This window comes from Triticum urartu, chromosome 5A, assembly GCF_056163025.1.
Source record: "Triticum urartu cultivar PI428250 chromosome 5A, HENAU_Tu73, whole genome shotgun sequence".
NCBI classification, from domain to species: Eukaryota; Viridiplantae; Streptophyta; class Magnoliopsida; order Poales; family Poaceae; genus Triticum; species Triticum urartu.
The window spans coordinates 380,208,008-380,280,096 of record NC_141877.1 but is presented as its reverse complement, the minus strand read 5'-3'; positions in this window follow the sequence as shown (position 1 = coordinate 380,280,096).

Sequence of the window (72,089 nt, the reverse complement as noted above, 5' to 3'; positions counted from 1 at the left end):
TGCTATGATTAAGTTAGTAGGCTTTGAACCATTTTTACTACCACTATTCCTCTTGATAGATGTTCATGATGATGTAGTTCATACTGTTTTCACTTCAGTACTTTCCCGCAAGAGGTTTATGCCATGCTATTTACCTTACTCGAAGTTTATGCTTGGTTTGATGACTAGTACAGTCGAGATAGTTGATACATGCTTGAATGCCATGGAATGTTTGCTTGGGTGGGATATGATTGATTTTCTTGCGACTACATTTAAAGTACTCGATTGGATTTTAATGAGGCAAGGTGTAAGGGCGGACCCGTCTTCCACTAGTAAGGAGTCGGAGCAGTCACACACTAGGAGAGTGACCCAGTTAGATCCTTGTGGAGTGGACTCGCTCTAGGGTCGTGTTGCCATTGATAGAGTTTCCGTTGCAATCATCTCTGAAGTAGTCACCAAGACTACTACAGATCGCTCCGACCTCAATGCATTGTTGAGACTTGGAGCTTTGTAAGTTGATGTTGTAAAGTTGTGGTATCAAATAAAGCACTCTTTTTGTTGAAAGGTTTGTATCATGTTACCCAGATATTGTTAAAGCACATGTGAGGATGATTTCCTGGGCTGGTGAGTGTGGTGATCCTTCTGAATATAGTGGTAATTCGATGTACTCAAATGGGGTGCAACAAATGCAACTACCTAATGGACAACTTTTTTCTAAGCATAAACAACAGAGAAGGCCCATACTATGCCATTTTATTTATATTTTTGATGAAAATGTACAAAGGAAGAGGGACAAATCACAGATGATCTAGCATGCACTGCAATCCCTCCCCATTAAGACTAGGCTTATCCTTCCCCGTGATCAAGGAAAAATGCTCCATGAAAACAAAGAGACATAGATCCATGTCTCTAATCTAATTACTAAAAATGATTATTCATATGTGGTTCCATATGCTCCAACATCCAATGTCGGATGGATATCTTTGTGATTATAAGGAGCCATAAGACAATAACCAGCTAGAAGTTCCTTGCTACAAGCTCGTGAATGAAACATAATTATTGGAGAATGATCTAATCGACTTTATTGATTTGACTAAGCAAATTAAACTTGATTGGGAATACATAACAAAATATATAACACTCGTAGAAGACATGTTCTCGAGTTCCCACTGTTATTCTTTTTCGTATTAATTTGTCTATTTGATAGAGTAGAAAATCAAACTGTCAAACATGTGCATGTTTGCCTAATTTCAAGTGTTTCAAAGAGTCTGCATAAGTCATCCACCGTAAAAGGTGGAAAACCATATTCTAGGAAGCTCTCATTGCAATGTAGGCCGCCAAAATGCTCATTCGTCATTGAGCCCGGGATGAAAAAGATCAAGTCCACTAAATGATGAAACATGAGCATTAAACACCATAGCTAATTTGGCACCACATGGGTCCCACTGTTGCTATGACAAGTAGGCACCACTGACCATTCACTACATATAAGATGTTAGTCCGCCGCACTCCACATCGTCAATCACCACAATGCCATCGTGGGATATGTATGAAGCCACTACCCTGTGACGGAATAGTCATGCAAACAAGGGGCATCACCACGGAAACAAGAGAAGAGATGGTGATTGATTTCTCTCCTTTTCTCCTGTAGTGGCTAAGTTCCTACTCATGATACACCTTGTATGTTTTTTTAATGTATATATAAAACCTGTATACCTGATACACAGTCTTTTTTAGTATATAAAAGGTGATACAAGTATGAGCTTTTTTATCTTTTCAGTTTTGTCACTTCGGTCTTTACGTGACTTATACTTTGTATTTTATGATATTAATGAAACATGTATTACCATGCAAAAAAAGTATGAGCTTGTTTCTTGAGTGTCTTTTTTAGGAATAGAGCAGTGTTTTGTATTTTATTTTTTGACCGAACAAAGCGAGCAGCATTGTTGAGAAAATGTTGTAGAGGATTAGACCTTCTGGATCTTACTTGAGCGGCCCACAAGCCCAACAAAACAAGACGAGCTTGAAATTTCTAGCATGATAAGCCATTACTCCCAGGTTTTATCTAATAGTTTCGCAAACCGAAAATTTACCTGCTGAAAATTGGTACTTCGTGTGGAGCACCATGGAAACTGAAGAAATATCTAAAACTGAAGAAACCAAGTTTCAAATTTCTCCAGGAAAAAATGCACATCAATAAATAACTGAAGCTAAATTGTAAAATGTTGGCAGAAAATGTAGAACTTTGATATTCTATACTTCATATGACAATAAGAAAAATAAGCCAGGATGAATGAACCAAAATAATTGGACAAAATCATCTTCATTATTGTTCAAAGGAGAGATAGAAAATAGAAAGCATTTAATCAAAATTTGGTCGTGAACAGCCACTGCACAAATTTCAATTTTACAAAGTATAATAGTTAATTTTGCATATAGCAAGATGGAAACATTCTAGGAACAGAGATGTGTCCGAGTTCATCTAAAGTTCAGTTGTCCCACGATGAAACTACAAAAAAATCAAGGTTTCAGCAGCAACATTACTAACTCCACAAGCTGCTAGATACAACGCCACGAGCGAGCCCAATCCTCTGGTATCTGCCACCTTTGGTCCGACTGATGGGATGATTACGATGATTCAAAACAGAGAAGAGGAGGCGGGTTTCCATTACCAGACTGTAGCGGAGTCATGTTGCTGCCCGGCGGCTTCGGCCCATCATAAGGCATCCGTGCAAGTAGGTTGTCGGTGCACCCGCGGCTTCCTTCAGCATATGATGTCAGCAAGGATTGGGGGTGTGTAGGTGTCGGTCGTGGCCTCTAGGTTGTCCCGTCCGTCGGCGGCGTCGGCCCTGGCAGTCAGCGCCTCGACGCGCGCCATATTCTTTGTAGTGGGCGGCAGACGGCCTCGCGTCGGTAGTTAGTACCCCCATGGCGCACTGTGGAGAGGCGTGGAGGGGAAAGCAGAGGAGTGAGGTGGCAACACGCGTGGGGTGGCGGAAGAGTAGAGGAGCACCATGGAGGGCCGGCTTCGGCGGCGAGGGGATGCATGGAGGGGAAGGCGGCCGCGTGAGGCGGAGGCAGAGCAAAGGCGTGGTGTGCTCTCATGGAAGAATAGAGGAGGTGTAGCGCGGTCCTACCGGTCCAGTGGGAGACCTGAGGAGATGACCCAATGTCTCGCGGGAGGCAGCGTTGCCCCTCTCCTCAATCAGATTGACTTCCTATTTTTTTCAAGATAGACATGCTTTAGTGGGAAAGGAGAGATCGCGTTTGATTTCTTCCCCTTCCGAGCGTGACATATATATATATATATATGTATGTATATATGTGTGTGTATATATATAAATATATATATATATATATATGTATGTATGTATGTATGTATGTATGTATGTATGTATGTATCTGGGCTATTCTGTTTCGCGTAACAGCAAATTATTCTGTTACCCTACTTGAACTAACGAAGTTGATAGGTTGGACTAACAAGGTTTGCCACCTGAACTGATCTTCCTGCGTCTTCGACGAATGGAAACATGGGATTCAACAGGGAGCTTTCGGGGGTTCTCCGGCGCGGTGCTGCGGGCCATTCGTTGCCAGAGGAGACATGTACGGGGTTCCGCACGTGCTCACGCTCACCTAGTCATGTTTTCTGATCTCAAGTCACTGGAGGTGACGACGTGGGCATTTGGCGGCGGAGGTGTTGCGGGCGTTTGTGTTTACCATGGTGTAAGTAGCCGTTGATTTTACGTCCACTTGTTGTTTTATGTGTTATTGGGATGTGAGAATGATCGGTGTGTTAGAGTTTTTGGAGATTCTTTGACTGTAATTTATGATTAGAAGTTTTGGTGTTCTTGGCCGTTGGCCATGGCCGCCATGCAAATGTGTTCTTAGTTTTTTGATGTTTTATTTTCAAATTGGCATTGCAGGGAGAGAGATGAGGATTGTATGAATAGATTTGTGTTGTCAGTTTTGCTTCTTGAGTTGTTTCTACCTCGGATTCCCATGTGATTTGGTCGTTGACGGAGGTGGTGTATGGTGGCTGACTATAGGCTACGATATCTTGTAAGCTGGTCAAACTATGTAATTAAGTTGCGTGTTTTTCAGTGTTTGTTTGAATGGCTTCCGTATGTGTAGTTGGACTACTCCATGTCAAAGTTGTATTACTGTGCGTTGACATCGGAGTAAGTAGTTTCTACTGGCTGCCTACCCAACCATCTGCACTTTGAATATAAAGCCCTTGCCCTCTGTCACTTTCATTCCACGAGCTGCCACCAAAGAAAAGCCAGATGGATCCTGAGCTGGGAGAGGTCACAGAGGAGGAGGGGGATGCCGTCCATGTGAGGGCTGCAGTAGCAAAGTAGAGGAGGAGGAGGAGGCGTAGGCACAGGCAGAGGGCACAACATGCTGCTGAGGAGGAAGTGGAGGCAGAGTTCAACAGACGCCTTGCCCGCGAGGTGATGGATACTTGCAACTCCAATGAAGTGGAGCTACTTTTCCCAGACGGTAGGGGAAGGAACCATATACAGATCATCAGTTGGGCTAGGGTGAGAGCAGCCACGGCTCCACATCCATCCACCAGGGCCAAATGGTGTCATTTCTTTGATCGTTATGACTGAAGTACTGTATTTTTATGTTTTTTAGATTGTGTTGTGAGAGAGCATATGGTTGAATGACTAAATGAATTCAACTGTCTACCTTTGAATGAGTTGTTTTATCTACATATGTTTGGTATGTGCGCTTTGAACTGCTGCCGTATGTGCTCTCCAACAATTATTTTGAACTGCTGCTTTATCTAAAGTTGAACTATTTTGCGGTCAATGTTGTATGACTTGTATAATAACTATTTTCTACCAGCTGGCCGCCCACCTGCCTATTTATTAATTTTATAATCTACGAGTCTTGCTGGCTATAAATTATATCCATCTATGTGTGGTGCGTGGCTCGGTCTCCCCCTCCTTTTTCTTCCTTCTTCAAGAATCAGATCTAGGTTCCTCCCTCTTCTCTCTGTTGTTTTCTTCCCTTTTCCTACGTTTCCCATGGAGGATTGTTCATGTGGATGTCTCGCAAAGATGGCACGCATAACTGACGGCTGTGTGTACGAATCTGGTTCGGAGCTCACCGAGAGTCAGCGCCGTGGGCAACTTTCGTCGCTGCTGTACAACAACCATGGGTTTCGTGCACCCTAAGTTTGTCGCCTGATGGTTGGGGACTTGGAGGAATCATGGGTATGTGTTTCTATTCTTTTTGTTTTCTTCTTTTTGTAGGTCTCATTTTGAATCCCATGGACTGAATCTGTAGTTTGTCCATAATTTTTATTTGGTTTTGTCAGAAGTTAACAATAGGGATTTGTGTGTGTATTTGTTCATTACTTAACAATATTTATCCATTTTTGTATAATCCTTGTTCTGCTTTTGTCAGATATTTTTTGTAGGGGTATTGATATGTATATTTCTTCAGTTTAGTCAGGACATATGACTACTTAGTTTGGTGTTTTTGTTTTAGCTCAGATATTTTTTTCACTTTGTTATGCAACAGTTCCTAGATCTGTGCAAATATTCAGTTATGTTAGGTGTTCACTTTATTTTCTACTCCCATGCCCATTTGCAGAAAATGTCACCCCGAATCAGGATTGTTGCTCCTAGTTCGGAGGTACCGAAGATGAGACTTCAAACAAAACGAGCATCAGTTGATGGAAGTTGCCTACCACATCGACTTTGATGGTTGCATCAACCTAACTACTGGGTGGAAGGAGTTTGTGGTAGAGTCTGGAATTGAGGATGGAGATGTGGTTATCATTATGTTCTCCAGAGAAGATGACTCTCCGACGTTCATAATTTATGTGCTGTAGGTTTAAATGTGGCAAATGACGCTAGTTGTTAGATTTGTGTGCGTTTGATTATGTTGCAGTTTTTTCTTTAAAAAAATGCATGTGAGATGGTTGAATTCTATGTTATTACCAGATGGTTTGGAACAATTTGTTCGTATGTTATTGTATGCGCTATTTATATTAATGTAATGCTTCCTATTTTAGCTCAAGCACAACTATTTTTTATATTTGAATTGGAGCAATTATAGTTGAATGGATGCGCATCTTTTGTTTTTACTGGGATATTTTCATGTACATAGCTTGCACACGAAAAATATACGCTGATGATGGATGTAAGACCCCTTAGGTTTGAGTTTGTTGAACTTGCATGATGTTAATGATAACACTGAACTATTTTGGATGTCAATGGCCAATTGCATTCGTTTGTTGTAGAGCATTTTTTCTTACTATTGACAGGAATTTGGAGCACAATTTATTTTTTAGTTGAATAGTGATAGTTATAGTATTTTTTTTAAAATAAAAAGAATTTAATCTTTGTTGCACAATATTACTTTTACTTGAACCTTATGAATTTTAGTAGTTAAACTTTTTAAAATGTTGTCTCTGAAATTTTTACTACAATCTTCTACTTTTTTTTTAAATTTGTTTATTTTGTTTAATTTTTACAAGAAAATGTGTTCAAACTTTCCTACATCCTTTTATTTGAACTGATTTCTTATGAGGTTTTTTCCAGTTATCTACATCACATTTTGTTCCTTTTACTTGGTCGTGTGTGTTCGGTTGGAATTTTGTAATGGGGCGAACTGTTGTATTGGGCCATCCACCAGAGCCATTGTTTTCGTCCCAAATAACTCGTCCGCTCGGCTGTGCAAGAACGAGCCGTAGCAAGCGACGGCGCGGCGTGCCGCGGCGCCGCATGCGGAGGCGAGTCCGTAAGATGACTATCCCCACTATCTATCTTTTTAGGGTGTGTGGGTGCATAGGGGGAGACAGAATAACCGCACTGCGATTGTCAAACGAGCGCACTGCCGCGCTAGCATGAAGCCGAGTTGGGCAGGGAGGGGGGGGATCCCCCCTCCCCATCCCGGCGAGGCCGAGCCAGGAACGAGCCGTAGTAGGCAATGACGCGGCGTGCGGCAACGTCACATGCAGAGGCGAGTCCGTAACATGACTTGCCCCATTATCTATCTTTTAGGGGGGAAACCAGCACCACACCGAGGGGTATAGTTGTACTGACACATCTTCCTTGTATGGACTTGCCCCCATTATCTATATTTTTAGGGAAAAAACCAGCACCACACCGAGGGGCATAGTTGTACTCACACATCTTTCTTGTATGGACTTGCCCCCATTATCTATCTTTTTAGAGGGAAAACAAGCACCACACCAATGGGAATAGTTGTACCGACACATCTTCCTTGTATGGACTTGCCCCCATTATCTATCTTAGGAGGTGTGGGTGCGTCGGGGGGGGGGGGGCAGAATAACCGCAATGCGCCTGTCAACCAAGCGCACTGCCGCGTTAGCGCGAGGCCGAGCCGGGGGGAGGGGGGTCGGCCGACCACCCCTCCCCATCCCGGTGAGGCCGAGCCAGGAACGAGCCGTAGCAGGCGACGAGGCGGCGTGCCGCGGCGTCGCATGCGGAGGTGAGTTCGTAACATGACTTGCCCCATTATCTATTTTTAGGGTGTGTGGGTGCTGTGGACAGAATAACTGCATTGCGCCTGTCAAACAAGCGCACTGCTGTGTTAGCGCGAGGCCGAGCGGGGAGGGGTAGGGGGGTCGAGACCCCCTCCCCCCTCCCGGCAAGGCCGAGCCAGGAATGAGCCGTAGCAGGCAACGACGCGGTGTGCTGCAACATCGCATGGAGTGTCGAGTTCGTAACATGACTTGCCCAATTATCTATCTTTTTAGAGGAAAAACCAGCACCGCATCAAGGGGCATAGTTGTACTGACACATCTTCCTTGTATGCACTTTCCCCCATTATCTATCTTTTTAGGGGGGAAACCAGCACCGCAGCTAGGGGCATAGTCGTACTGACAAATCTTCCTTGTATGGACTTGCCCCCATTATCTATCTTTTTAGTGTGTGTGGGTGCGTGGGGGGGGGACAGAATAACCTCACTGCGTCTGTCAAACGAGCGCACTACCGCGTTAGCACGAGGACGAGCCAGGGGGAGGGCGGTCGAGACCCCTACTCCCTCATCCCGGCGAGGCCGAGCTAGGAACGAGCCGTAGCAGGGGACGACGACGCGTGCCGCGGCGTCGCATGCGGAGGCGAGTACGTAACATGACTTGCTCCATTATCTATCTTTTTAGGGAAAAACCAGCACCGCACCGAGGGGCCTAGTTGTACTGACACATCTTCCTTGTATGGACTTGCCCCCATTATATATCTTTTTAGGGGGAAAACCAGCACCGCACCAAGGGGCATAGTTGTACTGATACATCTTCCTTGTATGGACTTGCCCACACTATCTACTGATACATCTTGAACCTTATCTGCATTACTTCCTGTACCATTGCATAACGGGGTACTCTTCTACAATATTTTATCCGCATTCTAAAAGAGAAACAAACAAACACATCACAGGTTTACAATGTAGTATATGAAACTCATTTTGGTAAACCAGTTCAGTAGTAAGGTGGACAGGATAACAGCATGAAACAAACTTATATCTATGTAGTATGGTCACTTTATGGTCTATATCATTCTAGTTTATGTTGCCAAATCAAGATAGATACCGTTCGAATCATATCTATTTAACACAAAGCAGCTTAGACAGAATATAAGTGTGGGAAACTACACAGTAATAACAACACTTGTAAGGTGCATGTCATGAGAATATAACTGTTTATTCAATTGAAACCGAAATCAACATAGAGCAAGTTACAACAGCAAACACGTTAAAGAAACAGGATTAAAACATACCTGTTGCGCCATTGGAGTTTCAATTGCATCCTTCAAATTTGAAATTAGTTGGTATGAGTAAATACAGTGATGCAAGAGCAAAGTAGTATGAACCATAGCTACGGAACCTGACCTGAGGACAATTCTTCTTCTACTTTAAGCGTTGACTTGGGGTTCGGAGTGGTGGTCCTCGTGCTTTGGGCATAGCAGTTGCCTTATTAACTGCTCATGTTTGGGTGCTCTGTGGTGGAGATGGTGCTGTGTCAGCAGGAACTGGGTTAGTATCTGTTGGGGTTGGGGTTAGAAGGGGTGTAGCTGGTTCTCTGTCCAACTGGGCAGGGGTACAATCTGCGTGAGTCTGGGTTATGTGTGGTGGGGCTGGTTCTTGGGCAAGTACAACCGTGGTTCTATCTCCATCGACAGGTAGCACGATCTTTTCTGAAGACCGTGTTTTTACTCCCACAGATACTGCCATCACCCCCTCCAATTGAAATGGCTGATAAACAAGAAAAGTAATTGAATGTACAGACATTGTAAGATAGACAGGTGCAATGGATAGTAGGGAAGAAAACAGGGCATGAAATAATTCACATTTATGTTGTCTAACCAAACAGAATAGCAGGACATAATTTCACATATATGATGGCTAATTAAACAGGATAACATGACACAATTTCACATGTATGATGGCTAACTAAACAGGATAGAATGACATACTTCAAAATATGATGACTATGTAAACAGGATGACATGATATAACTATACGATGTATCTATTAAAGTGGTTGGCATGCCATAAATCACAAACATGCCGTCGATGGAAACATGATGGCATTATATAATTCACGGATAGAATGCCATAATTCAAAATATGATGACTATGTGAAGTGTGAACAGAATGAGATGATATAACTATAGTATGTCTTTAGAAAATGGGTTGGCATGCCATAATTCAGATACATGTTGTCTATGTAAACATCATGGCATGATATAATTCAAATATATGATTTATATACTAAGGAAGTGAGCAGAGGGCAATCGCACATATGATGTGTTAACTAAGGAGATGTCATTCAATATCATGTATATGATGTAAAAACTAAGCATTGCAATACAACATATGCATGATATGAGTAATATAACCCTGCCAAGTTTGAGCATACACCTCAGGGGGATAATAGGACTGGTCATCTGCCTCTGAATCCTCCTATGAAGAGCTATCTGTAACCAGCAAGATATCTGCTTCACCAGGTAGCATTGTCTGCTCTGAAGTCCTTGTTTTCACTCCAGATTTCTCCATCACCAATTAAAATGGCTGATGCACAGGAAGAGTAGTTGAATATACAAACATTGTCGACAAAAGCAATGAGAAATACAAAAAGGAAGGCATGATATAATCCACATATATGACGCTTGGCTAAACAACATGGCATTGCATAATTCACATATATAATGCCTTGCAACAAGATAGCATTGCATAATTCACATATATAATGTCTTGCAACAAGATGGCATTGCATAATTCACATATATGGTAATTAGACACTAAACAGGTGGCATTCACACAAAGCATGTCTAAACTAAGCAAATGACATAGCAATGCAAGATACCATACGCACGATATGAGCAACATAACCCTGCCAAGTTATAGCATGCACCTCGGGGGGGGGGGGGGGGGGGCGAATAGGACTGGTCATCTGTCTTTGAATCCTCCTTTGAGGAGCTATCTGTAACCAGCAAGACATGTGCTTTGTCAGATAACATTGTCTGCTCTGAAGACCTTGTTTCCACTCCAGATTTTTCCATGACCGTGTCGAATGGCTAATGCACATGAAGAGTAATTGAATGTACTAAAATTGTTGACAAATTTAACATGTAATAAAAAAATGATGTCATGATATAATTCACATATAAGATGACTGGCTAATCAGGGTGGCATTGCACAATTCACATATATGATGCCTGGCTAAACAAGATGGCATTGCATGATTCACATATATGATAAAGAAACTAAACAGATGGCATTGACACAAAGCATGTCTAAACTAAGCAGATGACATCTTTGATGTATACAGTAAGCAATGCAAGGCACCACATGCATGATTTTACCAACATCAGCATGCCAAGTTAGAGCGAAGACCTCATGGGGTAAATAGGAGTGGCCTTATGCTTTTGAATCCCCCTTAGAACAATTATCTTCCTCTTGATTATGATCCGAAATGGGTGGAGGGGGGCTGCCTTTGCGCCCACCATGGAGCGACGTCTGCATGAAATTTTATTGCCACGCAAGGCTCGTCTCTTTTGCTCTACATGTTCAGTTCCATTGTGTACAATAACTAACATGCATAGGAATAAAACATAGTGAGATTATGTAAGGAGTGCATGCACAAATCCAGAGTGATGGTAGCAAACTGTGGATAGACCCAAAACAAATGATAGCAGGCAGATAATAGCTTTAGTTAAAAAATACAGATAATGGCTCCTTTAATGTTTGTTTGCACCCAACATGAAACTCATAGTAGATACCCGAGATTAACCAGATAGTAGACAGATAGTACTGATTGCTGCCCCAATATGTACCCCACAGCCATTTCAAAACTCAAGTTTCAACATAAGTTTGGACCTGAGTCGGAGTCTAATAGGTGAACACGACGATAAAGTAGCATGTCATCATATTAAGCAATGCATAATGTAAGCAGACACGGAAGAGTGCGACCTCTCTTGCGGACCCGTGTAGTCCTCAAGGTCATCTGCTCAGTTGATGATGGTAATGCAGTTTTCATGGCTGCTGGCGGCGGGGAAGAAGATCTGAGGCGGAGAAAGACAGTCTGGAGAGCGGATCCCTGCTGTGGTGAACCCTTCCGTCGTTGGAGCAGCTGAGCTGGGGTGGAACACAGCACCGCAGGAGCAGGACAAACCACACAAGGTTTTCTTTGACACATATCTGTAATAGAAGTAATTGTGTAAGGGCTTGTTTGAATTTGAGGATTCTAACAATGCAGGGATAGGAAATAGACAGGAATAGGATAGGAATGCACGTGCAAAACAGAGAATTTAAAAACACAGGATTTCTGCCAATCTGGATGTTTGGTTCACAAGAATTGGAAGATCACAGGATGCAAAGAAGTATGGTGAGATTAAGTCAAACCACAAGAAGGGTACAACCTCTTTGGCGAAGCCATGTCGATCTCAGCGTCATTGGGTTGGCCGGTGAGGATGCTCCGGCTGACTTGGCTGTCGGAGGAGGGGAGGAAGATCTTAGGCGTCTGGAGATGGACCCCGAGGTACTGCTCCGCTGTGATGGAGGGTTTCGTCATTGGAGCAGCTCCGGTGAGTTGTACGACGCCGAGGCTAAAGCAGGACAAGAGAGACAACGTTAACCTGAGTAGAATTCTAATAGCATCTCCAATAGATGAGGTAAAATACATAACCACAAAGTGCTAGATGTATACATCGGCCACTCATCTCTGAACTTAACTGTCAAAACTGAATTTAACTGTCGAAACTGAACTTAACTGTCAAAACTGAATTTTACTGTCGAAACTAAACGCACTAGAGGTGAGGCTACACGTCAGTCGACTCACATTTTCATCTCTGGTTAGTCGATTTTGCAGCCTTTGGATACGAACCAAGGGCCTGCAGTTCATCTTCAACCTCCACCCCCCTGAGCCGCCAGTCAGCACCGACCAAACAGCCGCCCCCCGCCGCCCGCGGCCGGTGGTGTGCCGCCCCGCCCGCCCCAAAAACACTCCCCACCGTCGGTCCGCCGCCGCCCCGGCCATCCCTGTAGGCCCACCCCGTGCCGAGCTTTTTCTCCGGCGATCCCCACGCCACCACCCCACCACCGCCGGCGACCACCGCCCCACCCTGAACCCTAAGATAGATAGTGGAGTACCTCTCCGGTGAGCCCCCCTCCCCGCTGCGGTTGGTTCTTCCTTAACTCCAGCGAGCCCCCACCCCCAGAAAATCGACTGACCCAAAAGTCGATTCAGTCGACTAAAGTGTAGCTAAACCGGAGCAGCATCGCAAGCAAGAGCAAGAGTGAGAGCAGCAGCGCGAGCAAGAGAAGACCAGACAAGGGGACCGAGAGCAAGAGTAGAGCAGCAGCGCGAGCGAGAGCTAAAGCAGCAGCAGCTCCTATTGATGTGGACGTCGCCGCCGAGGGAGCGACACCGTGGAGGAAGTGACCGGCGACGCCACTGTGGATGGAGCCGTGCCGTGTCGGCTCAGGACCGAGCGCTGGCAGCAATGTGAGATCGAATCAAGAAGAAAATGCGGTGATTAGTGTACAACCTCTTTGGTGGCGCCGATTAGGCCGCAGCTTCATTCGAGGAAACGGTGATGATGATGCTCTTCCGGTGGTGCAGGTGAAGACGGCGGTGTTGGAATGGACGGGGTGGCTGAACCGGCGGGACGACTAGATCGATGACGGATCCTCATCCGGTACGGTGGATGAGGGACGTCGAGGTGTTGCTGCGGATGACATCGTTGGGAAAGAGGCTCCAGCTGGGTGGTGGACGGAGGAGGGTGTGGGGCTTCGCGGGTTTTGCCGGCCTCGGTGTACGAATGGGTGGGCGGATGGGATGGGAGTGGGGGAACCATGGCCTAGGGACGCGCTTGTTCGAAATGTGGGGTAAGTTACGAAAGTACCTACACCGATTTGAGGCGGTTCTTCCGGTTCAGGGGTATCACGGGCATTTTGCGTGTCGGGATTTCATAGGGGGGGGGGAGTTTTCATGCGCGTTGTAATTTTGGAATAGCAAGGCGCGGGTTGAGATGGAGGGAGTTGTCGGAGCACAATGAGACAAAGATTTATCTTAAATATTTCGGGGTAACAAGGTGCGGGTTGAAGAGGCGGGAGTTTTGCAGCACGATAGACAGAGACGCTAGCTTGAAATTTGGGCATAACAAGGCGCGACTTGAAATTTCGGGAGAACAAGCTTAACGTGTACCCAAAAGAAAAAAAGACAATTTAGACTAGTATGATATACTACGTACAATGTGTTTAACACGCACAACACACACAGACACCATTTAGACTAGTAAGGTACACGTGCATTGCACGCATGAGATTTGGCAACCAAATTATGAATAAATACCACATTATAGCATGTAAGCTTTGAGTCATATATGCATGATGTAGATGTTCGTTTAATTCTTATAGTTCATTTCAGCCAAAATCATCTAGTTTTCATAAGAAAGCTAATCTATTTTAAGATTCATGGAAGTGTGCGTTGTAAGGCATAAAGTAAAAACAAATCATGTAGAAAAACATTTGGGCAATTCTGATACAAAAGATTCTAGAACAAAGAAGAAGTGCTTGTGTTTTGAGGTTTGTGCATTATGCTTAAGTTCAACCATAGAGTCTTCTAGATTGTACATGTGGCAAAATCTGGTGGAATCTAGATGATATCCAATGGCTAGTAGTGCCCAAATTTGCCAGCTCTGCACCATCGGATTGGCCTCATCCAACGACCATCTTTCAAAGTTAAAGTTATCCGCACACTATATTAAAAATATAAAATATAATATACATATAGGGGTATAGATATAGATATGTGATGCGAAAGCCACCCATCATCTCCGATTAGAATAGTGTGTCCATGCATGGATGCAATGTGGCCAAATGATGTTTGCCACCGGTATCTCAAATTCAAACCAATCTGACCTTGTTCAATGTGTGTACATTGCAACATGCTCGTTTCCAAACCACACCGCGCAGATCTCCGTTATATTCATGCATGCATGGGTTTCAAACATCATGATCTCTTATTCAAATATTTGAATTAAAATTTACATTGATTATGACCTCACCTAGTCTTTTACACCCACACATTGGTCTTCTCTTTATAATTGTACCACTAACTTTCTCTCGTGCATGCATGCACACACACTACCACTCGGCATTATCCATCGCACACATGCAATCTTTTTCTTTAGGTCAGTCTCCCATGAAGGCACACACACACACATCCCCCTCTCCATCATATCAGGCATTCTTTATCTCTCATGTGCATGTGCAACGATCGATGTTCCTCTATGTGTGTGTGTGTATAGCTAGGTCTTTCATAGTTTTCCACATAAACCGATCAATCTATATATCTAGTAAGGTCTCACCCTCTTTCCCACGTCCACATCGATCAATCTATACCTCTCTATATAGGATTACATATATAGCTAATACACCCACATTAATGATATACCCAACGCCCCCTCTCATCATCCATGCCTTCCACTTCATCTCTCAAATGCGTGCACAATGGCGAAGACAGGGGGCAGCAAGGGCCCTGCCCCCCTAACATCACTATATATCGAGGCTAATATGAATGTGATCATTAGACAATTACTTGTAAAAATGGTTTAAGTTAATGAATTGGCCCTCCTCATAAAGGATTAGCAATGCTTGGCCCCCTAGCTCATGGGACATTTTTCATGGCTCCGCCACTGCGCGCAACAGCGCACATTCTCGCCCCCTCTCTCTAAATATCGATCTCGCAGTTGTGCACTCCTTCCTAGTCTCCCTCCACTCGGCCCCTCGCACCATCTTCTAGCCCCCCACCGGATTTTGCCACATGCACAATCTAGCAGACTCCATGGTTGAACTTAAGCATAATGCACAAATCTCAAAACAACAGTGGTTCTCCTTTGTTCTAGAATCTTATGTATCATAACTGCCCACACTTTTTTTCTAGTTGAATTGCCATTCTTTGTTTTTACTTTATGCTTTACAACGCACAATTCCATGAATCATAAAATAGATTAAGGGCTTCTTTGATTCAAAGGATTCTCGAAGGAATTTTGGAGGATTCTAATCCTTAGGAATTTTTCCTATCTTGGTTGTTTGATTTGTAGGATTTTAAACCATAGGAATTTTTCCATATGATTCATTTGCACTAGATTTCATAGGAAACATCCCATCCACTCAAACCTCTTCGAAAGAATTCTGCGGATTTTGTATGCACAATCAAACACTCATACCATCCTGTAGGATTCAAGACGAAATTCCACTCTAATCCCATGTTCTTCCTATTCCCGCGTTTTGGAAATCCTATGAATCAAAGAGGCCCTAGGTTTTTTTATAAAAACTAATTGATTTTGAATGAGATGAACTATAAGAATTAAACGAAGGTCTACATCAGGCATATATGACTCAGATCTTACATGCTACAGTGCGGTATTTATTCGTAATTTGGTTGCAAAATCTGACGCGTGCAATGCACGTGTACCTTACTAGTACTTCGAGTATGTGAAAAACACAATGGCACGCTACACAATGTCTCTCTTACAGTTCATGAAGCCACGTGGCATATGTGGAGGCGTTGTCGTGACATCCTTGTGTGGATTGATCACAGTGACGTGCTGCTAGTTCTACAAGAATGTACTCGTCCTCCCTGAGCCGCACTGGCGGTACATGCACGAAGCGAAGATGTGCACGCACACTACGCACGCACTCATTCCCTCGCACGCACACGCGAGTACACGGGCGGATGCAAATTTATACCAAGATCCACCCCATGTGATAATTTGACGCCTGTAAAGTCCTTCACTTCATTGATGGTCAATTAATACAGCGCATGCAAATTGAGTGGACGTGAGGGTGGAAGAAAGACATGTGCGTAGTACTGCGCGCATGCGAGTAGTTAAATCATGGGTTTCTAGTAGTAGTACTTCCATTGGTCTCCTTGGTATTTTGTGCCAATTTTTGACAGTAACATAATATTTACACATCTGAGCAGTGTAGTCTACTTGAAATTTATGTTCTACTAAACTCATCGGGAGCCGTTTTGGGCCTCGAAACCAAAAACCATCAATTAATCTTTACCTTGTTCCCATCACATTCGAAAGTACTAGTGCTACAATTAAGTGCAAGCTTGCTCACACCTACCAGTACGTACCGAACCTGAACGTGTTCCCACTATGCAGGTTTTAGTACTGGTGCTAGTAATTAGGTTATAAAAAGGGGAACTACCTAACCGAAAATCACTCTACCTTCCTCCTCATAAGTCCTCCTTCGTCCGTCTTTGCCATGGCCGGTGTGCAGTGATGAAGCTATGTACCTAGGGTAGGGGCATGGACCTGTCCTAAGAGCCCTACCCAAGGACATCCCTGGAAGAAGTCACCTTTCAATCAACTTGAAGGTATCCCACTCGACGGATTCAAGACACTCGACCAGGAAGCTACCACTTGACTACGAAGCCAACCACTCGACTGACAGGAGATCTAAAGTCACTCCGCAAGCAAACGGTCGGCCATTAAGTAGTCTTTATGGTCATCATAGCACTTTAATAGGGACGTTACCAGTAACGGCCAGTCTTAATGTATTTTAACCCTACATTACTGAGGACCGGAGGGGTCTGGCGAACTCTATATAAGCCACCCCCTCCTTAGTAGCAGGGGTTGGCACCCCTGTAATTCATACACACATAATCCAGTCGACCGCCTCCGGGCACCGAGACGTAGGGCTATTACTTCCTCCGCGAAGGGCCTGAACTCGTACATCCTAGCGTATTTACAACTTCTCCATAGCTGAGATCTAGCCTCTCCATACATACCCCCTATCTCACTGTCAGAGTTAGAACCACGACAGCTGGCGCCCACCGTGGGGCCGGAGTCTTAGCGCCTGCTTGGAGAAGTTGCGATTTTTCCGATCCCTTTGATCATGTTTTCGTGCAGAGATTTGGTGGAGGGCCGCGAGATCCGTCTCGGCGCACTCACGTTCATCGCCGACAACTCCGCTTGGCTTCAGGAGGCTCCACTTGACATCGACGCCCTCCCCGTCCGCGGTGCAACGCACTTCTGCGCATGTGTTCGTGGCGTCCTCCTGCGGCAGCCATCGACCCAGTATCGGTCGGCTCCCGAGTCATCTTCCCGCCCTGTCTCCCACCGGCACAAGCGCTCCGGCCGGTCGAGACTTCAGAGGTGGGTGAGGCATGCCGTGGCCCGCCAGTCGGCAGCCCCACAAGTCACGGCAATCGAGCCCGACGAATCCCTCTACGGCATGTTCGACTGGCTCCGCGGAGACCGCATCCGAGTGCGGCAGCAGCGACCCGGCGGCTGAGGTTCTAGCGGTCGATGGAACACATAGTCCTCCCGATTTCCCTCGCACCGATGGAGGCGCGGGTGGAGGCGACCCGTCGTATCCCCACGATGAGTATCTCCCCGAACCTCTCACGTCATTGCAGCGAGAGGAGCTTCGCCGCCAGAACGTGGATGCACTCCACACTCCTATCGTCAGAGAAACCCCCGAGGCCCGGGCCTTGGAGGACGCGCGCTTGGCTACCTTGGCCGAGCACACTCGACTGGAGAATCTCCAGCGAATACTCGACGAGCAAGCGCGTCAGCGAGCTCCCGAGTCCAGTCGATGTCAGCTCTTCCCGCCTACGCAGGTATATCGAACCCCAGTTCAGAATTTGGCAGCCGCGGCCCGTATAGCAGAATCGATTCAGCCCTCGCAGTCGGAGGCTGGCAGGGGCTTGTAGCAAATCAGAGCGTTGCTCCGGGCAGCGGGAAACCAGAATTCCGCTGTTTCTCAGTCGCGGAATAGGATCCATAGTCGATCTGTTGCAACGGATACAGTCCAGTCGGCTCACAGCCCAAGATCGCCCCCGAGGCATGAGGGACGCGGAGACCGGCGCGATCAGTACAGAAGAAATGAGCAGTATGATCACCGGTTCGATCGACGTCGAGTGCCAACCCTCCCTAGAGGAGTGGGTCATATGCGCCTCGACAGCAGGATGACAAACACCCTCATAGTGTTGGGCGGAGAGTTCCAGTCGACCCCAGGGACCCAGGCTTTGATGCGAGATCCATCCTCGTTCAGGGTCTGGTTGACAGGAACAGAGCTCACCGAGAAGGCCACGGCAGGGATGCGCCTGCCAGCAGCAGAGTACGTGTTTCGGGGCCAGAGTGTTTCAGTCGAGCCATCAGGGCCGCAGTGATTCCTCCCAACTTCCGGTTGGCGACTGGAGTCAGCAAGTTCACCGGTGAGTCTAAGCCTGACACTTGGCTCGAAGACTACCGAGTGGCTGTCCAGATTGGTGGCGGCAATGATGAGGTGGCTATGAAGCATTTGCCTCTCCTGTTAGAGGGCTCAGCCAGAGCGTGGCTGAATCAGTTAGCACCCAGCAGCATCTACACTTGGGAGGATCTCTCTCGAGTGTTTGTCACGACCTTTGAAGGAACATGCAAGCGACCGACAGGCCTTACAGAATTGCAGTCTTGCATGCAGAAACCGAGTGAAACTCTGAGGGATTACATCCAGAGGTGGATCACTTTGCATCACACAGTTGAGAATGTACCAGATCACCAAGCAGTTTGTGCCTTTAAAGAAGGCGTCAAGAACAGAGAGTTGAACCTGAAGTTCGGTCGGACCGGAGAAATGTCTCTGAATCGGATGATGGAAATTGCCACCAAATACGCTAACGGAGAAGATGAAGATCGACTCCGGAGTGGCAAGCAGAAAGCAGTCGCCCAGGAAACCGGAGGCAATTCCAGTCGGAAGCAGAAGCGGAAGGCCGAGCCAGCCGCTCCTGGGGAGGCCCTGGCCGTAACCCAGGGAAAATTCAAGGGAAAACCCAAGGGGCCCTGGAACCCCAAGAAAGTCAAGGATCAAGATGGAAATGATGTTTTAGATCTGCCATGTCACATCCACACCAAGAAAGATGAAGAGGGTAATCTTATTTACCCAAAGCATACCACTCGACAGTGCCGGCTCCTGATCCAGCAGTTTCGGGGCAAGCAGTCCAAAGACAAGGAAAAAGAGTCAGACAGAGTTGAGGACAAAGAAGATAGTGACGATGGATACCCCCAAGTCAATTCCACCTTGATGATTTTTGCTGATGTCGAAAGCAAAAGTCGACTGAAAGTCATTAACCGTGAAGTGAATATGGTTGCCCCGGCAACACCCAGCTACCTGAAGTGGTCTCAGACTGCCATCACGTTCGACCAGTCCGATCACCCTGCGCACATTGCCACCCCTGGGAGGCAAGCTCTGGTGGTCGATCCAATTGTCGAAGGCACTCGACTGACCAAAGTCCTGATGGATGGTGGCAGCGGCCTGAACATACTGTATGCAGAAACGTTGAAAGGGATGGGCATTCCGATGTCCAGGCTCAGTGCCAGCAACATGAGTTTCCATGGAGTCATTCCTGGAAAGAAAGCCGAGTCACTCGGCCAGATTGCTCTCGATGTGGTTTTCGGTGATTCAAAGAATTACCGCAAGGAAAAGTTGACATTTGAGGTTGTGGACTTCCAAAGTGCTTATCATGCTATTCTGGGCCGGCCAGCTTATGCACGCTTCATGGCTCGACCGTGCTATGTGTATCTCAAGTTGAAGATGCCCGGCCCCAGAGGTGTGATCACCGTTATAGGCAATCGGAAGAAAGCAGATGAGTGTTTTCAGAAAGTATCAAAGATCGCTGATGCTCAGATGTCAGTAGTCGAGCTGCAAGAGTACCAGAAGACTGCTGATCCGAGTGAATTGCTATGAGCCAAGAAGCCAGCTTCAGAATCAGCTTTTCAGTTGTTCGGTGAAACTAAGCCAGTTCACATTCACCCGACCGACCCCAATGCTGCTCCGACTCACGTCTCAACGACGCTCGACTCCAAATAGGAAGAAGCGCTCATCCAGTTCCTCCGTGAGAACTGGGACATCTTCGCATGGAAGCCTTCTGACATGCCTGGAGTTCCCAGGGGGCTGGCTGAGCACCGTCTATGAGTCGACCCAAAGTTCAAGCCTGTGAAAGAACATCTTCAATGGTCCGCCGCCCAGAAGAGGAAAGCTATTGGCGAGGAGGTGGCTCGGCTCTTAGCAGCGGAGTTCATCCGAGAGATTTACCACTCCGAGTGGCTCGCCAATGTTTTCATGGTCCCCAAGAAGGACAAGTCACTTCGCATGTGCATTGACTTTAAACATATCAATCGGGCCTGCCCGAAAGATCATTTCCCTCTCCCTCGCATCGACCAGGTAGTCGACTCGACCGCGGGGTGTGAGCGTTTGTCTTTTCTAGATGCTTATTCAGGGTACCATCAGATCCGTCTGTATGGACCCGACGAGATAAAAACGGCTTTAATCACCCCATTTGGGTGCTTCTATTATGTCACCATGCCCTTCGGCCTCAAGAATGCTGGAGCCACGTTCATGAGGATGATTCAGAAGTGTTTGCTCGCTCAGATCAGTCGGAACATAGAAGCATACATGGATGATATTGTGGTTAAGTCACGGAAAGGTTCCGACCTACTGACTGACCTTGCCGAAACCTTTGCTAACCTCAGGAGATATGATATCAAGCTCAATCCATCAAAGTGCACATTCGGAGTTCCAGGTGGAAAGTTACTCGGTTTTCTCGTTTCCGAACGAGGAATCGACGCCAATCCCGAGAAAGTTGGCACCATATTCCGGATGAAGCGCCCTGTGCGTGTACACGATGTCCAGAAGCTTACAGGTTGCTTGGCCACTCTAAGTCGATTCATTTCTCGTCTCAGTGAAAAGGCGTTGCCTCTTTACCGACTGATGAAGAAGTCTGACAAGTTCGAGTGGACTCCAGAAGCTGATGCAGCGTTTGCAGAGCTCAAAGCTCTGCTCTCCACCCAGCCGGTGCTTGCTGCCCTAATCAGTAAAGAGCCTCTGCTGCTTTACATTGCGGCCATGGGACAAGTTGTCAGTACAGTACTTACGGTCGAGCGGGAAGAAGAAGGAAAGACCTTCAGAGTTCAGCGCCCAATATATTATGTGTCTGAAGTTTTGACCCCTTCGAAGCAAAGATATCCCCATTACCAGAAGCTTGTATATGGGATTTACATGAGCACGAAGAAGGTTGCACACTACTTCTCTGACCATTCCATTACAGTCGTCAGCGATGCTCCACTGTTAGAGATTTTGCACAACAGAGATGCAACTGGTCGAGTGGCGAAGTGGGCGATTGAACTCCTTCCCCTAGATATCAAGTTTGAAGCAAAGAAGGCTATCAAGTCCCAAGCAATTGCAGATTTCGTCGCCGAGTGGATTGAACAGCAGCTTCCGACTCAAGTTCACTCGGAGCACTGGACCATGTTCTTCGATGGTTCTAAGATGCTGAATGGTTCCGGTGCTGGGGTAGTGTTGGTCTCCCCCCGAGGAGATAAGCTCAGATATGTTCTCCAGATTCATTTCGATTCCTCCAATAATGAAGCAGAATATGAAGCACTCTTGTATGGGTTGCGCATGGCCATTTCACTCAGCGTCTGGTGCCTCATGGTCTATGGCGACTCAGATTTGGTGGTTAATCAGGTGATGAAGGAGTGGGACGTCAGAAGCCCAGCTATGACTGGCTACTGCAACGCAGTAAGAAAGCTAGAAAAGAAATTCTAGGGGCTAGAGCTTCATCACATCCCCCGACTGAAAAATCAAGCAGCTGATGATCTGGCAAAGATAGGCTCCAAGAGAGAAGCCGTTCCCAGCAATGTGTTTTTGGAGCACATCCGCTCGCCGTCAGTCCAGGAGGATCCTTTTACAGAAGAAGCCCCGCAACCGAAAAGTTCCACAGATCCGACTGAAGTCGAAATTCCTGCTGTGGTCGACCTAGTCATGGAGGTCTTGGCAATCACTCCTGACTGGACGATACCATACATCGCGTATATCTTGAGGAAAGAACTTCCAGAGGACGAAGAAGAGGCTCGACAGATTGTCCGTCGATCTAAAGCTTTCACAGTCATAAAAGGACAGTTGTATAGAGAAAGCGCAACTGGAATCGGTCAGAAGTGCATAATGCCAGAAGAAGGTCAGATAATCCTTGATGATATCCACTCGGGGACCTGTGGTCACCATGTGTCCTCTCGGACCATCGCGACCAAAGCATACCGAGCGGGTTTTTACTGGCCCAGGGGAAACGAAATGGCGAAAGAGATAGTCGACAAGTGTGAAGGCTGCCAGTTCTACTCCAACATGTCGCACAAACCAGCATCAGCTCTGAGGACCATTCCACTCGTCTGGCCCTTCGCTGTTTGGGGACTGGACATGGTTGGTCCACTAAGAACAGGCAGGAGCGGATTCACACATGTGCTTGTGGCAGTCGACAAGTTCACCAAATGGATTGAAGCCAAGCCTATCAAAAATCTTGATGCTAGCACTGCTATCAGTTTCATCAGAGAGTTGATATTCAGATATGGGGTCCCGCATAGCATCATCACTGACAATGGGTCAAACTTCGATTCAGACAAGTTCAGAGCTTTTTGCGCCTCTCAAGGCACACGAGTCGACTATGCGTCGGTCGTGCATCCCCAGTCGAATGGACAAGCTGAAAGAGCAAAGGGTCTGATTCTCAAAGGACTGAAGCCTCGACTGATGCGTGATCTCAAGCACGCAGCAGGCGCTTGGGTCGACGAGCTTCCGTCAGTTTTGTGGGGACTGAGGACCACCCCGAACCGATCGACTGGAAGAACGCCATTCTTTCTGGTTTACGGAGCCGAAGCCGTCCTGCCGAGTGATCTACTTCACAACGCCCCCAGAGTCGAGCTTTATAACAAAGACGAAGCAGAGCAAGCCCAGCAAGACGCAGTCGACCTCCTAGAGGAGGAGAGGGAAATGGCTATGATCAGATCGACCATCTATCAGCAAGACTTGTGTCGATTCCATGCTAGAAATGTGAAGAGCCAAGCCTTCCAAGAAGGAGATTTGGTCCTCCGAGTGGATCAACAGAAACCACACAAACTTGCTCCTACTTGGGAAGGCCCCTTCATCGTCACCAGAGTCCTCCACAATGGAGCATATCATCTCTACAACGTTGATCGCCGGATCGACGAGCCACGAGCTTGGAATGCGGAACTACTCCGCCCATTTTACACTTGAATTCTCACTCGGATGAGGTGTAATAAGAAAAACTTCTGTAGTTTATCAAAGACAAGAGTGTCCCAGTTCTTCTTGTAATTGCTGTCACTTTTGTTTACGTACGAAATCCCCCAGTGGGTAGCTTAGCTGCGAATCCGTTTCGCCTAAGTTTGCAAAAAAAAAATCCTACCGAGTGGTGAGCTAGACTCCCTCTCGGGGGCTTAGCTGCAGCCCAGTGCTCGCCTAAGTATATAAAAATCCTACCGAGTGGTGAGCCAGACTCCCACTCGGAGGCTTAGCTGCAGCCCAGTGCTCGCCTAAGTGTTTGAAAATCCTACCGAGTGGAGAGCAAACCTCCCACTCGGGGGCTTAGCTGCAGCCCAAGTACTCGCCTAAGTATTTGAAAATCCTACCGAGTGGAGAGCAAACCTCCCACTCGGAGGCTTAGCTGCAGCCCAGTGCTCGCCTAAGTGTTTGAAAATCCTACCGAGTGGAGAGCAAACCTCCCACTCGGGGGCTTAGCTGCAGTTCAAGTACTCGCCTAAGTATTTGAAAATCCTACCGAGTGGCGAGCCAGACTCCCACTCGGAGGCTTAGCTGCAGCCCAGTGCTCGCCTAAGTGTTTGAAAATCCTACCGAGTGGAGAGCAAACCTCCCACTCGGAGGCTTAGCTGCAGCCCAGTGCTCGCCTAAGTGTTTGAAAATCCTACCGAGTGGAGAGCAAACCTCCCACTCGGAGGCTTAGCTGCAGCCCAGTGCTCGCCTAAGTGTTTGAAAATCCTACCGAGTGGAGAGCAAACCTCCCACTCGAGGCTTAGCTACAGATCAGTGCTCGCCTAAGTGTTCAAAAATCCTACCAAGTGGAGAACAAACCTCCCATTCGGAGGCTTAGCTGCAGCCCGGTGCTCGCCTAAGTGTTCAAAATTCCCACCGAGTGGAAAGCAAACCTCCCACTCGGGGGCTTAGCTGCAGCCCAGTGCTCGCCTAAGTTCGGAACACGTCCCAATCCACAAGGACGGCAAGATGCGAATCGACTGTTACCTTTTCCTTCGGAGCTGCACCACAAATACAAAGTTATTTTGAGTGAAGGCCAAGTTCCACTCGGCAGATAATTCCCGAAGATATTCAACGATAAATCAAGTTCGGATAAAACCCAAAGGTCCAAGACCTCAGATCAAAGTACTCGAGCCCTCGGCTCGATAGAGTTTAACGGTTACAGAATCCACTCGGCATTCCGAGGAAAATTTAAAGTGAAGCATAAAGGTTTTTCATTCCTCAAGCGGAGGACTGGAAGGGGCGACGAACTCGTCCAAGTCGATCCCGTCTGCAATATAAGTAGCAACAGCAATGAAAGTCTCCATGAAGTCTTGAAAGCTGTGCTTCCTGGTATTGGCAACTTGGATGGCGGCCATCTTTTCTTCTCGCGCCTCCTTGCAATGGACGCGGACCAGAGACAGAGCGACATCAGTACCACATCTAGCAGAAGATTTCTTCCATTCCGCCACTCGACCCGGGACTTCATCCAGTCGAACCATCAGGGACTCGAGGTCATTCTGAAGCGTCGTTCCAGGCCAGAGTGATGTGTCGATCCGCGACATCGCAACCTTCAGCCGAGCAAGATAGTCAACAACGCTGGTAACACGAGACTCCAGTCGGAGCACGTTCATAGCAGCCTCGTCCTTCACGAGAGAATTGGCTGGATCCAAGCCTGGCTCCACTCGACTGGTTTCCTCTTCGAAGCTCTGGCAGAATTCTGCAAACACGATTCAAGAATAAGACAGTGGCCTTACGCGGGCTTGATAACTGCAAGACAGCCGCGTCGGAATAATTACCTTCGAGCATGACGAACAGCTTCTTGGTGAGCCCACCGAGATAAGCCTCCAGATCGTTTACCTTCCCCGCCAGCTCACCCGCCTGGTCATGCAGAACCATCTTCTCTTTCTTCAGTCGGCTGACGTCTTGATTAGCTGTCTTGAGAGCAGTTTTTAGTCTGGAGTTCTCCTGTTCAAGAGTTCCGACCGAAGCCAGTTTCTCTTCTGCAAGCTTCGTTTTGCTCGAGGCCTCCTTCTGTGCTTCGGCAAGATCTTGATCCTTCTTCTTCAGAGCTTCCTCCAGTTCATCTACAGAACGTCGAGTAAACTCAACATCAAGAATGAGCAAGAAAGGGAAGTCACTAGTCAAGAATGAGAAACCTCGCCAGCCATACCTTTTGCTTCGTCTCGCGCCTTCTGCAGGTTCTGTGAGCGAGCTTCAAGTCAAGGTCGAGCTGGATCTGTTTGTTCTCCAACTCAGTGTAGAGAGCCACAAGTTCACAAGATTTCTGCAAAAGTCAGTCGACAGAGGTCCAAGATAAGTTGCTTTCGAGTAACCAAGAGACAATGATGACGTTTCTAAGACTACAGCTGAATCAAAAACATTCAACAGTAGTCTCGGGGACTACACCCAGTGGGTGCACTCAGCGTGCCCCCACTGGTTTAAAAAAAATCGACTGCCCGTAGTCGACCGGATACAGTTTCATTCGACATGGCCTGGCCAGACCAAGTGAAGGAGTAAAACTACAGCAACGCAATATAAAGACTACAGTCGACTGCCAGCAGTCCACCATAGTCTCAGGGACTACACCCAGTGGGTGCACTCAGCGTGCCCCCACTCGACCAAAAAACTTAACAGAAACACCCAGTGGGTGTACAGATTTAAAAGATCTTCGGAAAAGAGATTCTTCAGACAGCATACCCTAGCAGAACAAGCAGTGAATCGAATGACCTGGACGTTACTCTGAAGAGCTGAACTCGCGTCATAAGCCGCTTGGCTGGCTTCTCGAACCACCTTGACCTGCTCCATCACGATGCCTGCCTGGCGTATAGCTTCCTTAGCTGCACCCACTTGGTCCTCAGGGACGTGGTGTGTGGCGAAGAGCGAAGGCGGATTTACAGTCGACGTCGAGGGCCGCACACTCGCCAGAGGATTGGCAAAAGTCACAGAAGCCCGGGTGGTATCGCCACCATCTCGAGCTACGGCCTCAGGCGCCGGAGTGGATTGTGGAGTCTCTCCAGCCGACGCTTTCCTGTTCCGCCTCACTCTCAGCGGCACTTCGTCTTCGTCGTCAGGAAGGATAATAACATGAGGAGGAGCTACGAGAAAAATTCAATCGACCAGAGTTATAAGAAATCGTCAGTCGATTCAAGGCAGAACATCAGTAATCATACCAGGGTTGGAAGTAACAGCATCTTCCATCTCTTGATCATCGTCCTTGGCGGAGATCTCAGAAGTAGCAGCACTGCAAATTTTGAAAGACCGTCAGTCGGCTCAGTGGATCGACCAAGGATCCGTCCACGGTCGACAAAGGAGAACAAGTTCTATCATTACCCAGAAATGGTGGGGACAGCCATCCTCATCTTAGGCAGAGCCTTGGGTGGCTTGGACGGCGCCGCGCGGGGGTGCTTGGGAGCTTTTTCAGTCGGCGCTAGAGAAGAGGTCCGAGGGCGCTTCGACGACTGCCCAACAGGAGCAGTCGCCTTACCACGTTCCCGCGCAGGGTCGTGTGTAAGCTTGGATCGCCTTTCCGAGCGGGGAGGTCCAGCTTCCTCCTCCTCCTCCTCTTCGCTGGAGTCGACGCCGTCGTCTCCCTCTCCTTCGCCGTCAGACTCCCACTCCCCCTGTTCGTCTCCGCTTTCGCCTCCGCTCGCCTCCCCTTCCTCGGCCTGCCCCTGTGCTCCGTTGGGTGTCGAGTACATCTCTGTAGTTGCCTGGAGAATAGCAGACAAGTCGAAAGTCAGTCGACCGATTCAAAGAGAGAAAATGAAGAAAGCAAGATCTCAGTCGGGAACACAAGGTCAGACCTGGTCCACGTCATATGTACTGTCAAGCGGGACAACCCTCCTGGCTCCTCGGGGGTTGTCTTTGTTCCCTGTGATGCTCGATAGCCACCCTTCCAGCATCTCGTCAGTGACCTCCTCTGGGTGAACCCGAGTGGTGTCGTCGAGACCCGAGTACAGCCACATAGGGTGGTCACGAGCCTGAAGCAGTTGGATGCGCCTCCGAAGGAAGACCTCCAGCAAGTCCATGCCGGTCACGCCGTCACGGACAAGCTGAACCACTCGACCAACCAGCACCTTGACTTGCGCCTTTTCCTCCGGCAGCACTTTCAGAGAGGCAGGCTTTTGAGCTCAGTCCAGAGAGAAAGGGGGAAGACCAGTCGACTGCCCTGGGTTCACCTGGTCTTGGCAATAAAACCAGGTCGACTGCCAACCACGGACCGACTCGGGAAAAGTGATAGACGGAAAAGAGCTTTTACCCCTCATCTAGATCGGCAGGCCCCCGCATAGCTGGATCACTTGCGTCCGTTCGTCACTCGACTTGGCTTTCTTTACCGATTGGGAACGGCAAGTGAAGATGTGTTTAAAGAGTCCCCAATGAGGGCGGCAACCCAAGAAACTTTCGCACAAGGACACGAAAGCCGCAAGATACACGATGGAATTGGGAGTGAAATGATGGAGCTGCGCTCCGAAGAAGTTCAAAAAGCTCTGGAAAAAAGGATGAGGAGGTAGAGAAAATCTGCGATCGATATGAGTGGCGAGGAGGACGCACTCACCGTCATGAGGTTGGGGTTCGAATTCTCCCCCCGAGAGACGCGCAGCTTCATGGGGAATGACTCCCCCCTCGACCATGTCATCGAGATCTTCCTGCCGAATCACCGAGGGCATCCAGTCGCCCTGGATCCAATCCCTGGGCAGAGTAGTCCTCGAGGAAGATCCGCGCCGAGCGGACTTCTTCCCCTTCCCCTGCACCGCCGCCTTCCTCACGCGCTCCAAAGCCGAGGTCTTGTCCTTCACCATCGTCGCCGGCGAGGCTCGAACGGGCCTACAGCGCTAGGGTGGGAGCGGAGGTGGCAGAGGACCTTGCGGGGGGAGAAGGAAAGGCGAGAGCACACTGTTAGGGAGCCCCGAGCCGGTAACTTATAAGGAGCCGCTTCCGAGTGGCTGACCGGTAGGCCCAGGCGATCCCATCAAATCCCGCAACAGGCGCACGCGGTACATGGAGAAAAAGGTGGCGCGGAGATCGAGGAGCTTCCATCCTATCCCATCCGATTACTTCGGCCGCCCCTGTCCCACTCGCTTCCCGAAATTCAAATCCTGCAAAATCCGTGGGCTGCAGAACAACTCATCAAACTGAAGAGCCCGCTCGTGCCGGCACTCGGTATTCCACAAGTAAGGAAACTCACTCGACGAGAGACCAAGAATGGATCAAGGTGACCGAAAGAAGTTGTCAGCGTCATCCGTGACGATTGATCCAGTACAAGACATTCGTATAATGCTAAGAACCAGTCGGAAGGACCCCCAACTCCTTCCCCACTCGATCCGCGATCCATTCGGGGGCTAATGATGAAGCTATGTACCTAGGGTAGGGGCATGGACTTGTCCTAAGAGCCCTACCCAAGGACATCCCTGGAAGAAGTCACCTTTCAATCGACTTGAAGGTATCCCACTCGACGGATTCAAGACACTCGACCAGGAAGCTACCACTCGACTACGAAGCCAACCACTCGACTGACAGGAGATCTAAAGTCACTCCGCAAGCAAACGGTCCGCCATTAAGTAGTCTTTATGGTCATCATAGCACTTTAATAGGGACGTTACCAGTAATGCCCAGTCTTAATGTATTTTAACCCTGCATTACTGAGGACCGGAGGGGTCTGGCGAACTCTATATAAGCCACCCCCCTCCTCAGTAGGAGGGGTTGGCACCCCTGTAATTCATACACACATAATCCAGTCGACCGCCTCCGGGCACCGAGACGTAGGGCTATTACTTCCTCCGCGAAGGGCCTGAACTCGTACATCCTAGCGTATTTACAACTTCTCCATAGCTGAGATCTAGCCTCTCCATACATACCCCCCTATCTCACTGTCAGAGTTAGAACCACGACATGCAGAGCTCTAGGTCGAGAACTACTCGTAACAAGGGAGCGGCAACCAAGGCTGCAGAAAAAAAGAGAGGGCTCGCCGCCATGCAGAGACCTCGAAAGATCTCTCACGGGCAGGCGATGGCTCCCAGGAGCGCCCTAGACGCGGAGGCGAACATGCAGCGCTGGAGTCATTATCCCTCGACGGCATGCCCAATCAGATAAATAAGCACCTCAATAAGTAGAAGGAGTTCATCCATGGCTTGGTGGAGCTGCTGAAGGAGAGCCTCGACGACATGCCTGCTGAGCTCAATGAGCAGGGGGAGTTGACCGCCGGCTTGGTGATGCGGCTGAAGAAGAGCATTGCCTCGGAGAAGAAAGCGATCGGCAAAATCCTGCAACTTTAGGAGGACAAGGCGAAGCTCTGCCACGAGCTCAACCTGCTGAAGGAGGAGAATGCCGGTTGGCAGAAGCTGCATGAGAATAGTAGTTCCTCGATGAAGATGTTGCAGGCCCTCGTCATGGAACAGAAGGAGGAGTTGGCGAAGCTCCGCATCGGGAACCCGACTGCTGTCAAGGTACGTAATGTGGCCGTGGAACAGATGATGAAGGCTCGCATCGAGAAATCCCGGGTCATGGACACAATGATGAAGATGGCGGAGGAGACGCGCAAGGAGATGGAGGTCGTGGAGGCGATGAAGAAGCAGTTACAACTCCGCGGCCAGCAACCCTTCATGTAGTGAGAGCAGCGCCGCAGACTTGTGTGTGCGTCTTCCTTCTTTTTTGGGGGTGATAATCCTCCTTCTTCTTTTGCTCCTGTGTTTCTTATTTTGCTTCGGGTGTTTGGCCACACGTGTCACCTTCTCTGCGAGGCATGAATAGAACAATGCTAAAAATGAGATGACTAGCAAATTACATCATTCTCTATCGCCAATAGAACAATGCCTCTTGCTAGTAATATATAATAAGAGTAGAGGATATGGCACTGGGCTGCCGTGTTTCGTGCTCCTCCGTCATACTCCAGTAGAAAACTTGAGTATAGCGCACGGTTCTTTGCTCCTCCTCAGGTCGTCGGCACATTTATACGAGCAGTCAAATCACAAGGCCCCGCCTTCCAGTAGTAATGAGCCATCAAATCACAAAGGCCCTTGCCTCTCGTGAAAAGGACCAAGCTAGACTACCCCGTCCTCTAGCCTTTTAAAAAATGTATACATTTGTACAGTAGTAGTATCGATGGATTGCGCCATGGAGCAAAACTAACAAGATGTAATTAAAGTAGAAAGGTGGTACATATAGAGAGCGCTCGTCGCCAAATTATGCATATACTATATGACACTACCCACTATGAAGGTACTAGTAACATAGACTAGTAACTACTCTATGCTACTCTCCACTATGACCAGCCAAAGTCGAGGCGCGGATACCAATGACGGCTTAGTTGTGTCTATACTTGGACAACTCACCCGACTGCATGCGCACTAGGCAGACGAAGCTCGTGTCGTGTTGGTGCCGTGTGCGGTCCGCACATTCATCAGTCTTGCTATAAGTCGCAGTAGATGCTATATAGGTCCGCCGGATCTTACATCAAGATCCGTGCAAAATTTTATTTTTTCTCTCTTAAATCTCAGTCAAGTGAGACATTGCCACGGCATTAAACATAGGCTCGGGCGCCATTAATGGAGACCTTGGGAGAGAGGTGGACGACAGATGGAGGTCAAAGGGTTCGCATGCCTCCCGTACTCAAATAGCTACCATGCATAGCGCCTCCTAGCTAATGAAAAAAGGGGACGCGTGGCGGGACGTAAATGGTAAATAGAACACCCACGGTTTCAATAATACTTGTGTTTCCAATTGTAACGTGACAACACTTCTTCCAAAATGACTTTGTTGATTGTTAATGTGTGCGCCTTCGCAAATCGGACAACAAAATTACCACAGCATGTTGGTGCCATGTCATGACACCAAGCCAAGTTTCATGATTTTCATGCGTGTTTCGGATTTACAGGAATTAAAAAACCAAGTTTCTCAATGTTTCCAGCAAAGCCATGACGCCCAGATGTTTGAATTTCATTCCCATTTCTGGCATGGGACCTAGAAATTTACCCGAGGACACACATGTGATTTTTCAATCAGGTTTGGTGCACTGGAGCATGTGCTTGTATTTAAAATTTGAATTATGCACACAAAGGTGACACATTCCCTCTCAGAACCACGATCCTTCTTGAGAGAAGCTCCGGTTTGCAAGAAACTTATACCAAAACTTGTTCCTATTCTGCAATTTTTTTTACCACAGCATGGTAGTACCATGACATGACACCATGCCAAGTTTCATGATTTTCAGGCTTGTTTTGGATTTACAAGAATTTTAAAACCAAGCTTCTCAATGTTCTCGGCCGAACCACGATGCCCAGATGTTTGAATTTCATTCCCATTTCTTGCATGTGACCTATAAATTCACCCGATGACACACATGTGATTTTTCAATCAACTTTGGTGCACGTGAGCATGTGCTTGTAGTTCAAATTTGAATTATGCACATTAAATGACCAGAAACTCAATTAATGTATAAAAAAGGCCAAACAAACCCGGAATAATTCCAAAATTTAACATTGCACTCATATAGTTCTATGTTGCCTCTGTAAAGAAAATCTGGGGGGAGGCAGCGTATATTAGAAATGCCATTAGACATTGTTATTTTCACGTCAAACCCGTTACCATGTTACATGAAAAAAATAAGCTGATTCTCACAATGATAAGTTAATGGTGTCCAACACAACACACCCCTCAAATAAAACTAAGCACCCTAGAATTCTTTGGCAAAACTAAGCACCCTGAAATTCTTTGACAACTAAACTACTGGCTATATGATGTTGGCCATATATATTGTACGTATATAATGTGAAGAAACAAGTGGTAGTACTATACCAACTAAAAGATGAAATGTACGAAATATAATGAGAAGAAACATAACATAGTTCTGCTAGGGGCTCAACACAACACACCCCTCAAATAAAACTAAGCACACCTGAAATTAAACTAAGCAACTAATCCGGTAGACACTGTATTAGAACCACCATGAGCAACGACACTGCCACCTTACTCGGACTCCTCGTCCACGTCCTCGACTTTGTCCTTGTCCCTCTTCATCTTGGCCGATACTTCTTTGCTTGAACCGCACACTTGGCTCTTGCTCTTCATCCAACCCTTGTAGATATTGAAACAAAGGTAGCCATCCATTGCAGCGTAGTGGATGTGGTCTATATCTAGTACATTCCACTCCCATGCATGATGAAACCTGAACGGAGGTTTCTTCAGTGTACCATACGAAGGATGAACCATGGCTCCTACCAGGGTCAGCATTGAAGGCTGATCATGGGAGGCCACCAGTCGTTTCTTCTGGAGGTTGAAGGGGTCGCCTACAATGAGGCCTATCCGACCCAGGATTTCCTTGCCATTCCTAAAGTATACAGTAACGAATTTGACTCGGCCGTCCTTGAGGAAATTCTGAAAATCCTGGCACTCAACGTCGGCATGGCATATGTGGTAGACCAAGCATAAGTCATGCACGCAAACCTGGACCATGGCGGACTTCATCTCTACCTCCTTTAGATTCTTGTTGCTTCCCAGGACTGTGGTGTACTCAACATCTAGCCCAGCGACCCACTCATCATTTGAGTTTTCGAACATGCGTTTGAAGCGAGCAAGGCATTCCTTCACCGTTGCGGTAGAACGGGTGTAGATGACGTCGAACTCATCGCCGGTGATGGTTCTAACCTTCTACTCACCACCGATCATGGAGATTTGGGACGCCATGGAGTTTGGAGGAGGGTTAGGATTACTGGAACTGCCATAATGTGAAAGGACGGGACGGCTAGGAGCGGTTTATCGATTGTAAAAATGTCGAGTGGGGGGGTGTGAATGGCAGGGTAGTGGATTGCCTGGTGGATAAATGGATTCACGCACAGTACTATGGGGGCCCAATTAGATGTCATGTCTACTTGACGCCCAATTAAATGGCTTTCGATGTCATGTCAAGCGTTGGGAAAATTACACGTGATACGAAGCTTTCCATTCTCCCATGATACATGCTTCCAAGAGCCCTTGGATTTGAGATCGAACAGTTGCATGGCGTGATTCTAGACCTATGGGTGAATATCCTATCTTGGAGGGTTATTCTACAAATTTTCAGCAACTTAGCATGCGACCGTTCGATCTCAGATCTAAGGGCTGCCAGCAGCCCGTATCATGGTCACGCCTACCACGACCATCAACTCGCTCGCACGGCTGTGCCCTTGGAAATTTAACACGGTGCGTTAGGCTATCTGATGTTGGCATGTCATACATAGTCATCACTCAGTCACTCATACAACAAGGTTAGCTATAAGGTTGGCTATAAGAGTATTTTTTGTTTACTTCTCTCTATCTCCTTCTTCGTAGTATTTATTGCATTTGCCAAGGAGTGAGCTCTTCCAATGAAATGGTGCTTAAATGAGGTGCTATGGGCAATAAATGGCTTAGCAACTCAAGTCCCCAATGCATAGGTGCTTAGTTTTTTGTTGCTAAGTTTGCTTCATCTAGGTACACGCGCTTATCACCGTTTCTTCCTGGGGTTACCAAACTAGTCTGTCTCTTCTTAATTAACTTGCCACATCAGACTTTATGCCTATGTGGCAGGCTTAGCACCTGTAGGATCAAGTACAATAGTGGGCTATAAGCCCGCTTTACATGGCATTTTTGCATATCTAGGGGAAAGAGGCAAGGAAAAAGTGGAGGAGTGGGCTCTCAAGCAAGAGCCAGCCTCTACACGGTGGAGCATCGGGAGAGGCACCTGTATGGAGGTGGTCAGGAATCGGGAGACTCAAGCCGGTCGTAGTCCCGCAGTTAAAATGATAATGGCAAGTCAAATCATCGGGCGCCACCTATCCAGCAGTAACTCACTGTCAAATCACACAACCCTACGTTTGCAGCAGCCTACTCCCTCATCTTCTCGCGTCTCTGTCGAACTGACTAGGTGGAACTGCCGCGCCTACCACACGGGAAAAGCCCCGCCCTCGACTTTTAGATAGTACAGTATCCTAATTTTGTATCCATGGATTGCGCCATGGAGCAAAGCCTCAAGAAAATGGCGGTACACATGTACAGAGTATACAGCACGCCCATCGCGTCCGCGTCGCACCCTAGATGGTTGGTCGGTCTAGCACGCCGCTCTCCGAATGGAACGCACATCATATTGCGTTTGCACACACATGTGGGACCGCAATTGAGAACTGACCATAGGCACACTCCCCGGCCCCGCAAGTCGGGTGAGATAATAGAAGTAGTACATACGTTGGTACCTGGACGATCCTTGCAAGACACGGAAGATCAGTTCGTCCATGCATGTGACCAGACTCCAGCAGACAAGCCTGGATTGGATATCGTCTACATATCGTGCAGGCTGTGTTGTACATGGGTGCAGTTCTTGTGAGAAATTTAAAAAGAGGTTTCTTGTCATCTCGCAAAATTAGGTGTCATGTGCTTCGAATCACTGCGAGGGTTAAACAGAGACAACTGAGTTGGGCTAGTCATTGGGGGCACATGCACGAAGACTACTCGGCTGCCATCTAGGTCAAGCCGGCTATGTTAATTAGGACATCTATCGACGGACCCCTTTTCTACGAGTTTATCTTTAATTTGAGCTTTGATCCTCGTCTAGTTTGTCCGTCGGGATTCATCTTGTCTCCTTTGGGCAGTGAGGTTATGATTTCTTGTCATGTGGCATTTTTTCGTGTTATATGCTATAATCCGGTGCTTCAGATCAAAATGACGACAACTGCGCCTCCGGGGCACGTGCATGAAGACTTCTCGACAGTCGTTGCCGAGGTCAAGCCGGCTCTGACCGGTAGACAAAAGAAAACTAGTACTCCACTATATAGGCAGGAGCCTCTGCGCTTGCTTGCTAGTGTTGCTCTCTTCACACTGTCTCATCCTCTCTAGATCTAAACACGACAGCGGTGGCCACACACACTCTCTCTCTCTCTACTCACCATTGGTCACAGATCCAGCCGGATCCTCTCCGCCGGGGAAGGTGAGAAGGTGCAACATTCACGCGGTCGTCCCCGTCGATGGCTCTTACCCACTGCCAGCGCGTCTCGACCAAAGTGCCTTGTCGTTCTCTCCCAAGCATCGCTGGCGAGGGAGGGCCTCCCACCCCTTCTTCCTCACTGCCATAGTGTGGGCAGATCCGGTCTCCCACCGCCCACCTAGCGACATCCCAGTGACCCTCAGGTATAACTTCCTTCGAAACCGGTGTTGCTCTACTTCTCGAGCTCCTAACGTCGCTGCATTTGTATCTTTTACTATTTCTCAGCCCCTCGTGTAGATAGGATCGATCGGCTATTCGAAAACCACCTAATTTTTTTACTATTAAGAGGTAAAACTAGTTCATGCACTCGAATCTAGTAGTACTTGGTTGCAACAAGGAAGAAAGGGGGTGGGGGGTGGGGGAAGATTTGTTACCTGAATCTAGGACTTGGTTGAAAGAGAAAATAATGGGGACGAAAAGTAGTAGAGACTGGCTATCCAACCGGTCTCTAGGTCTAATGGGGAAATAAAGGGAACGCAGTACAAACTCAATATAAACCCGATCTATTGGTTGAAAAAGGAAAGAAAGTGGGGACTGTGAGACAAGTCAGCAGAGTAAGTCCAGCACTAGATTTGCTAGCCTCACACAGTATAAGGTGGCTATATACCGAACAAAAATGGGACCAACCCAGATATCCTCTTCTGATGTTCGTTGCCCCGATCCGCTCTTATGTAATGCCACTGGTAAAATGTAGCAGTCGCACTGTTAAAAGTAAGGACACGTTAAACCAATGTTGTTTTCAATGTAATGCCTCCAATAATATGAATCAATGGCACTTTTTTTCATGTCCTGCTAAATTTCCCATTAATATAAGTTGCTTCTTTTCGTTAGAGATGCAATTGTCCTGGTCCACCTACTCTCCAGGAGCTTCACGACCAACCTTGATGTTGCTCAATTTTATTGCAACTAATGAAGAAGAAGCTCTGTGCGTTTCGTTTTCTGATGGAAATGGAACCGGGGATGGAGCCCTTTTCTTAAAAGAAAAAGAAGAAGCTCCTAGCTCATGGGACATTGCTTCATTTTAGGTGAACTTCACCAAAAGGTCCCATGAATTGAATCATCCATGTTGGTGACTGTCGGTGTCAAAACCGGCGGATCTCGGGTAGGGGGTCCCGAACTGTGCGTCTAAGGCGGATGGTAACATGAGGCAGGGGACACGATGTTTTACCCAGGTTCGGGCCCTCTTGATGGAGGTAAAACCCTACATCCTGCTTGATTTATTCTTGATGATATGAGTATTACAAGAGTTGATCTACCACGAGATCGGAGAGGCTAAACCCTAGAAGCTAGCCTATGGTATGATTGTATGTTGTCCTACGGACTAAAACCCTCCGGTTTATATAGACACCAGAGGGGGCTAGGGTTACACAAGGTCGGTTACAAAGGAGGAGATATACATATCCGTATTGCCTAGCTTGCCTTCCACGCCAAGTAGAGTCCCATCCGGACACGAGACGAAGTCTTCAGTCTTGTATCTTCATAGTCCAATGGTCCAGCCAAAGGATATAGTCCGGCTTTCCGGAGACCCCTAATCCCGGACTCCCTCAGTAGCCCCCGAACCAGGCTTCAATGGCGATGAGTCTGGCGCGCAGTGTTGTCTTCGGCATTGCAAGGCGGGTTCCTCCACCGAATACACCCCGGAAGAATCTGAATACAAGGATAGTGTCCGACCCTGCAAAATAAGTTCCACATACCACGTAGAGAGAATAATATTTCCACAAATCTAATCTGCTGACACGTTTAGGCAACATGACATCATGCCAAGGCTCGGCGATTATTCGAACCATTTTTCTTTAACTAGCCCCGCACATAACGCGAGGCAGTTTCTTGACACGTCTTGTCAAAGCAGAGATCGTGTTCCCCCTATTACGGGATTCTCATCAATACGGACATGGGTAACCCAACCACGCCATCAATTACGGCGCTTGGTGGATAAGCGAGTTTTACCAGGCTAGTGGAGGTGCATAGTTTAGTCCGCCCTTATAAAGGGATAAGATCTCACCTTTTCTAACCTCGCCTTCTTCCTCCTTGCTCATCCATTCTTGCGCACTCGAGCTCCAATGCCCAAGTCCATATCCTTCTCCTCAACCTTCTCCAAACATGTCCGGAGCGGGAGGCAAGTGGATGGCTTCCTCCGTCACGGAGGGACACGTCAAAAAGCTGCGCAGAGCCGGATACTTATCCGCGAATGTCACGCATCAGCTGCCCACTGCGGGGCAGATCGTCCCTACCCCGGAACCTCACGAGAGGGTAGTTTTTCTCCACCACTTCCTCTGCGGACTGGGGTTTCCCCTCCATCCATTCGTCCGCGGTCTTATGTTTTACTACGAGATGGACTTTCATGATCTGGCCCCGAACTTCATCCTCAACATTTCGGCGTTCATCATCGGGTGTGAGGCTTTCCTCCGCATCCGGCCCCACTTCGGCCTGTGGCTGAAGACCTTCAATATCAAGCCGAAGGTGGTGGGAGGCCAACAAGTGGAATGCGGCGGAGCCATGGTGGGCAAGATGCCCAATGTTATATGGCTCGAAGGCTCCTTCGTGGAGACCATAAAGGGGTGGCAATCGGCGTGGTTCTACATCACCGAGCCGCGCGTGACCAACTGGGTTGTGGCCCCCGAGTTTCGATCCGGATTCCCCACGCGGCTCACTTCCTGGAAAGAGAAGGGCCTGTCCTGGGGTTCCTCGGTGGAGCTGGAAGGACTCCAGAAATGTATCCGGAACATGACAAGCAAAAAACTCAAGCTTGTCAACATAGTCCAGGTCATGCTCTTCCGCCGGATCCTCCCGTGTCAACAACGGGATTTAAACTTATGGGAGTCTGACCCGGCCCAGCACCAGACTCTGAGCAAGCTCTTCGACATGACGCATAAAGACGTCTGGAGGGTGCTGTTCAAGGGTGCCGAGGTCCCTCCCTCTCTTAGCGAGGACCACGGGCTAAGCGCAAAGCGCCCTGCGAATCCAGTAAGTTCTACATATCTGGTAGGATATTCATTTCCCATAGCTTAACTATGTGCAGGGTCTGAGCTCTCATGCCTTTGACATGACTGGGTGGAAGCATCGGAGTAGATCAACTGTCCGGCCCCCCTGCCCGAAGACACTACGGACGATCACCTGATGGAGGGGTTGACCCCGGCTCCTTATGAGGTGTCGGGGAAGACCAAGAAGGCCAAGGGAACCCGAAAGAGTTCCTGGCTCCATGTGGTATTGGACTCATCGTCCGATAACTCCGCGACGCACTCCTCCCCCGAAGACGAGGAGGAAAATGAAGATGCTCCCCCTCCAGTCGTGGGATACAAGAAAAGGAAGGCCGCCCCAACTGGGGAGGCCGAATGGTCCAAGAAGGGAAGGACTCTCCTTCCGGACTACTCCCCCACCGCCGTCGAAGGCGAAGACGAGTGGCTGCTCAGGGCCAAGCCCCTGGCGAAGTCGTAAGTATTCGGATGCAAGTGTAACTCATAGCAAACCTTTGTCGGACTGCTTCTCCTAACGCTGAATTATGACTATGCAAACCGCCACGAGCCCGTATCGACGTATCGTCGGACGGCTCCCTGGGCTCGTCGAATATGGATAGCGGTCCACTTCCGACCACCACCTCCCCTTGCCCTACGGACAATGCCGAGGTATTGTCTCAAGAGGCACCGGGTCGAGGGCAGACAGTCCCGGAGGCGCCTCAAGGCGACCTTCCGAACTCCGGGAGCAGAGGGAGCAAGGCTCCCGAGGGCTCCGAGTTTGGCCCTCAGCCAAACACCGCGCCGGAACCCCCAGTGGTTCCAGACTCGGGTAGGCGGCCTCCTTCCAAAAGGGGCAAGACGCCTGTGCCGGTGACCTCTGTCCATCCAGAGGCACCGGACAATCTGCTGGGAGCGCTTCGCAGCGCTTCCATCGATGAAGAGCACCGCACTATTATGAGTGTGATGGTCCAGAAGGTTCAGTCCGCCAAGAGCGGACTGACTGAAGCCTGTGCCAGCCTTCTAACAGGCTTTGAGGTAAGTTTTTGAAATATGGGGAAAATATTACCGCATAGATAGTAGCCCCTGATGCTCTGTTCGGTGTTCACAAAGAAAAGCCGAATGGAGGATCAAACAATATCGTAGGAGTCTAATGTAAGTATGTCAATATGCGTAAGCAGGCTTCGCTACTGGCCTCTGCTACACTAACTGCGGAGGTCGCCGCACTAAAGCAGGACCTTAAGGGGTCCAAGGACGAGCTCGGCCTTGCCAAGAGGCAGCTCGAGGAGAACAAAGGTAAGTAGTACCTAGTCTATGGATATGTATAAAGAGAATGCGATTGCAAAATGACAGGATCATCGTAAATTTTCCAGGGGCCACGACCGAGGTGGCGACCCTGAAGCAAGTGCTCGAGGCCGAAAACAAAGCGGCCAAGGAGGGCACCGAGCGGGAAAGGCATGAGGCACGGGTGGGCGAGGTGCAGCAAGAGCTCCACGCTGTCGTGACCAAGCACGAGGTGTTGGAGCTTGACTTGAAGACGCGAGAGTCCAAGCTTGCCGCGGCCCTTGAGAGCGCAAAGAATGCCAAGGCCGAAGCCCAAAAGGCCCTCCAGGAGATTGATGCGATGAAGAAGATAGCGGCGGGTAAGGCATTCTATATGCAAAGCAAGCATGTGAAAGTAAATTACCTGTTACTTACCCAAATCCGGAGCTCTCCAGGAGCATCCGCAGATTTGCCCCGCAGCGTGTCGGATGCCGCACAGTTTTACCAAGCCGAGGAGGGAAGCTCAACAGAGAAGTTGTTCTGGTCTCAGTATATTGGGACCGAACACCCGGTGCCTATGAGCGACTAGCTAAAGCAGCTGGTCGAGCTACACAAGGCCGACGAATAGGCCATGAAGGGCTTTATAGTCCGGATGTGGCCTGGCGATGCCCTTCCCAACAACTACTTTGGCCTGGTGAGGCGGCTTGCAGATGCCTGCCCACGGCTGGAAGTCATCAAGCGGTCCGCCTGCATCGAAGGTGCACGCCGGGCTTTCGCCCGTGTGAAGGTGCAATGGGCCAAGCTTGACGCCGTGAAGCTGATCAAGGAAGGGCCGCCAGAGGGCAAGGAGCATCGCCACCCCGAGATGTACTATGAGGGTGTCCTGAAGGGTTCCCGTCTTGTATCAGACGAGTGTGCGAAGATGTAATATTTGAATGAACTTGCTCGTGTGATCCTGTAGTATGAAAACTTGTTCATATGCGCTATGCAACGCTTGTTTGAATTTAAAATATTACCTTCTGTTCGGCTATTTATCAAATCTGAGAGATGGCTAGTCGTCGGCTTCTGCCCCCACGCCACGAGTGCTGGGGTGTTCGGGATAAACCTGAGCACACTACTACAAAAACAGCTATAGCCAATATGGACACTAATGGCGCACTGTACATGTGGTGCGCCATTACTAAATACTAATGGCGCACAACATCCATGGTGCTCCATTAGTAAACATATTTTTTTTAAATTTTTGCAAAACTACTAATGGCGCACCGTGGGAGTGGTGCGCCATTACTAGTTGCACCGTGGGATGGTGCGCCATTACTAGTTCAACTAGTAATGGCGCACCACTCCCACGGTGCGCCATTAGTAATTATGTTTCAAAAAAAATTTCAAATTTATTTTATTTTTATTTTTTAAACTACTAATGGCGCACCGTCGGAGTGGTGTGCCATTACTAGTTGAACTAGTAATGGCGCACCATCCCACGGTGCGCCATTAGTAATTTGGCCGAAACATTCCCCCGAATGCACACCCCCCGGTGGACCGCCTTTTCAGTTTCAAAAAAAAGAAAATGATAGAAATGTCAAAAAAATAAAAGAAAATAAGATTCCCATGTGATATGTGGTCTAGTTGTTAGCAAAATTTACAAACATGAATTTTCGACTTTTTTGCAAAATCTCTCGAGAATTTGTAAAAATGGGCATAACTTTTGCATACGAACTCGGATGAAAAAGTTTTTTATATGAAAAATCATCTACTCGAAAAGTTACATCCGAATTTAACTGGGGGAACCCCATTAAACATTTTCAAAATCCTCAAAAACCTAATAGAAAAAAGATACGAGGCTTTTAAGATCTGGAGAGGTAAAAAAATTCAAAAAAATTCAAACTTACTAATGGCGCACCTGCCCATGGTGCGCCATTACTATATTCCCGCCTTAAAAATTCAAAATAAATCAAAAAAATAAAAAAAGTTACTAATGGCGCACCTATCGGTGTACAAAAAGAGGGGTACACTTTTTGTACCCCTATAACTGTGCACGGGCAGTCTGAGACACGAGCACCACCACACCAAGCAAGGCAAGGGAGGTGAGCCAGGGTAAGACCGAAGCTCAAGAGAACTACGACGCCAAGGCCAAGACCACGAAGAGCAAAGGGGACGGAGCAGACTCCCCCGGCAAGATCCTTGCCGGGAGACAGTTCTAGCAGCCCCGGCAAGACCCTTGCCGCGACGACTCGTCCCGCGCCTACGGAGCGAATCACCCTTGAGTCCACTGCCCCCAAAGGGCAAGGATTCGGGAGACATCCCCGTGGCGGCATGCAGATCTTCGTGAAGACATTCAAGATCAGATACGCACTAAGGAGACGACAACCCTTGGAGGGATCCCAGCCGAGGAAGACCACAAGGCCCCCGGCAAGCACCTTGCCGGGGATGACAGCAGGCGCCTCGGCAAGACCCTTGCCGGGGCCCCGGCAAGGCCCTTCCCGAGGACACCCGCGGGGCCACCATCAGGCCCACGCCGACTAAACCTCCACCACCGCATGCATGCAGCTGCCGACCCAACCAGCTGGGCAGGCACCTACGTGGCGGCATGCAGATCTTCATGAAGACCCACCACTGCGCCATCTCAGCTGCCTGCCTACCTACGTGGCATCTCGGGCATCGCTGGCCAAGGCGCGTGTCGACACAAGGAGCGGCGACGGACGAGACAGATCTCTCCCCCGTCCCTGATAAAGCAAGGACACCTAAGCAAGATGCATTAAATGCGCCTTGTCATGTAATGTGAGGGATAACCTCGCATCACTGTACCATTTCCACCTCCTGTGTGCCACTGTGGCAACCCCTTTTTCTATAAAAGGAGGCCCGAGGCGACCAGGAGAAGGATTCAGCTTTTTTGGAGCTCCTCACGCCCCATAGCTAGCTCAAGAGCACAGATATACAATCCACCAAAGCAGGAGTAGGGTTTTACGCATCCCCGCGGCCCGAAACTGGATAAACGAACCGTGTGCTACCTGGTAGATCCGCTCTTCTCACGACCCCGCGCCCCGCCAACCGTAGTAGGGATTCTTGTGATCCCATAGGTGTTGTTCCCACCGACATCTCTAGCGCGCCTGGTAGGGGGCCGCAGTTGTGAGAATCAGCTTTAGCAGTTAGTTCGGCGCTTCTTCATCATTATGGCGCCCAAGAAGAAGACGACGGTGGCGGTTGGCCAGTCGGAAGCCGGATAGCCCGTCCCGACGCGGGCGAGCAGCAGGCCGGTCGCAGAGAGGACCCGGGGCGCTGCTCGCGAACACCAACACCATCCCAGCAGCCGAAGTTTGGGAGGCGGCGATGTTTGTGCGCCTGGTAACGGGCCACATGTCGCCAAAAACAAAAGGCGGAGCCAAGTCCTTCGCGGGTGGAGCGGGGCCTTCCAAGGTCATCGCCGCCCCGCCCGAAGGCGACGCGAGGGCCTCCAAGACTCCCACGCTGGCGTCAACAGCACGCTCCTCCCAGGCAGCACGCGACGAATGGCGTAACCACGCCGAAGATCCCGGGCGTCGCCGCGGGAAGAGCCCCGGGCGCCACTCCCGGGACGTAGAAGACCTGCCCACTCGCCGAGGCGCTGGTGAAAACGGCATGCGACCGCGGGGTCGTGATAGAGCTCCTTCTGACATGGTCAGAAGTCGAAGCGCGTCGCGATCCGTGCAGGTTTCGCTGCCACCAACGCCAGTAGAGGCCCTGGCGCGCGCGTAGTTGCTCCTCGACTTTCCTCCCAGCACGGGGAAACTCGACGAATGGAGAGCCACTATCCGAAGCCTTGTTGCGGTGGCCAACAAAGACAAACCATGTCCGGTGGGCCCCCCAGGTCGACGCTCCGATGGAGTCCCGCGGACCAGTGGTGGAAAAGCCAGTGGCGCCGCGACCATGGTGCATTCACCTCTTCCCCATCCGGTACCGCGGACGCCGGCTCGGCGTGACGTCGCGGGCGACGCCATCTCCATAGCATCGTCTGACCCGCGGACCCACTGTGACCAGCACCAAGTTCTTTGGGAACGAGCCCATGAAGTCGCTCGAACCACTATCGAGCGTCGGCACAGAGCGTGCCACCAGTCAGATAGGCGACTAGGGCCTGCTGTGAACCACCCGGCCCTGGAGAGCCCTGGAGGCCTACCTTACGAGATAGGTTGTCCAGCTTTTACCCATGAGCTGCGGTAGTTCCAGTGGCCCACTCACCGCACCTTCAAACCTGACGTTGGCGAAAAGTACAGCGGCAAGACTCACCCGTCTGAGTTCCTCATTATCTACACCATCGCGATGCAAGCCACCAGATCCCGCGATGATAAGGTGCTTGCGAATTACTTTCCATTGGCTCTTAAACCCAACGCCATGTCGTGGTTGATGCACTTGCCGGTAGACTCTATTTCCTCCTGGTCGGATTTGTGCCATGAGTTTGTGGGCGCCTTTACTGGGGGTCACCAAGCCCATGGCCAAGCAAGCGACTTGCATGTTATTCCCCAGAAGGGAGGCGAGAGTCTGCGCAAGTATATACAGAGGTTCAGCCAGGTACAGTACAATATCCCTGATGTTCACCCTGCCGCCATCATCAGCGCATTCCATCAGAATGTGCGTAACCGCAAGATGCGCGAAGAACTGGCAATGAACAAGGTGAAAGATGTGGCAGAACTCTATGTTCTTGCTGACAAATGTGCCCGAGCTGAAGAGGGAAGGAAGTACCCCGGCGAAGATGCCGGCGTGGAAACCGACTCCTCAGATGAGGATGCTGCCGCCCCGGCGAAGAAAGGCCGGCGCCGCAACAGGAAGCGCAAAGGTAAAGCTATGCTTGCCGTCGAGGGATCTGGCGACTCCGGCTCCACCAAGAAAACCAAGGCAGATGACCCCGGTAAGGAAATTGCCGGATGTGTCGCCTGCCGAGCCTTAGCGGCTGCCGAGAAGCCAGGAAACTCTGACAAGCAATACTGCAAGATCCATTGCAACAAAGGCCATGATCTCCAGAACTGCCGACAGGTTGAGCTCCTTGCTGAGAAGCAGAGGGCTGAATATGAGAGGAGGGACAAGGAGAAAGGCCAGGACGGTGCTGAGGGGTCCGGCAAGAAGCGTGATGGCCAGGCGGGCCATCGCAGCAAAGATAGACAGCGGGAGAGGCCCGCCCGGGGCCGTGACAAAAAGCCAGAAGACAATGATCACGAAGAGGACGATGAGTCTGGTGAACAAGGATTTCAGAAAGCTACAGAGGCCATGTGTGTCGATGGTGGCGCCTCGCTGCATACCTCTCGCCGCCAGCATAAACAGTGGGCGCGTGAGATTACAGCGGTGTAACCGTCATTTGATGCCCAAAGGCCGCTGAAGTGGTCCAGCACACCTATCATTTTTGACATTGAGGATCTCCCTGATCGCACTACTGCGGTCGGGTGCTTGCCATTGTTGGTTTCACCAACAATACGCAACCTCAAGGTGACAAAGATGCTAGTCGATGGCGGGGCCGGTCTGAACTTAATATCGCCTGCCGTGATCGAGAAATTGCAGATTCCTGATTAAGACCTCGAAGAGACGGGCACGTTTCAGGGGGTCAACCCGGGAAGAAGTCAACCAAAGGGAAAGATCACGTTGCCCGTGACTTTTGGGAGTGATCTGAACTACATGACAGAAAGGGTTGTGTTCGACGTTGCCCAGATCCCCTTGCCTTACAACGGGATCCTTGGCCGCCCAGCGCTGGCCAAGTTCATGGCAGCGTCACATTACGCCTACAACACCCTATCATCACCATCCCGTCAGACAAGAAGGATGCGCTAATTTGCGCTGACCAACACTACCAACAAGCAGTTGCAGCAGCCGCCACTGCTAAGGCGCTTGCTCCTGCCGCTGGAGCCCCGGGAAGGCAAAAGAAGAAGACCGGTGAGACCTCAGGCACCCACTCCGGCAAGCGCACCTCTTCGGAGTGTAGCGCTCCCGTCGAGGACGTTCCAGAGAGCTCCGCCGACAGAAACAAGAAGTCCAGGGCCACACCACTGGGAACCAAGAAGGTTTCTGTCAAGGAGGACGGCACAGGAGGAGCTTTTACCATAAGCTCCACCCTTGACGACAAATAGGAAGACGCGCTCGTCACCTTCCTGTGGGCGAATGTTGATGTGTTTGCATGGCAAGCATCCGACATCCCCGGCATTCCCAGGGAGATGATTGAGCACCACCTTGCTGTCTGTCCTCATGCGCGGCCCGTCAAGCAGAAGGTCAGAAAGCAAGCTTTGGAACGACAAGAGTTCATCACAGAGGAGATCCGAAAACTGGAAGCAGCGGGTTTGGTAAGAGGAGTGCTCCATCCGACGTGGTTGGCCAATCCATTGGTAGTGCGCAAGGCAAATGGGAGGTGGAGGCTGTGTATTGATTACACAGATATTAATAAGGCTTGTCCCAAAGACCCCTTCCCGTTGCCGCGCATCGACCAGATTGTTGACTCCACAGCTGGGTGTGATTTGTTGTCATTCCTCGATGCCTACTCTGCCTACCACCAGATCTTCATGACAAGGGAATATGAAGAGAAAATGACATTCATCACCCCATGTGGTACGTATTGCTTTATACGGATGCCTTTCGGGTTGAAGAGTGCCGGTTAAACGTTTGCAAGGGTGGTCCAGATTGGTTTTTAACCCCAGCTCCATATAAATATGGAAGCTTATACGGATGATATAGTGGTCAAAACCAAGAACAGGGCAACCCTCATATCAGATTTACAAGAAACATTTGCAAACCTATGCAAGATCAATCTCAAGTTGAACCCTAAGAAGTGCGTCTTCGGCGTCCCGTCTGGCAAGCTTCTCGGGTTCTTGGTGTCACAGCGTGGGATAGAGGCCAATCCGGACAAGATCAAAGCTATAGAGCAGATTGAAGCGCCCAAGCGAGTCAAGGATGTGCGTCGGCTTGCTGGTTGCGTTGCCGCCATGAGCGGGTTCATTTCCAAGTCCGCCGAGCGTGCCCTTCCCTTTTTCAAGATTTTGAAAAAGGCGGGCCCGATGGAGTGGACGCCAGAAGCCGAAGCAGCATTGCAAGATTTGAAGAGGTACCTCTCCTCCGCGCCAATACTAGTTGCGCCTAGGCCACAGGAACCGTTGCTGCTGTACCTGGTGGCAACGAACCAGGTGGTCAACGCCGCACTAGTGGCATAGAGAGAAATTGATGATGAGGTAATAGCAGCGACGGAGCCCGATGCCACCGATGCCGAGACGACGCAGCTGGTTGGAGTGCCGCCAAGGAAGAAGATGATGCAGCACCCGGTCTACTTTGTTAGCTCCCTTCTGCAGGGGGCTAGATCAAGGTACTCCGGTGTGCAGAAACTGCTCTTCGGCCTTCTTATGGCCTCGAGGAAGCTGTGTCACTACTTCCAGGCGCACGAAATCACTGTCGTCACTCGCCTCCCTCGGCGACGGATATTGCACAATCCAGACGCAACGGGAAGGATCGTAGAGTGGGCACTGGAACTGTCCAGCTTTGGCCTCAATTTTGAGAGTACCTCGGCAATTCAAAGCCGAGTCCTGGCAGAGTTCGTTGCAGAATGGACCGCGACGCCTGACGAAGAAACTCAAGAGACTGCTCTCCCCGGCAAGGAGGCAAGTTGCGACTGGATCATGTACTTTGATGGAGCTTTCTCCTTACAGGGCGTCGGGGCTGGCGTACTGCTTGTCGCGCCCACCGGAGAGCACCTCAAGTACGTGATCCAGATGCACTTCCCCAGGGAGGTGTCAACAAACAATACTGCTGAATACGAGGGGCTGCTTGCTGTCTTAGGATCACGGTAGACCTCGAAATCAAGAAACTCATCGTCAGGGCGACTCACAACTTGTCGTCAAACAAGTCAACAAAGATTACCAGATCCCGTTGATGAAGGCCTACGTCGATGAAGTGAGAAAGCTGGAAGAGCGTTTTGATGGTATACAGGCGGAGCACGTTCCCCGAGCAGAGAACGACATCACTGATTACCTGTCAAAGCGCGCTGCCCTCAAGCTACCTGTGGAACCAGGTACCTTTGTGCTTCAGCTAACTCAACCATCCGTTGATCCATCAACAGAGCAAAACAAGAGAAGGAAATCAGGGCCTGGCAAGTACTTTCCCGTCGAGCTCCCCGGAGCCGCCGGCAAGGATGTTGCCGGAGATACTGAGCCCGCCACGGGACGGATAGCTCTAGCGGAGCATCAAGCTCTTGCCGTCGAGACAGCCGCTCCTATAGCGGAGGAAATGCCTTTAGTCCTCGCCGTCGAGCCCCAGGCTCCAGCGTGGGCACAGCATACCGTCCGATTCCTCCAAACAGGGGAACTTCCTGAGGAGCAGGAAGAAGCGGAAAAAGTAGCCCGTTGCTCTACTATGTACCAGTTCGTCGATGACGTCCTGTACAGTAAGAGGCCGAACGGCGTGAAATCGAAGTGTATCCCTTGAGAGGAAGGACTGGGGCTGTTGGCGGAGATACATGGAGGCATATGTGGATCCCACATAGGGTCAAGAGACCTTGCCGGCAAGCCATTTCGGCAAGGCTTCTTCTGGCCCACTGCCCTCCAGGATGCGACGACACTAGTCACCAGGTGTGAAGCGTGTCAGTTCCATTCAAAGAAACTTCATCAGCCAGCTCAAGCCCTTCAAACCATTCCTCTCTCCTAGACCTTCTCAGTCTGGGGGCTCGACATACTAGGCCCTTTCCCCCGCGCTGTCGGGGGCTTTGAGTACTTGTACGTCGCAATCGACAAGTTCACAAAGTGGCCAGAGGTGGAAGCAGTGAGGAAGGTCATAGCTCAGTTAGCCGTCAAATTCTTCAAGGGACTAGTGTGCCGTTTTGGTGTATCCAACAGGGTCATCACCGACAATGGTACACAGTTCACAAGCCGCACCTTCATGCAATATACCCAAGACCTCGGTAGCAAAGTCTGTTTCGCTTCTGTTGCTCACCCACGAAGCAATGGTCAAGCTGAGAGGGAAAACGCTGAAGTACTGCGAGGCTTAAGGACAAAGACCTTTGACAGGCTGCGCAAGAGTGGAAGGCGCTGGATTGATGAATTGCCGGCGGTTCTTTGGTCAATCAGAACGACGCCAAATCGAGCCACCGGCCAGACACCATTTGCCCTAGTATACAGGGCAGAAGTAGTTCTCCCCACTGAACTCATATACGGGTCACCTCGAGTACTCGCTTATGATGAGCTTGAGCAAGAGCAACTGCGCCAAGATGACGCAACGCTCCTTGAGGAAGATCGTCTTCGGGCGGCTGTGAGAGCAGCGCGTTAGCAGCAAGCCTTGCGCCGCTACCATAGCCGCAAGGTTCACGCCCGAAGCCTTGAGGAAGGCGACCTTGTTCTTCGGCGCGTTCAATCGGCCAAAAATTCCAACAAGTTGACGCCAAAGTGGGAAGGCCCTTATCGGGTAATACGAGTCACCAGGCCCGGCGCAGTCCACCTGGAGACCGAAGATGCCGTTCCGGTGAGTAACTCCTGGAACATTGAGCATCTTCGTAAGTTTTACCAGTGAGGCGCGGCTTGCCGGGCCCCCCAACAAGCCACCTTTTGTACGAGCCTTGCCGATGACGCATGTAACCCTCTGTACAAAGCCAGGCGCAGACCCTGAGCATAAGTAAATGAAGCGTTGGCACCCTAAGTTATAGCATGCATGCTAGGTCGAGTCTCGTCCTTGGTTAGGGTTGATAGTGCTTAGCGGCGACTAACCCCTAGCTTAGAGGTCGAGTGTGCATCTCTCTTTTTGTCTTCGTTGGTTCACAGGACACACAGATATCCGTGCTGAACCACTTGGGGAGGAAAAAAAGAGGAATAGACCAGCATCTAGCCCCCGGCAAGCCAATATTGCTGGGGGCTGCAAGAGCAAAGATTCACCCATGGCGAACCAGGGTTGCCGGGGACTACAGCTTCAGATAAGTTCTTCATCCCTTATCATGCATTCCATTATGGACTGAGGTATGTGAAACCTCGTTTTCCCGTAAGCTACCGTGCTCCCATAACTCTAGGCCCTAGGGCTCATTCCTGGGGCCAAGTTTGGTCATAGTCGCGGTAGCAAAAGGATGAAACAAGGAGCCTGAACCCGCCTCATCCCTGCCTCTGCCAAAGGCGTGAGGAAGGTTAGGCGAAGTGGGGAGACGGCAAGGCCTGTTGCCGGGCAATGAAATGTTTATCTTGAGGATATCAAGGATTTACTCCTTGTCGTGGGTTCCACCCGCAAACATATGACCCGGCAAGCATCCCTTTTTCATTAAAAACATTCCACTCAGGTACAGTCCATAGGGAATGAAAAACATGAAAGATGGGATTACAAGTTTTAAATTCAGCAAAGGGCCGAAGGCTTACAAACTAAAAAGAGATAAGGTGCCCGTAATCCCTTTATTGTCCCTCTCCTCAGGAGGCAGGTCAAGGAGGCGAAAGGGACAAAAGGAGCGCCTAGGCGAGCTACGGGTGGCAGAAGACACCAAGAGAACATCTTGGTGGCCGTCCAAAGGCTGGATGGTGATGGCGGCGCCTGAAGCAGAGCTCGAAGACGAGGCGGCAGGACGTCAGCACGCGTCGAAGATGTCGGTGCCCGCGTACTCCGAGACGGCCTTGCCGCCCGCCCTCTTCCTCTTCCGCAGCCTCCCAACGCCAGCCGCCCAAGGAGACGACCCCGAGAAGTTCAGGGAGCCGTCGACGCGGATTATGGGGTCGCCGGTGCCGCACGGAGCGGCACCCGACACCTAATCGGACCCGTCATTCTGCCGCCTACTACCCTCGTCGTCACTGCCGCTGTCCTCCTCGTCACTGCCGCTGTCCTCCTCGTCACTCCCGCCCGAGGAGGAGTCTTCACTATCAGAAGAGCTCTCCACGCAGCACCTTGCATGGGTCCCAAAGCACTCGAAGACCTTGACGGAGAGAAGGCCACCCTCCATCAGCTTAAAATGGAGAGTGAGCCCCTCCGTCAAGCGGTGGATATGAGCAAACGTCTTCCATCCCCGACAAAGATACATCACGTGAGGGGCGGGGAAGTCGACGCGGACCCGCGTGCCACTGATCCCGCAGCCCCTCATGTGCAGCCGCAACGATTCCGGCGGATCCAGCTCCATCTCCCGCGCAAATGGAGTCGGGAGACGAAAGAGACGGCGCGGCGGCCGGCGCAGCCTGATGAAGAACTCACAAGGGTCATCCCCAACATGGCCCTCCATTGGAGGAGGAGCTGCTGGCGGAGGCGAGGCCGGCGCGCCGCCCCGTCCTCCTCTTCCCTGAGCTCCCCGGCCTCGCCCACGGCCTCGCCCCCTCCCCCTTCCCCTCACGGCTGGCTCTGCCACCACAGGCGCAGGGGAAGGAGGGACGCGTTGTCGAGCGGCGACCCTCGCCGCCACTGTTGAAGGACCGGGATTCCCTCTCTCCATGATGGATGGAAGGGAGGAGCAGAAGCTGAAGGAAGAAGAAGATGGAAGAATGCGGGACGCCATCCCCCCCTCCCGCTCTTTATAAAGGATCGGGGTTGGGGCTCGGCCGCCCCGCTTGGCCAATCAAGATACAGAAGGCGCAGGGAGCCAGGACCGACCCGCCGCCCCAACCAGCGACGGCCCGGTTTCCCGCCTCCACCGTTTGCCACCCCACGCACATGGGAGACACGTGGCGGACGTGCAGAACCGAGGGGACGGGTGAGACGACCACTCCCCACCCCGTGATCGTGGGGAGTGGACGCCTTGAAGACCACGCCTCAACCCCATTCAGTAAATGGGCCGCGCCTCCATGACTCCCTCTGTTTATGGGGAAGGCGTGAACCGCCCCTTTACTATGATGTGACGCATGCCTGCGGGAACCAACCCCACGCATGCCGCCCACGTCACACGCGCCTCCCCACGCCGCACCACGCGCGGGAGTCGTGGGAAGCGCAGCGCGCGAAGAATCTTACCGCGGTAAAAACCGCCCCGCCTGCCCGCGCACCATCTTCGGGCCTAGCCCAACAACGCGTTGCGCTTATGTGTGGCCCAGGCCCGAGGGCTCCTGTCGGTGTACAAAAAGAGGGGTACACTTTTTGTACCCCTATAACTGTGGACGGGCAGTCTGAGCCACGGGCACCACCACACCAAGCAAGGCAAGGGAGGTGAGCCAGGGTAAGACCGAAGCTCAAGAGAACTACGACGCCAAGGCCAAGACCACAAAGAGCAAAGGGGACAAAGCGGACTCCCCCGGCAAGATCCTTGCCGGGAGACAGTTCTAGCAGCCCTGGCAAGACCCTTGCCGCGACGACTCGTCCTGCGCCTATAGAGCGAATCACCCTTGAGTCCACTGCCCCCAAAGGGCAAGGATTCGGGAGACATCCATGTGGCAGCATGCAGATCTTCGTGAAGACATTCAAGATCAGATACGCACTAAGGAGACGACAACCCTTGGCGGGATCCCAGCCGAGGAAGACCACAAGGCCCCCGGCAAGCGCCTTGCTGGGGATGATAGCAGGCGCCTCGGCAAGACCCTTGCCGGGGCCCCGGCAAGGCCCTTCCCGAGGACACCCGCGGGGCCACCATCAGGCCCACGCCGACTAAACCTCCACCACCGCATGCATGCAGCTGCCGACCCAACCAGCTGGGCAGGCACCTGCGTGGCAGCATGCAGATCTTCATGAAGACCCACCACTGCGCCACCTCAGCTGCCTGCCTACCTACATGGCATCTCAGGCATCGCTGGCCAGGGCGCGTGTCGACACAAGAAGGAGCGGCGACGGACGAGACAAATCTCTCCCCCGTCCCCGATAAAGCAAGGACACCTAAGCAAGACGCATTAAATGCGCCTTGTCATGTAATGCGAGGGATAACCTCGCATCACTGTACCCTTTCCACCTCCTGTGTGCCACTGTGGCAACCCATTTTTCTATAAAAGGAGGCCCGAGGCGACCAGGAGAAGGATTCGGCTTTTTTGGAGCTCCTCACGCCCCATAGCTAGCTCAAGGGCACAGATATACAATCCACCAAAGCAGGAGTAGGGTTTTACGCATCCTCGCGCCCGAACCTGGATAAACAAACCGTGTGCTACCTGTTAGATCCGCTCTTCTCACGACCCCGCGCCCCGCCAACCGTAGTAGGGATTCTTGTGATCTCATAGGTGTCGTTCCCGCCGATAGCACCTGCCCATGGTGCGCCATTAGTATCTTCCCGCCTTCAAAATTCAAAATAAAAAAAAATTAAAAAAAAAATTAGTAATGGCGCACCTGCCCACAGTGCGCCATTACTATGCCGTATATATGGCTGGGCGTGTCCTCTCCTCCTTACCTCTTCATTCTTCTCCTCCACTCCACCTCTCCTCCACTCCATCTCCTCCTCTCCTCCACTCCATCTTCCCTTCTCTCCTCCACCATACTACCCTCCTCCTCTCCGGCGACCTCCTCCTTCCTCCTCTCCGGCGACCTCCTCCTCCTCCTCTCCGGCGACCTCCTCCTTCCTCCTCTCCTCTCCTCCCCTCCCCTCCCCTCACGGTTTCTCCTCCCTCCTCTCTAGTGAGCTCCTCCTCCCTCCTCTTCGGTGAGCTCCTCCTCCCTCATCTCCGGTGACCTCCTCCTCCCTCCTCTCCGGTGAGCTCCTCCTCCCTCCTCTCCTCCCATCCCCTCATGGTTTCTCCTTCCTCCTCTCTGATGCTCTGGTGAACTCCTCTCCGGCGACCTCCTCCTCCTCTCCGGCGATGTAGGCGAGTGCCTCTCCGGTCACCTCCTCCTCCTCCTCTCCGGCGAACTCCTCTCCAGCAAAAGAACACAACAAAAGAACGTACAAGATCCAAAAACAGGAACAAAATTTGAAATAATATTGTGCAAAAAAACAAGCAAAAAAATGAGCAAAAAATGGGCAAAAAATCGCGATCCAGATCCAAATTCAAAATTCAAAAATAGCAATGGCGCACGGTGGGGGTTAGACGGTGCGCCACTACTATTTTCCCACCTTCAAAATTCAAAAATACTAATGGCACACTGCGGTCTATACTAATGGCGCACCAGTGGCCTATACTAATGGCGCACCGTGGCATATACTAATGGCGCACCAGTGGTGCGCCATTAGTATAAAATAATAGTGGCGTGGTACTAGTGGCGCACCAGTAGTGCGCCATTAGTAGGCAAAACTGGTGCGCCACTAGTAGGTCTTTTCCTAGTAGTGGCACTCTTGTTCCCATTGTTGGGTCCTTCGAGGGAGGTGCTCAGAACAACGAACAAGGCAATCAGACTATAATGCGTTATCACTCTCACTTAGCCATAGAATTCCATAATTTTAAATTTCGGCGAAGCCCCTAGTATTCGGAAGGCCGAATTCAGGGCGCGATACACGCCTTAAGTCGGACAGGGCTGACTCCTCGCTCTAAGCGGCATAAGCCTTTAGGGACTCGAAACCTCTCGAACAGCGACCAGTCTCTCGCCTTATCATGACAGTCAGTTTTAGCTTTCTTTACTGAGGTGCTTAGCCCAGTAGAACCGGGGCACAATCGCAGTAGTTCTCCCAGTGCTACCTTAGGCGATATAGCGGAACGTAAGGTACCAAAACATGGGAGCCGGGCAAACCCAACTATTGACCAAAGACATGATTCAGAGCTGATGCATATAATGCTATAAGTTCGAAGTGCCGCACTTGTGAAAGTGTTCGGACTTCTCAAACCATGTTATGGGGTGCTTGAGCCCCTAGCGTATTGGCCGTACCAAAGTGTACGGGTGCTAAATGTCATGACTGAACATATATACATAAAAAGAAGAATGCAATAAAAGCCTTAACGCAATGCATTGTTTATTCAAAAACATGCGTTAAAGCATAATGATACAGGTAGTGCGATAAGCAAAAGGTAGGACTATGTCCCCTCCAAGGGCAAGCTGAGGAATAATATTAAAGCAAGTATTTCACTCGTTATCGTAATCCACCTAGGAGTTCGGTGGTGTGATGTAGCTTTCTGCCTCCTTGGTTTCTGCATCATGTGTTTGGCAATCATGCTGCCGGACAGGGTTTCCAGAGATTAATGTCCTGAAAGAGAGAAAAATAACAAAGCACGAAGCCCCTAGTGCAGTTTAAGCCGCATCTTGGGGCATGCCGTAGTCGTGCCCCCTTCCCCGCCTGTGCCCATGGTATTTTTAATGCGTAATTATGTACGCGTGGCACGGGCTTTGCCGTTTGGCTGGGACCGGGGTGGGGGCTGCATTGCTATGCGAGCTCGGAACGTGCCAGGCAGTCTAGTTGTCGATTACTCCGGGCGCGCTTGAAGTTGTCCGGGTCCTTAATCGCCGAACTAGTGGATTGCCTTAAGAGGCTGCTTTGTGCTTCTGCTGCGAGGGCCGCAGTGTGCTCCTCCGTTCGGAGAGAGCGCTCTGTGTTTCCATTAACTAGAATGACCCCCCGAGGTCCTGGCATCTTGAGCTTGAGGTATGCATAATGCGGTACCGCATTGAATCTCGCAAATGCGGTTCGCCCAAGCAGTGCATGATAGCCACTGCAGAACGGGACTATATCGAAGATTAACTCTTCGCTTCGGAAGTTATCCAAGGATCCGAAGATCACTTCCAATGTGACTGAACTTGTGCAGTGGGCCTCTACACCTGGTATGACGCCTTTAAAGGTCGTTTTTGTGGGTTTGATCCTTGAGGGGTCTATACCCATTTTGCGCACTGTGTCCTGATAAAGTAGGTTCAGGCTGCTGCCGCCATCCATAAGGACTCGAGTGAGGTGAAATCCGTCAATGATTGGGTCTAGGACCAGTGCAGCGAATCCTCCATGACGGATACTAGTGGGGTGGTCCCTGCGATCGAAGGTGATCGGACATGAGGACCATGGGTTGAACTTTGGGGCGACTGGCTCCAACGCATATACATCCCTGAGCGCACGCTTCCGCTCCCTCTTGGGGATGTGGGTTGCGTATATCATGTTCACCGTCCGCACTAGTGGGGGGAACCTCTTCTGTCCTCCGGTATTCGGCTGCTGGAGCTCCTCCTCGTCATCGCTATGTGGCCCCTTATCTTTGTTTTCGGCAATTAACTTGCCGGCCTGCTTGAACACCCAACAATCCCAGTTGGTGTGGTTGGCTAGCTTGTCGAGGGTGCCATGTATTTGACACGAGCGATCGAGTATATGGTCCAAACTGGACGGGCCCGGAGTGCTTATTTTGAATGCCTTTTTCCACTGACTGGGTTTAGAGCCTTTGAATCCGGCATTGACTGCCGTATCCTCGGTATTGTCGATGTTAATGCGGCGCTTATGTTTGTTGCGACGTGACCTGCTATTGCCGTCCTTGGTATCCGAAGTACCATGGTTCTTTGATATGTTATTACTGCGAGCCAGCCAGCTGTCTTCTCCCGCACAAAACCGGGTCATGAGTGTCGTGAGGGCTGCCATAGATTTTGGCTTTTCCTGACCAAGGTGCCGGGCTAGCCACTCTTCGCGGATGTTGTGCTTGAAAGCTGCTAGGGCCTCCGCATCCGGACAGTCGACGATTTGATTTTTCTTTGTTAGGAACCGTGTCCAGAATTGCCTGGCCGATTCCTCTGGCTGCTGAATTATGTGGCTCAAGTCATCGGCATCTGGTGGTTGCACATAAGTTCCCTGAAAGTTGTCGAGGAATGCGGCTTCCAGATCTTCCCAACAGCCAATGGACTCTGCTGGCAAGCTATTGAGCCAATGCCGAGCTGGTCCTTTGAGTTTGAGTGGGAGGTATTTAATGGCGTGTAGATCATCACCGCGTGCCATGTGGATATGCAAGAGGAAATCCTCGATCCATACCGCAGGATCTGTTGTGCCGTCGTATGATTCTATATTTACGGGTTTGAAACCCGTTGGGATTTGATGATCCATTACTTCGTCTGTGAAGCATAAGGGGTGTGCGGCGCCTCTGTACTGGGCTATATCGCGACGCAACTCCAATGAGTCTTGCCCGCTGTGCTCGGCCCGGCCGGATTTACTTTTACTCTATCCGGCATGACGATTATCGTCTTGGTAGTGGCGCGCCCTCGTGATCCGTAGATCGATCTTGCATGTTTTTCTTTGCCCTCCAATACGTCTCGCAGGTCTGGCGTATTACCCCATACCTTTTTATTTGAATGGCGCCGAGGTGCAGGCTGAGCTTTTGGCTGGAATGCCTCTTTGTCGCGGCCACGAGGTGGCCGGTCAGCTGCGTCATACGCTTCTTCCTCCAGTCGGGGTAGCAACCTGCATTTTGGGTAACTCTTGGAGGGGCGTTCGAGTTTATATTCCTCGGCCACCAGGACTTTAGTCCATCTGTCAGCTAGCAGATCTTGATCAGCTTGAAGCTGGTGCTGCTTCTTCTTAAGGCTATTTGCCGTGGCTATAAGCCGGCGCTTGAAGCACTCTTGTTCGACGGGATCCTCTGGAACGACGAATTCGTCATCATCGAGGCTTGCCTCGTCTTCGGAGGGAGGCATGTAATTATCATCCTCCTCATCTGCCGCTCTCTCAGGAGGGTCGACCTCTCCATCCTCCTGCCCTAAATCATGCTGGAGGGGATTATTGCCATCTTCGGCATTATCCGGAGTGCTATTATATCCTGTGCCGGTATCACCACTTTTGCTTTGGCGGGACTTAGAGCGGAGCCGCTGACGTTGGCGCTTGGGTTGCTTCTTGGAGGGGTCATCCTCCACTGTCTCGTCGACATTGCCTTCTTTGGGTGTGTCCACCATGTATATATCGTATGATGAGGTGGCTGTCCAGTGCCCTGTGGGCAGTGGTTCCTCTTTGTCTCCCGCATCGTCGTCCATACCATCGATGTCTTCAGAGTCGAAGACGAGCATGTCAGTTAAGTCGTTGACAATGGCTACTAAGTGGGTGGTGGGTGGCCAGCGAATTTCTTGGCCATCCGCATCCCAATCCTACCGGACATAGTTCGCCCAGGATCCTCCTGACAAGGAGAGAGACCTTAATGAGTTCAGTATGTCGCCAAAGGGCGAGTGTTGAAAAATATCCATGGAGGTAAACCCCATGATCGGCGCCCAATCGGATTCGCTAGGAACGGGCGCGGGCGGTTCGGAGTCCGTGGCCGGAGAAGGATCCGGCAGTTTGACAACACGGCTCTCGTGCAGGGTAAGGTCGATGTTCGGCTCGATCGCCGCTGAGGATATGGCCTCCGTGGTGGGTTCCATCCACCCGTCCATGGACGGCGCTACTGGCTCCGAATTGAGGGTCGGAGCACCTGCCGGGGCGATCTCCTGAACACTGTCCGACGGTAGAGCTAAATCGTACTCATCTGACCATGTGATGCACAAGGCAGGGGCTCGAATCCGTCGAAGATCAAGTCTCCACGGATATCAGCCGTGTAGCTTAAGCTTCCAAACCTGACCTGGTGGCCAGGGGCATAACTTTCGATCTGCTCCAGATGGCCAAGCGAGTTGGCCCGCAGTGCGGAGCCGCCGAACACAAAGATCTGTCCGGGGAGAAAAGTCTCACCATGGACTGCATTGCTATCGATGATCATAGGAGCCATCAAGCCTAACGGCGACGACACAGAGGAACTCTCAATGAAAGCACCAATGTCGGTGTCAAAACCGGCGGATCTCGGGTAGGGGGTCCCGAACTGTGCGTCTAAGGCGGATGGTAATAGGAGGTAGGGGACACGATGTTTTACCCAGGTTCGGGCCCTCTTGATGGAGGTAAAACCCTACATCCTGCTTGATTTATTCTTGATGATATGAGTATTACAAGAGTTGATCTACCACGAGATCGGAGAGGCTAAACCCTAGAAGCTAGCCTATGGTATGATTGTATGTTGTCCTACGGACTAAAACCCTCCGGTTTATATAGACACCAGAGGGGGCTAGGGTTACACATGGTCGGTTACAAAGGAGGAGATATACATATCCGTATTGCCTAGCTTGCGTTCCACGCCAAGTAGAGTGCCACACGGACATGAGACGAAGTCTTCAATCTTGTATCTTCATAGTCCAATAGTCCGGCCAAAGGATATAGTTCGGCTGTCCGGAGACCCCTAATCCCGGACTCCCTCAGTGACTGGTGTCATCCCTTCTACGATGGCGTTGACTGCAGATATGGTTCCCATCACGAGGTATGTTCCTTTTTGGTCTGACTATTTGCCAAAGATCCTGCATGTTGATCCTGCTTTTGTGCTACTGTTTTGGCACTGCCATGATAAAGCAGTAAGGTTATTATTTTGCACCTTAATCTAGTGGCACTATTAATTTGAGGCAATGTTTTGGCACCGCTAGTGCCACTGTTTTTTATATATCGAAAGAGGGGGTTCCCTCCGATTTCATTAAAGAAACCCAACCATAGAGAACCGTTATCCGACAACATCTCAGTGTAAACGGGTAGTTATGCAACTACTACTAGAACGGACCGAGTACTAGTAGGAGACACGTTCGCCACATAAGCTATTAAGGTAGGGGGACGCAGCACCAGCTCGACCAAGTTTGGATTACAACCCAAATGCTACCACAGAAACATCAGGGGGAAGATAGGGACTGAAAGAGCTAGCTTCAGCATCCCAGTCTAAGCACCCCCAGCCTTCATCCTTGCGACACATGGTACACCTTGTTTGCCACCCGCTTGACCCTAGTGTCACTGATAAAATGAAGTAATAATACAGTTAAAATAGAGCGAGTGTCCTCTCTATCATTTCATTCCAATGTAGATAAAGAAAGTGTTTCTCTTTGTTAATGTATGTTTCATCAACTAGTCCCGTTGTTAATGTTTAAGCGTTTCTGCAAACTGGGGTGCTTAATTTTAGTTGATCTGCACAAAAATAGAGATTTGAATGTCTCAAGGCCCCTCCTTGTACTACCGCTGTACACTAATGTTCATCACTGGCAGAAGGTGTATCGAGGAGACTTGGGTCGATTTCCAGTATGATGTAATATTTTCTTCTATTTATTAGTGTATGTTTCATCAACTAGTGCCACTATAATGTAATCACGCCTTTTCATTATCTGTGCAAACAGGGTTATTCAGCTGCACTTTGGTGGAACTGCACAAATGTATGGATGGAACCGACATATATGCAGAGTGCGAGGTGCCAAGTAAAAATTACCAACACCAACCCTTCTCCATCTAAGCATTGGCATCCACCACCATCACAGGGTTTCTATAGGATAAGATTTGCAAAGGAAAATTTCCTTTGAAGCCCTTTGGTTTGTAGGAATGGATTGCTATTCCTATGTTGGGTAGGAATCAATCCTTCACATTTTGGAGGAAAAAACATTAGCTAAGACTCAGTGGAAAAATTCCTATCCTATGCATCAAATTACATCTCTTTCTCTATAGGAATTGAGATGCATGTCATCTCACTTCCTATGATTTTCCTATTCCTGTAACATCCTATCCTATGAACCAAAGAAGGCCTCAGTGGGATGTGTGGCACTCACTATGGACGGATCTTTCTCGGCAGCAAATCCTCTAACCAAATACTAGTAGCTTAGACTTAAAAAAATACTAGTAGCTTATATTGGCAGTTTTCTAGGGGTGTACTCTTTTCTGAAAGAAGCACCAATCTATTTTTATTTATTTGTACACAGTGTCACAACTTTGACCCAAAGGTCCAGAGCTATTTTAGGGTGATTGGCGTAGTACCCGGAGACTGATTGTAAGCATGATTTTTATTAGTTGTCACACTGATTGTAAGCATGAGCAGATGGAAGATTAGGTTAGTGCGAAGCTTACCTTAAACCCTACCGACGCCGTTGAAACGAGGCGAGCGTTGAGGGGACCGTGGAGAACGGTGGGGAAGCAACCTCGCGCCATCCGGCCTCCACTTGCGGTGGGAGAACGAATACTCCTGTGGCTTCGACTGGCTCTGCACCCTCACGAACGGCACACCGTACTCGATCGATTCGTTATCCTCTGGGTGCTCGATCTTTGACCTGTACGCCCACCACCTACGCCTGACTTTCGCCTCGGGTGAATTTGTCTGCTCCATCACCCAGAGGAGATACTCGATGAACTCGAAGGACTGCGGCGTGACTGCTGCCGAGGAGTACATCGCCGCCCTCATCGCCGTCGTCTCACTCTTTCACATACATTGCCACATGGCCCTCACCGTCCTCGAAATCTCCCACTCATTGTCAAACCAAGTAAGGATCTCCTTCAACCTGGCTAACTTTGCCTGGTCGCCGCCGATGATCTGCCTGATTTGCTGCTGCATCCAAGGTAGTCAGAATCCCAATTCGACTGCTAGAATCCTATGACTTCACGACCCTACGGAAGCATGTCGATCCAAATCCCACTATGAATCCGGATTAGGTAGAATCCATGTTGAGTCGCGATCCAAATCATAGAATCCTGTACAAAACTGCACAATCCCGACTATGTTGTGGACTACATCCGATTCTACTAACTTATCTAAGTCGTTTGTTTAGTTGTAGCAAAGTAGTATGCCATCATCCAAACCCCTTTTCATATACCTCATGGACCTTTATTCCCCTCCCAAGTCCAAACGCTCAGCCGCAAACACCTTTGATCCAGCTCTTAGAAACCCTAGATCAAAATTGAGGATCAGGCTTGTCGACATATGGAATTGGCGTGAAAAGGAGGATGCTTCAAGATTGATCAGAGAAGGAGAGCAAGACCCTTCAAGGTTTAGCATTGTAGGTCAGATAGACAAGTGATCGACTATTCACACACTCTAAAAAGAACATTAGTAAATTTCGTGCATTGAAGGTTTAAATCTTCTATATATTTCCCTCTCATATATGTTCCATACATGCGAGCTACATGGTAGGTTAGCCATAAAAAGAAGTGGAATACAACTAACATTGATGTGTATGTTCTTTGCTCCATATTTAGTGTCAAAACTCTATAGAACCCATATAAATTTCTTGTGTGCATACAAAACATCTTATTTGAGTAAATCTAGTAGAGTCCTCGATTCCACGACTCGATCTTACGACTCGATTCTGTCTGAGGAAAACTGATCCGACTCCGAATCCAGACTCTGACTACCTTGGCTGCATCCCCTCCATAGATGTCCTTCTGAGTGGTCCGGTGCTAGCTTTGGAAGATGGGAGGAGAGACGGTGGTCTTGCAATAGAGAAGAGGTAGAGGTGAGACGGTGGTTTTGGAATGGAGATGATGGAGAGGAGAGGGGTGGTTTTGAAATGGAGAAGAGGGAGAGGCGATACAGTGGTTTTGGAATGGTGATGATGGAGAGGAGAGGTTCCCCTGCCTTTCGGTCGCTGACAGGTGATTCTCAGAGAAGAAACTGCAAGTTTCAGTTTCAGATAAGACGCCCCAAGTTCAGTTTCAGATAAGAAACTACAACTTTCAGAGGCAGAGCATTTATATTAACACGAACATGAGCAGCCATAGCATCAGTTGCTTTGCCGGAGTTGTTCCTAGATGACTGGAGCCCAACATTCCTGAGGAATGTGCTTTTCTTGACTTCGGTCTTGAGCACTTCTTCAACAATTTCAGCAACATACTTTGGCTCTTCACCTTCTGGTACCGACGCGTCCTTCATTTTTTCCATCTCAAGCTAGCATATGGAGGAAAATCATAGGCATTCGTGGGAGATCTATTTCACATTTTGCAAACCAAACCAAGCAAGAGAACCAAACCAATACACAAATGGATTATTTGAAGTAACCAAACCAGCACACAAAATCTATACACAGATATTTTACTCAAACTCAAATAGAGAAGATGATGACTAGTAACTTGACAGCATTATTTGACTAGTAAGTTATGTGACCTGGAGACATGCAATTGGAACAATATGATCGCTTCATTAAGCCTAGAATGGCGGTTCTATATAAGATGGCTTCCCGAGTGAGCCGATCATCAAACTAACATACAGATCAAATTTCATCATATCATAAAAAATGCAACAAATAGCTATAGCAAGTTCTGATATCTTTGTTGAACTATCAAACAATATCAAAGCATGGAACATAGCATCTGTTCTTGACTCACTCCAAATCAAACATCATCAAAGCATCAAACAGCATCAAAGTTGGCTGTGAATTAAATAGGGCCGAGGTTTCTAAACAAAAGTTTGAACTGGCTGGACAAAGCATGGAGTAACTTACTATAGCAGTCTTGACTAGCTCCGAAAACTCGTGCTTCTTGCTGTTGTGGGTAGCCTTAAACAAGTTAATCGCAGACAGCTCTTCACCCTTACGCTCTTCTTTCTGAAATGTTTTTTAACAAAAATCAAAATGTTATTCAGTAAGAATCAGAAATGTTATTCAACGAGGATCAAACAGTAAGGTCTCTAGAGAAAAGTTATCACAGTGGCAAAAATGTGTGTTGTGTAGTGCCTGGAACCAGTTCTCTGATTGTACACGACTTTTTCTCGATTCATCTTGTTCGACACACATATTTCCTACAAAAAGCATACTATCAGCATGATCTAGCACTAGCATATCATGTGCAGAACATAAAGTAGGAAACAAAGCAGAGACAAACCTTGTGTCTTGGGGTAGACCACATCTCCACCAGAGCTTGCCATTCACCGTTCGTCAGATCTGGCACCGGAGACTTGATGCCGACTTTGTTTGCGGCTATGGTATCAAAACACCTCTTCTTGATCTGATGGCACCTGTTCTTTGAATTTATCTGCGGAATATCTTTGCACGCGGTCTTGATGGTCTCCGAGTCCGTGTTCATCTCAAAATTTTCCTACCGAGACAGCAAACAAGGTAGAAACAATATTAGTGATCATGCATAGGTGTAACAGAAAATAGATAGCACATTAACTATGAAACAAGTAGCTTACATCAACTTTCCCAATGTAGTTCTCTAATAGACTAGCATTTTTTGTATAGCTTGAAGTGAGGAAGAACTGGCAGATGGCTTCTTGCAATGAGTCCACACTCAGAAGCAAGCTTTGCTGCCTGCAGAGGCTTCTCTGGATGCTTCATCCCTTCAGCAATTTGGATAGGCACCTTTCTACCAAGCGACTTGGTGATTCTCTCTAGCTCTTTACCCTTTCTAAGTCTAGTCTGGGTAGTCATTGCATCCAAAAATGAAACTGAACTCATAAATTAGAATAGAAATCGACAAATGCAGGAATCAACGAAAGCATACATGATCATTCCATTTGGAAAATGCACTAGTAAAAGAGAGCATTGCAAAGGTCAACTTGGCTGGTTGAAGCACAAGCTGCTGTTCTTCTTCATTGATGACAACATTCCTATCAATAGAAGGTGCAACAGGGATGAGGTATGTGTGGACAGTGCCTGCTTCATCTATGCAGATAGTTCCTCCTTCATCTAGGCAGATAGTGCCACTTTCATCCATGCGGACAGTGGTTTCTTCATCCATGGGCGGCAACTCATCACCCATTTGCACCGAGGTCTTAGAGTCCATGCGCAGCAGACTTTCCTAATGGTCCGTCGCAGTCGCTAACTTTGCTTTCTGCCTTGTGACTCTATCAGGGGCAGGTTCATCAGGTTCCAGGATCCTCTTTGTTTGTCCTGGAAGTGGGGCCATCACCCTTCCTGGAGGCATTGCAGCAGATGTTTCTGAGCTCTTCTTCTTCTTGCTGACTGTCTCCTTAACACCAGGCCTCTTCATCCTAGATTCCTTCAGTGCCTCGTATAAACAGCACGAAAAAAGCATCAGATCACAAGAGAAATATGTGAGCACAAGGAAACACAGAGCACACAAGAACCCAAACCCTACAAGCAAGACAGAGTTTGCACCTCAACAGTCTTCTGCACTACAACATCATCCACTTCATCTCCATCAATAACTTCATCCTCCTTAGGATTGTACTCGGGGTCATCATTGATAACTCCACTACCTTCTTGAACCTCATCACTTCTACCTTCTTGTACATCATTCATTTTCCTAATCATTGACGCTATTGCATCGATGCTAAGAGACTGGAACATCCAATTGTTCCTCATCATATTTCTAGCCCTAACCTTCTCGTACTCGGTGATAGGCTCTTCTTGGCATGATAAAGGAAACATAACTATTAGGTGAATGTTTGGAATGCATGGACAGCCGGCCAAAGATATCTTATGATATTTTTATTATCATTTAATCCTAGTTATTCATGTAAGGAAGACTAAAAGAACACATGCACAATTAAGCCACCTTATTCAGATTGCAGCAGTACATTTCACTTAGCATATTAAGACACAATTTTATAAAACTAACAGTATAAACACAAGGAGCAAGTTTCATACCAACTGTTGGCCTCATATTTGACCTTGTCCTCCTTGCCATGGATGGTCTTGAGCTGGTTGGAACGTTTCTATAATAGCTTGCAAAATAGAATAAACAAGAATGAGATATAACAGGGACAAAGTAGAATGATGCACTTGTATCAATAAAGGAAAGCACTTGAACCAGCATGCACACACATGTGTAGCAATGCATCAGTAATAATACTTGTGAAGCAAACATGCTGGATCAACAATATAGTGATGTAGTTAAATTAATTAAGCAACCACGTAATTGCACTAAACAAGCATGCATGTACACAGGAAAGATATGAAGCATCCCTTAAAATCTTGACTACATAAAGCAGGGGGTAGCAATGTACATAACTCAAGTAAGTTAATTGGTGTCATTACATAAAAGTAGCACAACGTAGCAAACTAACACAACTAGCCAATCAATAGAATAAAGCTCACAGAAATGGCAGATGGACTTAATCATTTAGTAATTAACACCATGAATTAACTAGACCAACCCATAGAGCATATATGACACCTACATGAACAACTCTAGTAGTGCAGTGAGCAGGAAGCTTTCTATATGAACAACAGAGTCCCATAGGAAGCAATGGGAGATCAGCACTGCCACTAACCAATTTAGAAAACCCAGGGACATAGCTATGGGACTAGATCATACATATGTAAACCAAAGCATGGCAGGAGCTCACAGGATAGAAACCAAATATGAATGGGAACCTACAAACCCTAGATAGCATGGGAACAACAACTATAGAGCTTTAGATTTAGTGGCGACCATAATCAAGAACAAATAACATGATTGGCAGCAGAGGGAGAGGGAGATGGAGATGGACAATAACCTGCTTTTGTGGTGGTGCATTGTGGTAGTCGTGCTTGAGCTCCTCCTCCTGATGCTGCTCAATGACCTGCAGGACAAACAAGGCCATGGATGAGTTTCCAAAGGGCATCCACATGACAACGCAAAACATCAAGCAACAATCTAGAATAATATCAAGCCACAGGCCATGTTAGAGTCATTGACAGGGATACACAATAAAAATAGAGCATACACAATCTAGAATAAAGAACCACCTCCCGACAAAACCCTAACCCCATGAATCCAACCCCATACAAAATCGATTACTCATCATAATCAATGTGCAGTAGCACATTCTCATAAGAATGGAACATCAAAAGGAATTATGGACATTCTCATAAGCACATTCTCACATCATGATTTGGTATATCAACCAATATATACCAACAACAATTGCAAGTAAGTGGCTTTGTGTAGGCTAACCCATGTTGCCTAGGCAAAACTATGCATTCTTCATGAAAACCCCTAAGAACATGCACATACTCTTAACAACAATTGAAATCATGCATAGGGAGGCAATTTAGAACATGCACTCAGACCCCCATGAACCCTAACCCCATGAAACCCATGAACCCTAACCACATGAACTAGAGGGAGATCATCCCCATGAATCCCCATTGATCCTACCCCATGAACCAGAGAGCAACGTATACCCTAACCCTAACCCCATGAATCCTAACCCTAACCCACGTCGATCCATCCCCATGAACCCTAGAAGAACCCATGAGGGGGATCTACCGAACCCTAAAAGAATCCATGAGGGGGATCTACCGAACCCTAGAAGATCTAAACATCGAGGGGAGATGGATCGAGGAGAGCAACGTACCTGCTGTCGTCGATCGTCGATGATGTAGTTGCCGTCGTCGATGTAGCCACCGTTGTCGATGTAGTCGCCCTCCTCGACGTAGTCGTAGCCAGGGTGGTCTATGTAGCCGTAGATGTCGTCGATGTAGCCGCCGTCATGGAGGGGGAGGGGAGGGGGGATTCATCGTCGGGGAGGCGCGGAGCAGGGGCGGGGCGGCGCAGAGCAGAGGAGGGATGGTGCGGAGCAGGGTTCGTCGGGGAGGGGAGTTGCGGGGCGGAGCAGAGGAGGGGACGGGGCTAGGGTTGCGGGGTGAGGAATGGGGAATGGAGGGGCGAGGCTAGGGTTACGGGGAGGGGAAATTTTGGGAGGGGGAGGGGATCCTGCGTGTTAGTGGGAGAGGGAGTGGTGGGTCCCACCTGGTAGTGGGAGAGGGAGTGGAGGGAGTGGATGGAAATTTTGGTGGAGGGAAAATTTTAGTGTGGGGAGGGAAGTTCCTTTGTGTTTGGGGCAGAAAAAATTAGGGTTTTTGTAAACTTTGTAGAAATCATGGTTAAAATCATACCGAATAGCTCAAGAAAACATCGGTATTGCAAGTTTAGTATTTTTGCTAGTTGGTAGGCCACATTTGATGATTTGACGCGGAGGTCTCCCATTTTTTTGATTTTTTACGGTGTTCTCAAAAACCGACCGATTTTGTCGCGGCGGCCGTCTGTGGCTAGGGTTTGAGTCGTGCAAATCTGTTGTCGATTCTGTGATGAAATGCCTACCTGTGAAGCTAAAAAGGATTTTTAGCGAAAATAACGTGCAATCCATGGGGGACCTGATACGTCCATTTTGCATCATGCTTCTATATGACATTTATTGCATTATGGGCTGTTATTACACATTATGTCACAATACTTATGCCTATTCTCTCTTATTTTATAAGGTTTACATGAAGAGGGGGAATGCCAGCAGCTGGAATTCTGGGCTGGAAAAGGAGCAAATATTAGAGACCTATTCTGCACATCTCCAAAATTCCTAAAACTTCACGGGAGCACGTTTTAGAATATATAAAAAATATTGGGCGAAAGAAGTACCAGAGGGGGCCACCCACCATCCACAAGGGTGGGGAGGCGCCGTACCCCCTGGGCGCGTCCCCCTGCCTCGTGGCCTCCTGGTAGCCCTCTGATGCCCATCTTTGGCTATATGGAGTCTTTCATCGAGGAAAAAAATCATAAGCAAGCTCACGGGAAGAAACTCCGCCGCCACGAGGCGGAACCTTGGTGGAACCAATCTAGGGCTCCGACGGAGCTGTTTTGCCGGGGAAACTTCCCTCAGGGAGGGGGAAATCATCACCATCATCATCATCACCAACGACCCTCTCTTTGGGAGGGGGTCAATCTCCATCAACATCTTCACCAGCACCATCTCGTCTCAAACCCTAGTTCATCTCTTGTATCCAATCTTTGTATCCAAACCTCCGATTGGTACTTGTGGGTTGCTAGTAGTGTTGATAATAGATGGTTTACTTGGTGGAAGATCATATGTTCAGATCCATTATGCATATTAATACCTCTCTGATCATGAACATGAATATGCTTTGTGAGTAGTTACGTTTGTTCCTGAGGACATGGGAGAAGTCTTGCTATAAGTAGTCATGTGAATTTGGTATCCGTTCGATATTTTGATGAGATGTATGTTGTCATCCCTCTAGTGGTGTCATGTGAATGTCGACTACATGACACTTCACCATTGTTTGGGCCTAGAGGGAGGCATTGGGAAGTAATAAGTAGATGATGGGTTGCTAGAGTGACACAAGCTTAAACCCTAGTTTATGTGTTGCTTCGTAAGGGGCTGATTTGGATCCATATGTTTCATGCTATGGTTAGGTTTACCTTAATACTTCTGTTGTAGTTGCGGATGCTTGCAATATGGGTTAATCATAAGTGGGATGCTTGTCCAAGTAAGGACAGTACCCAAGCACCGGTCCACCCACATACCAAATTATCAAAATACCGAACGTGAATCATATGAACGTGATGAAAACTAGCTTGATGATAATTCCCATGTGTCCTCGGGAGCGCTTTACTTCATATAAGAGTTTGTCGAGGCTTGTCCTTTTCTACAAAAAGGATTGGGCCATCTTGCTGCACCTTATTTACTCTTATTACTTGCTACTCGTTACAAATTACCTTATCACAAAACTATTTGTTACCGATAATTTCAGTGCTTGTAGAGAATACCTTACTGAAAACTACTTATCATTTCCTTCTGCTCCTCATTGGGTTCGACACTCTTACTTATCGAAAAGGCTATGATAGATCCCCTACACTTGTGGGTCATCAGGACCCGTAGTTCAAATTCCAGCCGGTTCCAGCTGAATCGGCCGAAGGTTGTCTGAATGGTCGGGAGTAGCTACGAGGGTTAGAAATGCATGATTTTTGGCAACCATTTGTAAAATAGGGTCTACTTTGAGATAGACATGGAATGGTGCCATTGGGGGTGACCCTCCTTGTAGTCGCTTCACGAAAAAGACATGTTTTTAGCATTCAAAAAATGAAAAATGGTTTTTTCTGAAACAAGTTGGAACCTAGCTTTGGCAACATTGTTTGCCATCACAAGACGGAAGCATGCGCCAAATTTGGGCATATTATCACAAACTATTCAACGAATGCGGCCATATCATTGCTAGTTTGGCTTGAAAGCAATGAATCTTCGTTCATGGTAGGTCGTTTTTGAGAATACCTTTTCAAGAAAACATCGGTATTGCAAGTATAGCATTTTTTCTAGTTGGTAGGCCACATTTGATGATGTGACGTGGAGGTCTCCCATTTTTTGATTTTTTTTTAAATTTACGATGATTTCAAAAACCGTCTGATTTTGTCGCGGCGGACGTCCATGGCTAGGTTTTGAGTCGTGCAAATCTGTTGTCGATTCTGTGATGAAATGCCTACCTATGAAGCTAAAAAGGATTTTTAGCGAAAATAACAGCCAAGCTATGGAGGACCCGCAATTCAAATTCCAGCCAGTTCTAGCTGAATCGGCCGAAGGTTGTCTGAATGGCCTGGAGTAGCTACGAGGTTCAGAAATGCATGATTTTTGGAGACCATCCGTAAAATAGGGTCTACTTTGAGATAGACATGGAATGGCGCCATTTGGGGTGACCCTCCTTGTTGCCGTCACGAAAAACACATGTTTTAGCATTAAAAAAATGAAAAACAGGTTTTTTATGAAACAAGTTGGAACCTAGCTTTGGCAACATTGTTTTCCATCACAAGAAGGAGGCATGCGCCAAATTTGTGCATATTATCACAAACTATTCAACGAATGCGGGCATATCATTGCTAGTTTGGCTTTAAAGCCATGAATCTTCGTTCATGGTAGGTCGTTTTTGAGAACACCTTTTCAAGAAAACGTCGGTATTGCAAGTTTAGTATTTTGCTAGTTGGTAGGCCACATTTGATGATATGACGCGGAGGTCTCCCATTTTTTTGATTTTTGTTTGAATTTTTTACGGTGATTTCAAAAACCGGCCGATTTCGTCACGGCGGCCGTCCGTGGCTAGGGTTTGAGTCATGCAAATTTGTTCTTTATTCTGTGATCAAATGCCTACCCGTGAAGCTAAAAATGATTTTTGGCAAAAATAATGGGCAAGCTATGGAGGACCGGCAGTTCAAATTCCAGCCGGTTATAGCTGAATCGGCCGAAGGTTGTTTGAATGGCCGGGAGTAGCTATGAGGGTCGGAAATGCATGATTTTTGACGACCATCCGTAAAATAGGGTCTGCTTTGAGGTAGACATGGAATGGTGCCATTTGGGATGACCCTCCTTGTAGCCGCTTCACGAAAAACACATGTCTTTAGCATTCAAAAAATGAAAAACGGTTTTTTGGTGAAACAAGTTGGAACCTCGCTTTGGCAACATTGTTTGCCATCACAAGACGGAGGCATGCGTCAAATTTGGGCATATTATTATAAACTATTCAATGAATGCGTCCATATCATTGCTAGTTTGGCCTGAAAGCCATGAATCTTTGTTCATGGTAGGTCGTTTTTTAGAACACCTTTTCAAGAAAATGTCGGTATTCCAAGTTTAGTATTTTTGCTAGTTAGTAGGCCACATTTGATGATGTGACGCGGAGGTCTCCCATTTTTTTATTTTTTTTATTTTTTACGGTGATTTCAAAAACCGGTCGATTTCGTTGCGTCGGCCGTCCGTGGCTACGGTTCGAATCGTGCAAATCTGTTGTTGATTCTTTGCGAAAAACCATGTTTAGATGACACTGTCATACTTGAACATGAAACTTATATTGTTTCATAATGTTGATGATTCTTAATGAACAATCTTAACGAAAAACATGTTTTTAACAATCACAAAATGAAACTTATATTGTTTCATACATGAGCATGCAAAAAAACCCATAATTTCATCTTTCATCCATGAGAATGCACAAAACATCAATTCCCATCAATTACCAAACTGAATATTCATAATTAAGAAACTGATTATTCATACTTGAGCATCCATGAGCATGCACAAAATTTCAATTCCCATCAATTTCAAACTAAGCTTGGCTGACACTGTCATACTTAAGGGGTTTACACTAACAAGCTTAAACCTGACATACTAAACATTGACATGTTCAAATTAACATGCTTAACAGTGCCACTTGATTTCTTAACATCTTCACACGTTCTTCTCCTTATTCTCCTTCATCATCCTGATGCACTCAGAGTGGGGAATGCCGACGCGGATGTACTCCTCTACCACAATTGGCATGGTCCTCTCGCCCAGCTGTGGGATTGCCAGCGCAACCACCATCGTGAGGTCATCATTAGGCACCACCATCAGAATAGGCTGCACCTCCCCGCTCTGCTCCTATTCTTCCCTGGTCTGCTCCTCGTCATCCCCGCTCTGCTCCTATTCTTCCCCGGTCTTCTCCTCATCATCCCCGCTCTGCTCCTCTTCTTCCCCAGTTTGCTCCTCGTCATCCCCGCTGCTGCTCCCATTGCATGGCCAAATGCAACAAAGTGTGAACATGGTGTTGTCATCATGCTGGTAGAGGAAGCCAAAAGGACAGGAAGAAGAGAGGCAGAGAGCTTACTGGCATCATCGTCGTGCTGGTAGAAGCGGCACATGGTGTTGTCGAACATCTTCACGGTGAACATGGCGTCGCCGTCGTAGCGGAAGACAAGCAAGTGCCCGAGCTACAGCTCATGGGTGCGGGCAAAATGATCCCAGCAGGGCCCTATGTACATGTGGCCTACGCCGTCGAACACCACCAACACGTCCCATAGCCTGCGACTGAAGAAAATATGCCCTAGAGGCAATAATAAAGTTGTTATTTATATTTCCTTATATCATGATAAATGTTTATTATTCATGCTAGAACTGTATTAACCGGAAACTTAGTACATGTGTGAATACATAGACAAACAGAGTGTCACTAGTATGCCTCTACTTGACTAGCTCGTTGATCAAATATGGTTAAGTTTCCTAGCCAGGGACAAAGAGTTGTTATTTGATGAACGGGATCACATCATTAGAGAATGATGTGATTGACTTGACCCATCCGTTAGCTTAGCACGATGAT